The 71,437-nt window shown below is 45.4% G+C and overlaps 2 protein-coding genes and 1 non-coding gene across 3 annotated transcripts; 1 reads left to right on the forward strand and 2 right to left on the reverse strand.

Moving 5' to 3' along the window:
• Window positions 1–2,671: 2,671 nt before the first annotated feature.
• GSG1 (germ cell associated 1) lies at window positions 2,672–20,577 on the forward strand. The gene is made up of 7 exons (XM_048836695.2): window positions 2,672–2,797; window positions 2,915–3,021; window positions 9,131–9,449; window positions 13,259–13,306; window positions 16,211–16,363; window positions 16,797–16,908; window positions 19,735–20,577. Exons 3-7 carry the CDS (start codon window positions 9,131–9,133, stop codon window positions 20,057–20,059), a joined length of 957 nt encoding a protein of 318 aa, XP_048692652.1. The 5' UTR covers window positions 2,672–2,797; window positions 2,915–3,021; the 3' UTR covers window positions 20,060–20,577.
• A 511-nt stretch (window positions 20,578–21,088) lies between these two features.
• On the reverse strand, window positions 21,089–49,320 carry FAM234B (family with sequence similarity 234 member B). The gene is made up of 13 exons (XM_048835356.2): window positions 49,246–49,320; window positions 39,151–39,543; window positions 37,897–37,995; window positions 35,494–35,682; window positions 33,368–33,498; window positions 32,429–32,576; window positions 31,880–32,021; window positions 31,134–31,277; window positions 28,171–28,252; window positions 27,871–28,026; window positions 25,702–25,819; window positions 23,590–23,813; window positions 21,089–23,231 (listed from the first exon to the last, which is right to left on the reverse strand). The coding sequence occupies exons 1-13, from the start codon at window positions 49,280–49,282 to the stop codon at window positions 23,226–23,228; spliced, it is 1,869 nt and encodes a 622-aa protein (XP_048691313.1). The 5' UTR covers window positions 49,283–49,320; the 3' UTR covers window positions 21,089–23,225.
• Window positions 47,781–47,885, reverse strand: LOC125630739 (U6 spliceosomal RNA). The gene has a single exon (XR_007354781.1). It is a non-coding gene; the product is annotated as a U6 spliceosomal RNA (small nuclear RNA).
• Window positions 49,321–71,437: the final 22,117 nt, after the last annotated feature.

The following is a 71,437-nucleotide window of genomic DNA, read 5'->3' on the forward strand; positions in this document are numbered from 1 at the left end:
GCCATCAATGAGTAAAGTTACTCACATGCAGCCTGAGCCTTTAGATTTTAAGCAGAGCTGGTCAAAATAAGTTGGATTAAAATTTGATGGGGAAAAATTCATAACGGTTCATTTCAACTTTCTTGTTTCATGTCAATAACATCAAAACTTTTAGTTTTGGTAAGGTAAAAACATTTTCTTTTGACTTTTATATTATATTTAAATTACTTTTCATATTATATATAATATTGTATATATATTGCATGTATATTATGACGTTTCAACAACATGTAAAGGAAACACTTCTATGGTTCTGAATCAAACGTTTTTAGCATTTTTGTTCTGTGGAAAATAGTGGCTTTTCAGTCTGATTTGGAACGAAAACATTTGAAAAGTCAGAATTTGCCACACCATAGAAATTCTGTTTTCTGACCAACTCTAATTTTAAGCCCTTTGGACGAGAGTCAATCTTTACCTTTGTGTTTTGTACATCAGCGAGCACACTGTCAATGCTAATCTGTAATAAATAATAATATTAATTCTGAAGACAGAATAACCAGAGATTAAATAACCAGAATAACCAGAGATTAAATCCCAATCCTGCAATGAACTCCCCAGGGATAACTTTTACTCCTAGGAAGAGCCTGTTTGACTTCATTGAGGCTCCATGTGCAATGGGGTGAGCCCACACAGATCTCATTTAAGATTGGGTGTAAATTACTTAGCCACTACCATAGAGTCAGGTTTCAGAGTAGCAGCAGTGTTAGTCTGTATTCGCAAAAGAAAAGGAGTACTTGTGGCACCTTAGAGACTAACAAATTTATTTGAGCATGCTCGGGGGGGTCGCATAACTAGTTAGCATGCCAGAGTCTCATTCGTTATCGGCATTAACCAGACAAATCACTCCACCAACTAAGAACGGCCATGCACCGCCCCCCACAGAATCGAGAAAGAGCCAGCAATCTGTCAATCCTTTCCGTGTCCGTGTTAGTCTCTAAGGTGCCACAAGTACTCCTTTTCTTTTTACCATAGAGTCAGTGTCAGAACCAGGAGGAGAACTCAGGAATTTGGGTTCCTTGCTAAACCATTAGCTCACACTAAGCCTCTCTAATAAAATGCATTTATTTGTGGCATTTAAAATAAAATATTTAAAATCATTTTGTTGCATGTCACCTGCCAAGTTTAGGGTTCTGTATCTCCTGTGGCACAGATGATGACAGGCATAAGGAATTCCAATAGTTGGAAACTGAAGCTAGAAAAATTCAGACTTGAAAGAAGGCACACATTTTTGATAGGTGAGGGTAATTAATCATTGGAACAATTTACCAAGGACATGGTGCGTTCTCCATCACCTGCAGTCCTTTTAAGTCAAGACTGGATGTCTTTCTAAAATATCTGCTATAGCTCAAACAGAAATTATAGGCTTGATTCAGAAATTAATGGCTGATGTTCTAAGGTCTCTGTTTTGCAGTAGGTCAGATTTGATTATTATAGTTGTCCCTTCTGGTTTTAAAATCTATGAATCTATGACAGTTCTTTTCTCTGTTTAGGTGTTTGTGAGGATATTTATTCTTAGAAGGGATCCCATAATAGGTATAACTAAAACGGTCAACAATTAGTTTTAAGAGCATTTCTAAATGCAAAGAGAGACATTCTGCAAAAATGGAAATCCTGCAGCTTCTGAGACATATTACACAATGCATGAATTAGCAAGCTTAGAAAGAATTAACCCATCAACAAACTGACAAATGTGGTGCATTTCAAGGCATCTGGACAGATTTCCTGGAGATTCATGATTGATGAATGCTTGATGAAAGAAAAAGAATAGCTGCATGTTTCCACTCTTTCATATGTGCCAGTTTGGGTATTGTCCCCAAAGAACTGATGGAGATAAATGCTTACCTTACCTAATCTAATATATCTGTCTATGGGCTTGTAGGGCCCACACCACTGTAGTATCCACTGTAGTATCCGAATGCCTTGCTCACACAAGCAAGCTCTGGATCTTATTTAATATAGCTATAGAGGTATAGCCACTGTTTTTTTCTTTTCCCTATATATCATATGTTGGCCTAAATTTTTAGAAGTTCCTCAATTTTTGGGTGCCCAATCTGAGTCACATTAAAGGGGCCCGATTTGAAGAAGGCAGGCTCTCAATGCTTTGTGTAAATTGAGATCCCTTAAGGTATCTTAAGTTGGGCATCTAGAAGTCAAGGCAACAAACATCCCTAGTGAATTCTGAAAATTTAAGCTGCTGCATTTAATTTTTCTTTGTTTCCTGTAACCTTGTGTGTTTCTGAAATAGGTCAAAATCATAAAGATATAAATGAAGAAAAAACAATCCCCCCTCAAACAGAACCTTTTCCTGAAGAAATGCAGGAACTTAAAGTCAGGTCCTAAGAGGTGAAAAGCTTGTTTTTTCACCTTTAAAATATATTTGTAATGTGTAAACAATGTATATTCGACACGTATATTCTGTTAGTGAGCTTGTGTCCCTAACAGTACAACCAATATTAAAGGTTTTTAAAAAAATTCACCTTTAAATGGATTTAGAATCCAAACATATGCCTAACTAGTTCATTGCAAAGTAAGAGTTAATTCATACATACAAACAGCTAAATAAAGGTTGCAATCTGAGTAGAATTACTTAGGGCTCAGGGAGAAATCTGGCATTTGCAGTCTGTCACTGGTTTCGAAAAGTCTGGCTCTAATGTCACCACCACCCAGAGATATCTGCTGTGTATGTGTCACTGAGGGACGGGACCACTCCTCTGGACTTTATTCAGACAAAAGCAGAAGAAGGAGCTGTAGGTAGAAGGTAACGCAGGTGTACTGTCTGAGGAGCTTGCAGAATGGTTTGTGGGTATGAGTGTGTCTATGTGAGTTTAGCTGAGTGAACGTGCGTGTTTTCGTTGATATTGCCATTTTCTCCCAGGGCAACTGAAGAATCCATGTCAGACCATCGCATGACGCCTCACTTACCCCTGAGAAGAGAACTACATAAAGGGATATGAAGAGCCATGCACCTCTTGAGATCCACCGGTTGAGTATCACTGCCACAGTATGCTATCCAGTTAGATGCTCAGCACCCTCAAATCCCACAGCAGTCCTTGGGCACTGAGGGTGCTCACCTCCTTGCAGGATTTGGCTCTGAATGTGTATGTGCAATGGGGCCAAGCTAAAAATTCTGTGGGAAATTTAACTTTTAAATGACCTGACTTTTGTATATGTAAGCCTCGAAGATGTTGCACTAATATTGTGTCTTGCAGTGAAGTTCCTCGTTGTGTTCATATAAGAAAAGCACCTGATTGATCAGACAGTGAAATCAGAGTGCTTCCTGTGTTGCCTTCACTAGGCAAAGGAAACCTTTAAAATGGTCAGTGGTGTGGAGCTGCAGATACCCAGAGAGGAGAAAACTGGAAGAAACAGTGCTCCCCACAGCATGCTAAGGCAGTGGAATCGTTTAGGATGTCTGGGAGAGTATTTCTAGTAGCAATGACATGAAATTGAGCTAAGGGGATTTTAGGTTGAATACTAGGAAATATTTTCCAAGGTTGAAATCTACTGGATGGTGGAATAATCTCCAGATGGAAACCCCATTGCTTAAGATATTTGAAATGAGACTTGGTCAAGCATTGGAAAATACTGTACCGGGCGCAATCCGGCATTAGCCAAAAGATGGAGCAGGTGACCTATTAGATCTTTGCCACTGATAATTTTCACGGTTTTATAATTCTTCGGGGCTTAGCTGATAGAGATAAGCACCTTAGAAAAACCTAACACAGAAAGAGAGAGAGAGAGACTCAGAGAGAGAATTTGTTCTTTGAGAGAAGACAGAACAAAAAAGGGAGAGAAGATAGATATAAACTGGGATGTTGCTTCCCCGATACACGTGATACAAGTTCGAGCAGCAAGTGAGGCTTCCAGAGAAAAGAGTGAGGAAAAGTTGCCACCTGGTGGTAGGATAAATTCTGTCGCCATCAAAAACACTAAGGGCCAGATTTTTAAAGGTGTTTATGCAGCTAAATACTTCCACAATTCTGGCCCTTAAGTCCAGTATTTTTAAACATGGGGACCTAAAGGTATACACCTAAAATCCATATCTAGACACATAAATTAGAACTCACTTCCACAATATAATTAAACATGTGCCCAACTTTAAGCACGTGAGTTGTTCCACGTACTATAATGGGACTGCTAACGTGCTAAAAGGTAGGTGCATGCTCCACAGTTGACTCAGGGATTGCAAGAGGATTTTCAGAGGGGCTGCCCACCTCTCAGATTCACCCTCTGAAAATCAGGCCACTTTTATTGAGGTCTGTAAATATGGATTTCAATGCCAAAATTTACATACTCCCATTTGAACGTTTTGACCTACAGAAAGAATTGCCTCTCTCGCTAGAAGAAGACTCCTAACCAATATTATATATGGGCCTCACTCTTTTCACTCAGACAGAGGAATCTGCATTCAGCACAACTCAACAATTAATATAAGGATCTGAGGACAGTGATTGTCCAAACATTTAGTACTGCTGCCAATTAACCTCAGAAAGAAATATATACTTAAGAGTAGCCTGTGCAATAGCTAGGACTAACGTGATCTAAGGGCTATCAGTCCTCCTGCTTCAAGATATAAGTGATCAGGAGGAAATTATGCTATTGACCAGGTAGGGGCATTGTGTGGCATTTTCATTAATGTCAGTGTGGTACTTTGGAGACAGAAAGTACTATACAAGTGCCAAGTATTATTTTATATCTACCTCTCAAGCATCTAGCAATGGGATTTATAAGAACCAGGATCCCTGACTAGATAGACCATTGCTTTATTTGGTATGACAAGAGGCAGGGGAGTAGACTAGCTACATACACAATCCATTCTGATAACCCCGAACAACACTGGGAGACTCGCCTACTCTGTACAAGGACTCCTCCTGACCCCAGATAGGCAGGTGTGCATGGGATGCCTTACGGGCACTTTTCTGAAATGAAGTTCTAACTTAAAACAAATGCCTTGCATCATAGTGAGAGCTCCCCTATGCCCTTTAGTGGCTGTTTGACATATTCATCCAGTTATTTCTTTTTAATTAGAATTTGAAGAGGTTGTGAGAGGTGCCGGATTGATGTCCCTTGGAGTCTCAAATCTTCCACCCTCAGAACGGGTGCAGAGCACCAGCTTTTCCCTTCCCCTGCTCTTTCCTTTTCACATGCCTCAGTTCTGCCGAGGAGAATACTACTCGAAGGATCAAGGGAACTCAGCCTCCATAGCCCATTCAGTCCCTCGCCACTCTGTTGTGATTGCCAACAATGGGACCAGCTAGTACCAATGGTGGTTGTAGTTTTTTGGGCTGCTAGGCATTAGGCTGAGAAACTGCTAGGCATTAGGCTGAGAAACTCGTTTTGTACGGGCTACCAAACATCCATCAAATGGGAGTAATTGGAGGCTCCTCTGTATTATATTGAAACTTTTTCCTCAGTGAATGCAGATCACTCTTTGCGCTTAATCCCAGCCTGCAACACCAATCTCTTCCCGTATAATCTCCCGGAACAGCTGTGCCATGATTGCATTGTGGATTATAAAACAGCTCAAAACAGCTGCTGGCTGGAAGGGAGAGCATTTAATAATCACAGGGTATTGGGGGGCTGGGTGGAGATGAAGGAGAAAGAGCTTTAGAAGCAGTTTGTTTTCTTGAAAGATCTAGCTGGTAGATGCAGGAGAGAGCAAGGCAAAGAGTGAGTCCTACAGCCGTGCCATCCACAAACTAAACAACAGCACGTAAAAGACCCACCAGCAAGGTAACTTCTACTCTCCTTTATTTCAGAAGGTTAGCAGCAGAGGCTTTCCAGATGCCAGAAGCTGTCTGACAGGTTACCACTGTCTGAGGCAGTAAGTGCTTGGCTTTCGTAGAAGGAAACTTTTCCGGGTGTGTTTGTCTAAGGAAGTTATTCAGGTTGCCTTCTTATTTTCCTAACCAATGTCCTCCTCTCTCTCAGCTCTTCTACATCCTCCTGGCACCACCATTTTCTGCCCCTTCTTCTTCCCTTTGCCCCAATCCTAAGGTATTTAGAAAATTATGCAGATTCTAAGATGCTGAGACAAATACAGCTGGACAGAATTTTTTTCTCATGGAAAATTTAGATGAAAATAAAAAAAATTGTTTTTGACAAAAAAATTAATAATAATGATTGATTCTAAATCCCTTTTTAGCAAGTGCCAACAGAATAATTCTGACCAAAAAAAAAATGCTGAAAAATGTAAAACTTGGTTTTCAGTGGAAAATTTTCAGTTTTCAGGTTTTCTGCTTCAGATGAAAAGCTGGATATTTTTGAGGAAAGCAAACACTTTCTACAAAAAGAAAAGGAGTACTTGTGGCACCTTAGAGACTAACCAATTTATTTGAGCATAAGCTTTCGTGAGCTACAGCTCACTTCATCGGATGCATACTGTGGAAAGTGTAGAAGATCTTTTATACACACAAAACATGAAAAAATACCTCCCCCCACCCCACTCTCCTGCTGGCAATAGCTTATCTAAAGTGATCACTCTCCTTACAATGTGAATGATAATCAAGTTGGGCCATTTCCAGCCCAAATCCAGGTTTTCTCACCCCCCCCCAACACACAAACAAAAACAAACCCACTCTCCTGCTGGTAATTACCTCTAAGGTATGCCAGTTAGTCTTTAAGGTGCCACAAGTACTCCTTTTCTTTTTGCGAATACAGACTAACACGGCTGTTATTCTGAAACTTTCTACAAAGAATCTGTTTTCTTGACAATCTTATCTTCACCAGAAAAAAGTGTTATTGGACATTTTTTCCCTCAGCCCTGGCCACAAACCCTTAACTAATACTGTGCAGGTGACAATCATCGGCTTCCTGGACACTGGTAAGGCAAACATGCCTTCAGATTAGAGACTGAATGAGTAACTCTGTAGTTGCGGCAACACCCTTCCCAGGGTCATTAAACAGGGAGGTTGCTGAGTAGTTGTCCATGGAGTGGCTCACAGGAGGAAACAGAATCCTGAGCAATAAACTTTGAAGGGAGAGGGAAGGGCATTCTCAGTGGTTGGGTAGTTTCTTACCTTTGCTCAATTCATTCTGCTTGGGCACATTTGTGCCTCTGGCAGTGTTTGGAGGCTATGTCTACACTTACGGCGGCATACAGAGTACGGACTTTGCACACCTCCTACCACAGGTATACACAGCAGTGTAGATGGTGACGCACTGCTTAGGTGAGTAAAGACACGCCAGAACCATAGGGTATGTACTCCACACAGTCGCTCTCTGCCCAGGCAGTGCCTCCCATGTCTACATTGTAGTGTCCTGCTGCCTCAATGCAGCCCTTCCTCACCACAGGGAAAAACTCTGGCTCTGGGGAAAGGCTCTGGCAGGTGAGAGGCCCCTTGCTGCTGAAGCCTTTCCCTGCTGCCCCAATCCCGCCAGGGTCCTTCACTGCCTTGTGTAGCTACATACTGCAGTGTGGATGCAGCCTGATTTTCACTGCAGCCTGCAGCCATACATGCTCTGCATGCTGCCATCAGTGTAGACAAGGCCTTCTGTGTGATGCAAGGTTAGTCAATCCTACTCCCACGCAAGAGGGAAAGTTGCTCCATCTCAGGCACTGTCCTTTACTGATCAGACTTAATGAGCCTTCTGGTTAACAGCGCAGGGGTTGTGGCCTCCTTGGGCTGTGTCCTTGTAAGTTATCACGACTAAAGCCGCATTCCATCTCTCAGTATTATTTATTTTTGGTGTTTCCCAAACATTGAAAAGGGGGTGGTCCCTGCTTTGGGGAGCTCGCAGTGTAAAGGCAGACAGACAAGCAGACAGAGGTTAGGGGAAAGGAAACAGCAGGAGGCAATTCATATACTATCACCTCTACCCACGGTGAGCAGCACAGCTGAAATAGGTCTTTAGGAGAATCTTAAATATGGAAAGGTAGGAGCCATGCCAATGAACTCAGCGAGGTTGTACCATGCGTCGGGGGTGCCCCATGGAAGAAGGCACATGAGAAACTGGCAGCTGGACAGATAACATTGAAATACTCTATGGAGTGTTTTGCTGGGAGACCTCAAGAGAAAACCGCAGCGTTCTGGGGGGAAGTGGTGTGGGTTATTCAGCGGGGGTGCTCTTCCCTCAGAGTGAGAAGTGGCCCAGTGCCCTGACATACTAAGGTGCTGTTGGAGTTGCTGGGTTTCAAATGAATTGTAACATAGAGGCTTTTATTGTCATTTAAGATCTTCACTACACTTTTTGCAAGAGCAGGGGTATTGCCATCCCAGTGCCCCACTCAAATTCTGATTTAAGGGCTGGTAGCTTCCAGTGTGGGAAGTGCTGCCTAGTAGGGAGTTAGGCTGGGGAGTCAGGATTCCTAGGTTCTCTTCCTGTGTCTCTGATCCGGCGTGAGACCTTGGTTAATTCATGCAACCTTTCTCTGCCTTAGTTTCCCTATCTGCAAAATGACTACATGCATGTTTACCTCTCACAATGTTGGGCTAAATTAATTAACCATTATCTGAAAAAAATAATGCTTTGCAGCCTTCCAATAAAATGTGTCCGGGCATTGCAAATGTGCATTGTCCTGGGGTACAATTGCTTCCTGACCAAAGCTTCCTGCCCAAAGCTGATGCGTGGTGTTCCTGGGAGCTGTTTAACTGCTGCGGCATGCCACCTACCTCATAGGTGCTTGCATTTCATGGCCCTGATCGGTTCATCAGTTTTGTGCACACAGCTGTCGCTGAAGAGAGAAACTCCACTCACTCTGTCACAGAAGGAGTATTCCCTGGAGTCTATTCTCCAGTCCCTTTGTCCAGTCCAATTTTAAATGGCTGAAACAACCACTTCCCTCGAGTGACTATTTCCACAGTCGAAGGGGTCATGCTGTCAGGAAATGGTTTCTCATTCCTGAGTGAGGGAATAAGATGCCCTGAGGATGGCAGAATGTCCTGTTTCTCCTCCCTGCCCTGACACACACACACTTACACATTTTGGTGGGATATGACATAGGCCCAGCTCCTCAAAGGCATTTAGGTTCTGACTGCCAGTGAAATCAGTGGAAGTGAGGAGCCTACACACCGGTGAGGGTCTGGGCCATTGTGCGTGGGAAGGGAGATGCATGGCTGGTATGTGAGTCTTTCATGTTTGTTTGTTGCAGATGGAACTGCTGAAGATCCTGCCCTGGCATCGTGCTGTCTTGGCAGTTGTCCTGAATCTGCTGGCTCTCAGCCTCTCTACCACAGCCTTGCTTGGCAGCTACTGGTGTGTTGGGACCCAGAAGGTGCCCAAGCCTTTATGTGGCAAGCGCAAAGCCACCGAATGCATCGGTGTGCACGTGTCCAGTGACGGAGGTGCTAGCAATTCTTCATCCCAGGATGCAGTGCACTACAGCTGGGAGACCGGGGACGACCGCTTTGCCTTCCGATACTTCCACACTGGCATGTGGCTTTCCTGTGAGGAGAACATGGAAGGGCCAGGTAGCATCTCCATCAAGGCAGCCTCAGCCTCATTCTTATTACAGCAAAATGCCTTTAGTATCAATGATAGGTGCCAGACTGACAACACTAGGGAAAGGTACCTTCTCCATATCCACAGAATGGGTATAGCTGGGGCAGTGGCAGTGTCTGCCTCCCACCCATACCCACAAACCACACCACCATACTTCATCCCTCGGTGAGGGGAATGATGCGGGGGGAGTTGAATGGGCCTTGGAGACAAGATGAGACTGTTAACAAAAAGGCACCTTGGCACTATTTGTGGTAGGCGGTGGTTTTGTAATGTTCACATCTATCCCAGCATGAACTGGAGTAGCCTCCCTCCCCCAGTTCATGTCACGTTCAGTAGGGGACGGAGCCTATGTGGTGAGAGACAAGGTGATGGCTTTATGCAGGGCTGACCACTGTTGTTGTTTTCATTGCAAGTACCATAACAGGAGGTGTTTTTCTTAAAGGCCCAGGCCCTGGAGTCCTGTGAATAAGAGAGAATTTCAACTGTCATTTAAAACACCCCCCCCACCACCAAAGTTTCTCTCCCTCAGAGTTGTGGAGAAAAGCTTGCAAACCTGAACCCCAAAGGTGCAAAAGAGGGAGTATAAACAGGAGGGTTATCTTTAGAAGCTCATGGTTTGTGGGGGAGGTGGAGGAGGACACAGTCATGCTTTTTGAATGCTTGGCATTGGCGATATGCTTCATGGCATCTTTGTGCCAACCAAATTCTGCCTGGTGTGGCCCCCAGTGAAATTTAGGCTAGTGGTCCTGGTCTAATTTATGGCAACCTTACCCAGGCTGCCTATGGACTGCTCCGCAGCCCAGAGCCCTTTAAACATGCCTCCCATCACCCTGACTTGCTCCTGAAGGCTGCTGTGTTATACCTTGTGTTTGCTTTTGTTTTGTTGCATAGTTTTGTTTTTTCCTTTTTGGTGAGTCTTTGTAAGTGTTATGCAAATAAAATTCTTTTCTGCTTCAAAAAAAAAAAAAATTACTCTCCTGTAGCCATCTGGCCCGACCCTGTCACACTATGTTCACAGTAATATTTATTTTTCCTTACTCAGCCAGCCAGTGCAGTAGCTTGACTCATAGTTGTATCACTATCTGCAAACTTTATTTCTTTACTGCTTGTCATTAAAGTCTTAGTATTTCACAGAAAAAAAAAATCACCCTGACTTGCTCACCCCCACCCTGCCTCAACTCCTGTGCTGCGGCTTTTGTCAGCCCCAAGTCACACCTGCTCTGCGGGAATTCTCCCCAAGCCAATCTTTATGGCCTGGCATATCAGGGTCAGAGCTAGCCCCAAAGGCAGCAAACAGCTAGGTTGAAATTAATAATACAGAAATGAAAGGTGTTTTAGCCCATCCCCATTCTTCTGTGCCAGCCAGCAATCCCCCTTCCTCAAAGGCACTCACAATGGAACTTGTCAGTTAAGGAAGGCATTCTGTGCACTATTTCTCCTTCTGTGATCCGCTGGGATCAGCGTTTAAAAACAGAGAGGTCACAAATTAAAAGCAGAACAACAATATTTAAAAAAGCTTCAGTCACTCTCAGGTCTTGCTGAGAGGACTGGTTTGTTCTGGGCATTGTCAGGAATAGTTCAGAACAGGGTGCACTTAGGTGGGAATGCTTAAAGCTGTGATTAATTTCCATGGCAATACCAGGGATGAGTTGGGAATGAGACTCCATCATTCGACTGAGTTCAAAGGGTTTTCAGAGCTTTAACAGGCCTCTTGGCAGTACTGGAATAAGAGTGAGGCATGAAGGGAAGGAGATCTGATAGATTTGGATTTTACTAATGCATTTGGTACAATTTTTCATGAAATCAGACTCTCAAAATTAATTCAGACTGGCTTGAATATAGCCCCTGTTATGATTGAAGGACCAGAAACAAAGGATTATCATCAGCTGCAAAGTATTGAGTTAGGGGAAGGTGTCTCGTGAGGCCACTGCACAGCTCAGCATTACGGCCAGTGTTGTTAATAACTTCATTAAAGTCTAGATGAGGTAGTGAACAGTGAGTTAATGAAATCTGCAGATGGTACTGTGCTGGAAGGAATTTTGAACACCGAGAGGAAAGATATAATATAAAGGGCTTACAGAGATTAGAATTGTAGGCAGAAAATAACAAGATGAGATTCAGCTGGAGAAAAAAGGCAAGCTAATATATATGGGGAAAATTATCCGCTCAGGGGTGATTCAGTGGGAAAGAGAACTCTGGCAAGCAGTTATGCTAAGAGGTTTTAGGGGTTATAATGGATGTGCGGATTAGACAAAACTTTGCACTGGGATATGGCAGCCAAAGCAATTTTGGATTGTATATGCCTAAGGGTGAGGAAGTAATAGTGATTCTGTATTGAGGGGAGAGTCAGAGTTTCCTTTGGAGAAGGGGTGTCCTGTTCTTAAGAAAAAGTACATCCTTCATCGGGAAGGAGCTGTGAGCTACTTTCTGCAGGACAAGTGGCAAGTGAAAATTCCATGTCCTAAGTGGGAGCTGACTCCTCTGGTGCCTGTTATATGAGCTCCTTAGCAGAGGCTGGAATCAACCTGCTGAATGCAGCCTAGAGTATAGCTGGCATGAGGGCCCTGGTGGAGCTAAGTCTCCTTCATAGGTGCAGCAGAGACTAGATACAACTCTGGATATTTTTAAAATCTTGGCCAATTAATGAGAACATAATACATTCTACAGACAAGTCAATGCTCATCTTTCTGCCATTGTCAAGAAGCAATGGCTGAGCTTAGTTTGGTGCCTAGGGTATTCTGGCCTGTGTGTGTTGGGTGGATTGGATGGCAGTTGATAACTGGCCTGGAGCAATGTCTCTGACTCACATCAGAAAATTATATATGAAAATGATAATGGAGTTTCTAGTCTATATATGACAGGTTTCAGAGTAACAGCCGTGTTAGTCTGTATTCGCAAAAAGAAAAGGAGTACTTGTGGCACCTTAGAGACTAACAAATTTATTTGAGCATGAGCTTTCGTGAGCTACAGATGCATCTGATGAAGTGGGCTGTAGCTCATGAAAGCTTTTGCTCAAATAAATTGGTTAGTCTCTAAGGTGCCACAAGTCCTCCTAGGCTATATATGGAAAGTGGATGGGGTAAATTAGAGTTCCATGTCTCTGAGTGAAAAAAGGTAGATGGCCTGTCTATGGAGATTAGGATATATATTGTGGTTTTCTCAGCATAGCTGGAGTGGGACAAGAAGCACCTCTCTGGTTTGTTCATGGAGCGTAAGAGGAAAAGAGTTGGTGTGTTTGGCAAATAACAGGCAGGCAAATGGAGCATGGGCCACGTGATGAGTTTGAGGGTTTGTAGCCGATACTGGAAAATCATGAAATAGAAGAGTGGGATAGAAGAAAGTTTATGATCTCTGAGCTGAAGCTGGGAGGAGTGAAGTTATAGAGTTAAAGCAGCTTGTGGATCTTCTATGACAGCAAAGGAACGTTTTCTCTCATCATAGCTTTCTTTTAGTGTTTCGAATTTATAGCTATTTACTTATACTCAACTGTACTTAATTTTTTTTGAATGTACACTAGCTTTCTCCTAAGAGCCCCATCTGAACTAGACAGACCACTGTCCTTCCTTCCCCACTTTTCTGCACTGGACTCCTAAACCAGATCAAAGCAACCATCTCTTTGGTCAGAAAGACAGCAGACTCTAGGAGACCTTAAGATAGGTAGAGCCTGCAAGCTTGAGAAATCAAAGAGGCAACTAAGGTGGAATTTTTTCCCCTCCATCCTCCCCTACTATCTTTTGAGAATCCATATAATCTGAGCTTGATTGTGTTTGCATTTCAGATGAGAAATGTCGTAGCTTCATTGAGCTTTCACCCCCCGCAGAGAGAGGTAAGAATGAGTCTTTTCTTTTTCTCACTAGCATTGCCCAATGCACTGTCTAGAGAGTGGGGAACTTCTGCAGGCTGAGAGGGTGCTGTAGGTACCTAAAAGGTTGGGTAAAATCCTGGCCTATTGAAGTCAAAGTACTGAAGATTTCACCCCAAATGTCTACCCAAAAAGCTAGAAATCTAAACCTTCCTCACATAATTTCTGGTACTTCCTGCTGTCAGCCCAACTGGAAATGTGGCAAAGACAGCCTCTTTTGCTGTGTTTCAGCATGTCTAATCCTGGTCATAACCTAGAATGCACACAGGCAATCGGTGTACATGATAAATAGTAACAGAGCTGTACCATCGACTCGACATATGATCTTGGGCAAGTCACTTCTGTCAAAAATTTGAAACATGGCCACAATTTTGGGTGCTTTAATTTTTGGGTCCCAACCTGAGACACTCGAGTTCTGAATTTCAGTCATTCTGAGCATCCACTACTCCAGCTGAATAGGAGCAGTGGGTGATCAGAACATCTATAAATTGGACCCTAAGGGTGAAATCCTACTCTCACTGAAGCCAATGGCAAAACTTCCATTGACTTCAAGGCCACTATTTCGGGGTACCCACTTTTGAAAATGTTGGTCCTACTTTCTCTTTAAAATCGTGATAATAATGCATACTCCACCTTTGTAATGCACCTTGAAATCTACAGAAGAGAAACGGAATATGTGAGCAAAGAATTCTTAGTATTAACAAGCTACTTTCCCAGATGCATGCAAGAGGCCTGCTTTCATTCTTAGTTTGAGTCAGAAATCTCTACTGTAGGTGTCAAAATATAAAACACATAGACAGGGCCTGTGGCCAGATTTCCATGGGCTGCTGTGCAGGGCCGAGTTTGCTGTGGGTTAGGATCTGTGCAAGGGAGGGGAGTTTTGTGTTTTGTTGTAGAGGGATTGAGTTCTGGTGGCAGTCAGGGAGACAGTAAGTTGCTGTTTCGTTTTATCCTGTTACATTAATAAATATATACATCTACCCTGGTCTCCTTGGGAATAACAAATCTGTATTTTTACTGATGGCACTTGTTAGTTAAAAACTGACCTGTAGTCACAACGGGAGCTATTTCTACTGGGTAATTTAAATGTTTGTGCTTTGCCTATCCCCAACCAACTTTGCATGGATACATTATTCAAGCACAAGGTCATCTTCCTAGTCTTTCAGTATTAATTAGTTTTAACAGAGTAGTGTGTGTTATCCATGATCCACTACTAGGCTCAATCCTTCCTCACAATAGGATTCCCTACCACTATAAAGGAACAGGCAGAAAGCTTGTTGTATTTAAATTACAGTCATTAATTATTCTAACAGGTAGAACTACAGGCTAAGTCAACTCTACAACAGATGGACCAAAACCAGGAGTGGGAATTACTTGTGAACTTACAGAATGGAAAATGATATCCAGAAACAATTATGCAAGAACTTAGTATAACTAGATGCTTCCTGCTCCTTATCAAAACTTGAACTGCAGAATAGGGAGACGAGTCTCCCAGCTCACCTTGAACTTCTCCTGCATTGGGTCTATATGGCTTATTTGGAAACAACCCAGTGATCACTTTTCCTTCACTGGAGTAGTAGCAGGGAGGAGCTGGACAACTGGAGTCTTGAGCCCTCCTTAGCTCGAGGCTTACAAGGCAGCTCAGGCTTTCCCCATACAATCACTTTCCACCAGCTCCAGGGAGTTGGCACTCACGTTCTTGGCTCAAAGCTAGACTCCTGATGCATAAGAGCTCAGCTTCTGTGCTCAAAGGCAGTCCTGTTCGAGCCTTGTTATTTAGCCAAGGCTGAAAAGAAGCTTCTGGAACTGGCATTCCTGGTCTCCCAGGTGACACTGTGATGTCACCTGTCATCTAAGATTCCAAACTCCATCACAGTCCAAACTAAGGCTTTTGCTAATTGCACAGGGGATGAAACAGAGCTCCCAAATGTTTGATTTTCAAATGGTCTTGTACAGATCCTAATTAGTATCCATAATATTTTATATAATTGGAGTAGCTTAGAACATCCTGTAGGAGAGCAGAATAATGTCTATAGAAGTTAGGAGATACACTGTACGCTACACTATTTAATACAATATCCACATCTGTTATTATATAGTACAATATAAAATTAGAGATGGGGTGCCAAATCTTGGCTGCATTCCATCCCCTTTTCACTTCAGAAAAACAACTGATCCTCCCCATCTGGAAATGGGTGAAGGGGGAAGGGGACTCCTTGGGTGGCATACGGGCTCTATGTTGCATTCTCCCCCTATAGCTCTTGGCATAGGGTCATGCCAGAGGTGGGTATGTTGGGAGGAGGAGGGAGTGTAGCTGACATTCACCAGCCTCTGGCTAATTTGAGCTATTGGTCAGTCCTAAAGCCACCTTCCCCCTCCCTTGCAGTGAAAGGTACAGCTCAATTTCAGGGCTAGGGTGTCTATTAGTAGTAATGGTGGTTAGAGCAGGGAACTGGGAGACAGTCGATCCCAGTAAAGAGATGTTACAGGACCCCTGTGTATAAGATCATCTCCTACTTTTCTGAGCTCTACTCAACTGCCCTAGATGTACCTGTGTAGAGGATCCACACAAGACCTATGCATATAATTTAAACCCTAATTTGAAGGCTTAAGTGGTATATATGTCCTCTTCAGGCCATCTGCACAGGGGTGAATGTCATCCCTGCAGAATGGCCACATTCTTTTTAGCCAATGTTTGGCTATTCACTCCACATTGCTCAGCGGGATGTGGGGCATGTCTGGAGTCTTCTCTCTCCCCAGTTATGGTGGGGATCCTTTGAGGGGTCAGGGTCGGGAGGGCTGTGGCAGATCATGACCCCATTTTGTGCTGACTCAGAGAGGTCTCTTCTTTCCTCTGGTTTGTGGCAGGAATCCTGTGGCTGTCATTGGGGTCAGAGATGGTCTACATCAGCTTGCTGCTCATTAGTTTCATCCTGCTGCTGATAGAAATGCTGTACTCTGGGAATCCAGTCTGCGGGCTGAAGCTCAACGCCTTCGCTGCTGTCTCCTCTGTGCTGTCTGGTTGGTGCTCCACTGCAGACACGGGGTCATGAAAGCATTCTGGGGTGGCAGCACAAGTGGCTCAGGGCAGGGAGTGAAACTCATCAAGGAAAGGATTCAAGAAATCCTTCAGGGAAGAAAGTGCAGCCAAGACCTCACACATTCATTAGCCTCAGAGTGACAATGGGGGGCAAAAGGGGAAAGGGGCAATGGAGAGAATGTGAGAGTGAGAGGGAAGGAAATGGGCAGCGTTGAGGAGAATAATGAGGAATTAGAGGAGAGACAATGACACAGGGTGGGCGAACAGGGCCCAAGGGTGGAGATTACTTAGCTGCTGAACCTGCTGAGTGGAAGGATGGATTTGGTTCTAAGCCTTAGTTCCTAGACAGAAGAACAAATCAGCTGGCCCTGGCCTCCACTGTGACAATTGTGCCTTCCTGTCCTCTTGCTTTAGGCCTGCTGGGGATGGTGGCTCACATGATGTACTCACAAGTCTTCCAAGCAACTGTCAATCTGGGGCCAGAGGACTGGAGACCGCACTCGTGGGACTATGGCTGGGCTTTCTAGTACGTGAACTGTGAGGCTCTCCACATCCTTATGGCTGTAGGAGTCACACTCCACCTCTCCAGAACTCCTCTACTTAGCCCCCTTGCCCTTGAAGACAGCTCCAATATGGCTTCCCCAGTGCTGCTTCTCTGTCATCCTTAGGTGTTTGCCTCAACCCTTGTCTCACACGGGTTAATGTAATAGATCTGGGATGGAGGAGAACCAGCTAGGTCACATCTGTCCACTCCCCTGACTCAGTGCAGGATTGCTCCCTGAAACATATATTCCCCAGAGTTTTTTGTCCAGTCCAATTTTAAATGAACCAGGATATGGAGCTTCCACCCCTTACCTTGAGAAACTATCCTACAGTTTAATAGACCTCCCTATTTCAGAAGCTCAGTCATGCCTCTGCTGCTGCTGACCATGCTGCTGTGGCTACACAGCTATTTATACTCATGCTAGCTCAATGAGAGTTCGTGTGAGTATGTGTACACGAGCAGGGGAAATCACACCCCTCGTTCATAGTGCACACGTAGCCTAAACGCCAACTTCTCCAGCAGCACAGTGCCCCCTGACAGCATACTAGGGCACTGGCTTAGTACTGAGTCAGAGGGGCAAGCATCACCAAATTAAGTTCCCGATGTTCCCTGCTTAGTCCATGTAAATACCAACCAGGCCCAATCCTGCTGAGTTTGTGCAATCTGACGACCACCTAGAGCTGCGGGCTAGAGTAAGTGCCCTGACCTTCACTACCAGCCATTTCTCTAGAATTGGATTCATCCATCCTCTCCATTTCATCATGGTTTGCTCATAAAACTGGCACATTCCCACATTTGAATATAAACAGGGGCAAGCTTAGGGCTCAGCCTCCCATCACATCCCACATGGCCATCTGAACCCATCAATGTGGATGGTTTAGGTGTTATTTTGCATCTTGTCTATAAACTCGTGCCTAGAAACTACAGTGCCTGGCGCTCTGTTGAAATGATTCACCAGAATCCCTCCTTTCCTGTGGTTTCACAATCTGTCTCCATTGCCACCTTCTACATGGGCCTCCTGTTGCTTGCATCAGTCAGTATAACACTTTTTCTGTAATTATGAGTCTGCAGTCCTGACCATAGTCACCTTAATGCTAAATCCAGCATACTTCTCCGTATACAGCATCATAACGGCTCTACAAAGTTCCATCACCACTTATGCACAGTGCAAGATCCTCCTCATAAATGTAGTGACCATGCATTAAGGAAGCTGGTACTGGTGCATCCAAGATACTGAGCACAGTGTCTACTGCTCACTGTTGTCCCTATACAGTCATAAGTCACAGGAACATTGTCTCTTCCACAGGATAACAGGAGCCACCTATTTAAGAGGGAAATAGGCATAGTGCTAGAGAACATATAGTCCCGATAATGGTGTTTTGAGGGTATGGCTCAAGGAGGTGTTGGGAAACTCTGGGATTGAGGGACACAACCGGAACACAAAACCTTTCAGACTTGATCAGAACACTGGTGCATTACATTTGGGATCCTTCTTCTAGCAGTGGCTAATACCTAGTGCTTTGGAGGAACACAGAACTCCAATAAAAGCATCTGGCCAACGGTGCTATCTTGCAGGGCTAGGAGGGAAGCAGGAAGGTTCTTTCCTGACCCAGACAGTGATCAGTTTATAGCTTGAAGCATGAGATTAGATTAGCAGAACTACATTATTAGCCATAAAATGATCCAGACCTTATTAAATCTAGTTGCAATGTTTGGCTTTGGAACCTCTGGCTGCATTGTATTCCACTGACTGTCTGGTTATTGTGTGAAGTATTTTTTGCATTGGTTTTAAGTTTACTTGCCTATTAACTTCAAATCAATTTCAGGTCAAAGTATGGGACAGTATAAAAAAGATGGCCTGATCAGTTTTCACTGTGCCCTTCTCAATCTCTTCTCTGAGAAGTCCCTCACTTCTGCCACTCTAAATAATCTTATTTACATATTTCATCTCTGCAAGCCTAGCTGCCCTGATGTGGAGCTTCTTAGTCTCAGCTCTGTCTCAAAATAATGTGATCAAAACTGAACACAAATGATTAACATTGTTCTGTCCATTATGATGTTTTCCAAAATGCCATTTTAACTGCAGTTGCATGCTGGGCAGTATCCTCAGTGATCTATGATGAGTCCTGAGTATTTATTCCTTGGAAAATCCTGCAGTTTCAAACCTAGATACATATAAAAAGTTTATTTTTAGGGTTTGTTTTCCATGTATGTAATATTGGCTTACTTGAATGTGAAAGGTTATTTTCTTTCTGTAATGATCCTATGAAAAGACCATATCAAAAGCTATTTGAAAACAAGACAAAAAGTATCCAACAGGTGCCACAGAGCGTGGTTAATGTAACTGAAGACCGCAAAATGAACAAGATACTCAGGATCTCCCTGGCTGGCCTGTTACTCTAAGGGGTCTGCCTCGGGATCATGCTTTCCAGGTGCAGATTTTCCAGCGTCCTCCTGTCATTTTCTCTCGCTGCATCCACTTTTTTCCTTACGGCATTTTCCCCCACCTCTTTCTCTACTGTATGTTATGGATGTAGCAACATTTTACTCTATTGTTTGGGGGAAGGGAAGGGTAACGGAGGCAGGATAAAGCTCAAGGGCTAGAATGGTTTGGGTCTGGGCTACAGCTCTGGTCTATTTAGTTGATGTCCATCTCCAGTTAGTGGCCTCTGCCTGGTGTTCCAGAAGAAGGCCATTAGCTCCTTGCAATGCATCTGGTTCATTTCTTGACCCCATCATACTTCTCTGACAGTGGAAGACTTTATTAAGGTCCTCATTGCATGTGCTGTTCTCCTTCCCCTCTCATAGCATGGCCTGGGCCTCCTTCACCTGCTGCATGGCCTCTGCTGTTACCACTCTCAACACTTACACCAAGACCGTGCTGGAGTTCAAGCGTAACCATATCAAAGGCTACGACGGGAGCGTCAAGGACCAGTCACAGCACCACCAGTGCTTCATGCAGCAGCAGCACCACAGGGAGCAGATGAGCAGCTACTACCAGCAGAGAGACAAGCCCCTCCGCTCCGTCTCAGAGGGGGTCGACTTTTACTCCGAGCTGCAGCAGAAGGTGCTACAGCAGGAACCTGAGCTAGACGAGGTCTTGGGACAGTCCGTCGGGGAAGACCACTGTTAGGGAGTGGGGAGCAGGCTGTTTGGGAAGCGGTAGGGAGATTGAGATCTGAACCAAATACTAGTATCAATGTTAACAAGTTCCCTAGGGTTCTGGTTCCTTTCTTTAACGCTTCCGGGGGGCTGGGAGGAGGGGAAGGCATGTGGTCACCGCTATCGATGTCTCTGGGCAGCACTGCAGGGACACTCACAGTGACATTGTGGCTTGTCCTACTAGAGCTGGTCTGCTCTCTTGAGGGCAATGGTACCATGTGAGTCGGGAATGGTAAACGCACAGGCCTTTTCCACTGGAAACTGTTATGCCACCTGTATCCTGAGGCTCCCGTGCTGCCACAGGGGTGCTATGGGAGCCATTCCAATGCCAACAGTACCACAAAAATGGAAAGGGTACACCCAGGGGGACAGTACCAGTTGTCAGCAATTATAATGGTGAGAGTCTGGAACTTTCCTTTTGATCATGGCATTTTGACCTCCATGTTAATAAACCCCTAAGGCTTTGGGCTATGTATGCCCAGCTCTATTTGCCACACAACTTGAAATGGGTCCCATTTTTCAAAACACCCAGTGCGCTGCAGAATGTCACGTCTGGCCCTTTTGAGTTAAACTGGCTCCAGACCCTCCCCCAGAACAGCCAGAGAAATCGCTTCAAAGCAGGAGTTTCCCACTGGAACAGGGATAGAAAGAGGGTCTCATTCTGCACTTGCCTTCCAGTCACCTCTTCCCTCCTCCACCCACCAATCCCCCTTTTAAAGCACCCATCACCTCTGGCCAAGTCCTGTCTGCTCCCGTGCCCTCTGAGGCGCCCTTCTACACACTGTGCACCCAACCTCCTTCTCTTTGGGGCTCCCGTCTATGCTCCTTGCTCCATTCTTTCCCTCTTCAGGACCCCTGTCCATTTCGTTCCCACACAATCCCCTCAGAGGTGCAGTGGTGAGGTCCTGCTCGCTCTTCACTCCCCAAATGCCCTCGAGGGAGCCCTGCCCGTAACAAAAGCAGTCTCCCTTCCAGGCTAAACGGTCACACACAAAGGGGGTATTGTACATGATATTTATTTGTTTCACTGCAGTTCACAGTTCCCAACAATATACAGACAGTCTTTATTCACAGTGGGAACGCATGGGAGAAATTCACAGTATGGGGGAGCTAGCATCACTAGACGTTGACTATCACGCCTAGGAGTTTAAGGAAGCACCTCAGGGGAATTACTCCTTCGGGTAGTGACCCACCAGCCTTTCCCAGCAAGATGGGAGGTGAGGAGGAAGCACATCCCTGTTCCTAACTTGCCTACTGGTCCTTACATTCAGCCACTACCAGCCAGCCCGATTTACAAACCAACCAACACATATAAACACCACACCCAGCTAGAAGAGAATAGAGGCCGGGCAGGCGCTAGGACCAGAGCTCCTTGTTACAGTTGTGCTAATATTTACAAAGCTATTTACACACAAATACCATTAAACATATACAGACTGTTCAAAGGCTCTGGCATTAATAAGGAGAGGCCCAAGGCCCAGCCTCGGGGTTGCAGCTACCCCTGAAGAGACTGCACAGAAGCATTTCACTGGAAAGAGAGCAAGAGAAACAAGCAGTGGGGAGCTGGGCCAAGAGCCCAGGGTACAGAGCCAACCACACCCATAGCTCATGTGCCCTTTTAAAAGGAGGTGCCAAACTGTGCCCTCTCCTCAGCACTAAGAAAAGAAGAACTGGAGGAAAACAAAGGGGACATACTAGCTGGAGGAGAGAAAAATGTACCAAGCAGCAGCCAATTGGCCACTTTACGGCTACAGTTGCTTGGCTCTGCCAAATGTAAAGGGCCAGCCTGAGAGAGGCATGCTGGGAAACCAGTTCCTATAAGAGGGCACCCTGCAGCGGGGAAAGTTAGTAGGGGCCAGACATCACCAAGGAGGCATTGCCCCTATGTCACAGGAGGCTTTACGGACACACTCCAGAATTGGAGCACAGGCCGTCGCACACCCCGAGACACAGAGATTACATTTCATAGAATTAAAATATCCTGGGGACAGATCTGGCTTTTGCACTGTGAGGAAGGTTGGGGGGAAAGTGATAATATAAAGCCCATCTTAATCCTCTCCTGATTCTGGGGCAGCTGGGAGTAGCACAGGTCCCCACTGTTAAGTCAGAGCAGCCTTCTGGCTATTCTAACTTATGCTACCTGGTGATGGCCATAAAGGACCAAAACTGCAGCTTGGGATCAGTTCAGAAAAGGGTCTCCTGGCTCTACCCCCTGCCTCCAGCCCCTCCTCCTATGCAAGAAGCAAGAGGGTTCAGAAAAGCCTTTACACCATCTGAGGAACCACTTCACACTGCTGAGATATTCCTGGGGCCACATATCCAGGCTAGAGTCTGCCAGAGGCACGGCACAAAGTGGTTGCACTCCCCTGTTCCTAAGGATCCGGCCCACTTCAGTTAACAAATTTGCTTTGTGATGTTCTTGTGAATATTGGGCATGTTTCTATGGAGCTCTGGGCCCGCAAACAAAGCAAGGGGAAAGGGCGACCTAGGAATGGGGAGCCGCTCCACCAACTACTTCAACCTGGTTGGGCGGGACAATTGGAGTGGGGACGTGGAACCTTTCTCCTCTGGAGCACACGTTCCCAACCTGTCAAGGGCACAGAGGGCTGGACGGTTCAGGAGACTGGGAACTGGACATGGAAAAGTGGAGTGGCCTGGTGACTGTAAAATAAAGAGGTAGGACAGCTGGTGGAGCCTCCGTGACCAGCCCTGCCACATATGAGCCAGGCAGAGGCTCCACTACAAAAATAAAGAGATTAGAGCAGAATGGCAGGAAATGCTGGATGGATACAAATGGGAGTTTCCTGGAACCAGTTCATAAATTAAACATACAAAAATATACATGTATCTATTCAGAGCTCTACCGCTCTGCCTTCTCATTTCCATGTTACCTGGAAGGAAGCATGCAGGCAGGGTGTGGGGGGGAAGGGGTCACACACAGTTGCTCCCAGTGGTGGCATCTGGCAATGGCAAACCCGGCCCTGCCATTCCACAGCAAGCGGGGGGTGGGGACAGAGAGAGTGCTCAGTCCCCACTCCCTGGGCACAGCGGACGTCCTGAGGAATCGCCGAGCAGCTCCCCGTGCCCCACCCAGACCACACGTCCACCTGGCTATTGAAACTTGATGGGCCAACATGCTAGAACTGGAGAAAGAGAGAAAAGTCATCAGCCAGGCAGAGAAACGGGCTCATGGCCAGGACTCTACTAGCCCCAAGTCCAGGCAGGGGACCCCTGCCTTCCCCATGTTCCCCACTGCCCTTCGTCCCCTCCCCAGCTACCATCCCCTGTCCTTGTCCTGCTCCCAAGACTCCTCCAGTCCAACTGTCACGTCCTAACTTCCAAAGCATCTGCAGGCCCTGACAATCCACTCAATTTACGCTCGAAGGGATGGCATCCTGCAAATGCCAGCGCAGAAAGATCCCGACCCTTGCCCATGAGGGGAGGGGCACTGCCCAGTCTGACCCATGTGACTTAGCAAAGATTCCCTCTGAGTTGTCTCACCTTGTGAGGAAAATCAATAAATTTCAGCCTGGAGAGGAATCTCCTCACTTCCCCACGGCTGATTTTTGGGGTGGTCTCCATCAGCGGCACCATTCGGCTCTGAGTGAGCATGGCCCACCGCAGGCTCAGCTTACTGACCAACAGCAGGCCCGGCTGGTTTTCGGAGGTAGGGCTCGTTGTCACGGTGATGTAAAACGCATCTTTTTGGAGATCGTTAATTCCAACTGATTGATAAGAAAGGGAGAGAAAATACTGGTGAACACTGAGAAAATTACACCCTTCAGGCAAAAGCTTATAGTCTTCACTCAGCCAAGATTCCCACTGACTTCAGTGTGAGTCATGTCTGGGTGAGGGTCTGTTTACACCGCAGTCAGAGATGTGACTGCAGCATATGTAGACACACACGAGCTAGCTTTGATCTAATTGGCTCCACTAACAACAGCAGTGGTAGCACAGGCTAGCCGCTTGAGTCCATACTCAGGGCCCCAAACCAGGCTGTTTAGCTTGTGCTGCCATAGTTGCATTGCTACGGTGCTGGAGCTAGCTGGATCAGAGCTAGCTCGGGTATGTCTACATGTGCTGCAGTCACACCTCTGATGGCAGCGTAGACAGACCCTGTGTAAGGACTGTGGATCTTTAGTCACATATAAATTTGGATCATTCTGTTCAAAAATCTCGAAGGTGGAAATCTGCAGTGGAAATAAATTGCAATGCAGATCAGAATAGGAAGTTTGCAACTCAACTGGCATTTGAGAGTCTCATGCTGGCAGCTACAAATACTTGCATAAAGTAATACATTCTGAGGAGCCTCTCATTCCCAAATCTTAAGGCACCTTACAAACGTTAATCCTCTGTACTCCTGTAAGTAGGCATTTGAGAGAGACATGGTGAGGTGATATCTTTTATTGTACCAGCTTCTGCTGGTGAGAGAGACAAACTTTCAAGCTTACACGGAGCTCTTCTGCAGGTCAGTAGGCATTTTATTCATTTTACAGACAGGGAAATGGGCACCAAGGCAGGGAGGGTAACAGACTTGTCCAAAGCCCCATAATGAATAGAATAATCTGAACAAAACCCAGGAACAACCATCTCCAATTCCCTGCTCTAACAACAAATTTACACTTACTTTCAAGGCGGCTATTTATTTCAACAGTGCTATGAATATTAAAACCATTATGCCCCAGCAGATTTGTTTGTGGCATATCTAGCATTGGGCCCCAGCTCCTGGCACACTAGATTCAATGCCAGTTCATCTAATCCCGTATCTTGCCTCCTGCCACACCAGCCAGGCCACTATTGGTGCAACTGGTCTGGTATGCTCCCTTGGGTGTCCAGCTGATGCTCTTAGGAGGTAGTTTAAACTCCCACATTCCACTTCCCTGATTGTGTAATTTTGTATGGAGGCAAATCCAGGTTTAACCATCCAAGGAAAAACGAATATTTAAACAAAGTATTTAATTTCAATCACCTCTTCAAATGAATGAGGAGGAAGCAGAGCAGGTTCTTCCACATAACGCGAGGTGACCAGATGTCCCGATTTTATAGAGAAAGTCCCAATTTTGGGGGCTTTTTCTTATATAGGCACCTATTACCTCCCACCCCCATCTCGATTTTTCACACTTGCTGTCTGGTCACCCTGCATAGTGCAGAATAGGTGACTTTCTCGGGCACACTACTGGGGCAGCAAGATGATTGGATCTGATTCCTCTTGAACTGAAGTAAATACTGAAGAACTCCACTGAAATCAATGGATCTACTCCAAAGAAAAACCAATGTGAGACCAGAATCAGGCCCTTAGTGTTTATCATATGTTAAGAGTGATTTGGTGAGTTTTCTACTTGCCAACCTATAGACCTGGTGTTGGGCAAGAGAGTAGGAGTGGGAGTTGAACCTTGGTGGCGGTTTTCACTGCTTTTCTGTGGCTGGCCTATGCTTGGTGGACACCAAGGGTCCTGCTTAATCTGAAGCACAGCAAAACCTCATACCATGTCACAGCCAACTTTTCCTTCAGAACAGGGAAGGGTTTTTAACATCCATTTGGCTTTCTTCAAGCTTCCCTTTGTTTCCCTTTGAGACAAGACTAAGCAGCACCCCATGCCCTTGTATACTTACTGGCTGAAGCAGTCACTGTGTCTGTTACATTGGTGAGGTCCAAAAGGATGGTAGGAAAGGTAGGGTGCAGGAGGTAGAGGTGGTGTAGCCCTGGACGCTTGTTTCTTGGGCCAGGCTCCTATTGGAAAGAAAGGCAGAAAAGGGATGGCTACATCTTCCACAACAACCCCTGCTTTGGAAGAAGCCTCCATTTGCTGAGAACCCCCATCTTACACTGACTGGCATGAGCTACAGTAATCATCCTTGATTTGCTGCTATGAAAAGCTCGGTTCTTCTCCAGGATGGACTCTCCTGCTCCAGAGAGAACCATTCACACACGAGGTCTCTCCCACAGTGCTTTATCTCAGCTAGTCTCCCTTTTGATTGCACAGCTCTTCCACAGCAGCTGTCCCCAAAGCTCTTTCTCAGTATGAAAAGGAGCCCCTGGAGGATGTCTAGAAAAACGTGTGAGCCCAAGCAGCTTCTCTGTGGACTCATGCTGAGGGAGGAGATGGGCAAAAGAAAGAAACATTCTGAGAACCCATCTCTCCGCCAGCCAGGGACAGCTGGTGAACTAGCATAGGGGACTGGGACCACCACTGTGAGGCAAGAGGGTGGCAGGTGAGACTTTTGCAAATGCAACAGAAGCTATGGGAACTGGCACAACCATCCAGTAGGCAGGGACCACTGTAAGCCCAGCTACCAGGAGAACAAGTCACTAAAGCAAACAAGAATCCCTTCCTCAGAGAGCAAGTTGTCCACAGGCTCCTGCCCTGACAGACGGCTCTGTAGAAGCCGTAAAGTAGCAGTTATCAATTTTCTTTAGCTAGAACTCCTTTTGTGAGGCACTCCTCCTCCCATCCCTATGTCCCTTCACGCCACACCCTGGCACATTTCTCGTTCCTTTCCCTCACTCTCTCTGTTCTTTTTTCCCCTTTCTTGTCTTCCGTATATTTTTTGCTTTATATTTTTAAAGTTCTTTTTGCTCTTGTTCTTTTCCTCCCTTGCCACCCTCCTCTTGGGTGTTGCCCTCCATTGGTGTCTTCATAGTGCCAGGCTGCGCCTGCTCTTGCAAGCATGCTGAATAGCAGAAAAGGGAGGCTTGGCTTGGCTTGGCAGGCTGCTGTCTGAGCTCATTCATGCGAGTTTTTCATGGGGCTGTCTCCATTAAGAACTGTCACAGGTGCAAGTGACGGCTGTGGTTTTGATCCAAGATCATGCAGCTTTTTTTGACTCAGCTAGTTCTCCCTTCCTCACTGCTCTCCCCTCTCCTGGACCAGTCTAGCAGCCTGCCCACCGAGCTGTGGAATGCTGGTTGAAATGATTATGGAAGCTAAACCCTGGAGTTCCTTCCTGGAAAACACACGTTTAGCTGAACATTCGCACAACCCCCCACCCCACTTCCATATAAAAGAGTTCTGGGCTTAGGAACACTATATTTTTAGGAGGGGGCACACTGTCCCAGTGACACTTGGGCTAGGAAAGGCTTCTGCAGCATCCCACAGAGTTCTCTCACTGCTTTCTCCCCTAGACATACAGCAAGCACTGCAGCCATTAGCTACAACCACGAGGGGTGAGACTCAACTGCTATTGACAATCACTGCAGAATTTAGACAGAGCTGGCTTGAAGGCCTTGTACACTTTTTCTCTCCCTTCACTCAGATACCATGGTGATGGTTGACTTTACCGGACCTGAGACAGGTGGAAGATTTCATTATGTTATTCCTCCTCGTGTAGATGTGGGTGTGCGTAACGCCACCTAAAATGCATTTCCTTCACTTCTGTTCTCCCTCTTGGCCTACATACAATTTATTCTCACCTTGTCTCCCACGACAAAAACTAATACGTGCGGGGTCTTGATTGCGTTCCACATCATTACCAATGACAGAGTGGATCTGAACTGCTGAACAGGTACGGGGAGCTCACATTTATGTGGCGCCTATAAAAATGGCAGCTATTTAAGGAAAAATATTAATAATCTAGTAGTAGATTTAAAAGCAGACTGTGTGTGTGTGTGTACATGCTCAGTTCAGAATTTAGAACCAAGAGACCACCCCATCTCACCACCCATCCCATATGGAAGGTTTTAAGTTCAGTAACATTGTAACTGAAGAAGAAATAAGAAAAGGGGGAGAGACTGAATATTCCTCAGGCAGAAAGCTTCCAAGTGGGAACAGGGCTCTTGCTTACCAAGTTTTGTAATGCAGGCTGCATTTCGTCAGCCCAGAAGAGAAAAACAGATTTCCTCTCCAAAGTCATCACTGACAGTGCATCAGATTCTTGCATGTGACACGGGAGATCATAGCTCCAAACAGGGAGGCCTGATTTACCATCCACCACCAGCATCTGAAAACAGGGAGGGGGACACAACGTGAGCACCATCAGCCATCGAAATGGGAAGAGACTTGGGACCTTACAGCTAGCACATACCCTGCCCTCTCTTCTGTCCCACCACAGTCCTCCCCAAGTGTTTGCTTTCCTAGGATTTACCTTTTTCACATTGTTGTTGCTCTGCGCCTGCACCATGAAGTCCAGGGTTTGGTCAGCATTGAAGTAGCCAGGGGCAGGCTGGCTGTGAATATTGAGAAAGTAACAGTGACCAGAAAAGCACGGAATATCGAGCGAGACAGTGCACCTGCTTTTAGGTAATCTTCCCCTGATGGACACTCATCCCGCTTCTATTTACACAGGATTTGCCAAACCAGATCAGGCCTTTAATCCACCAAGCATAGTCCTTGACCGGCAGCAACCATTCACGGATACATCAGAGGAGGGAAAAATAACCACAATGCTCCTAAGCAATTCTTCAGTGCCATAAACACAGGGGAAAACTCCTGGCTGAGTCATATGGTAATCAATCAGTTTATCATAATGCAGCCTGACATTTTATTACCCTTTCCTTAGCATGCACAACTATTCATTTGCATTAGCAGTCATAAAATTATCGAGACCTTCTAAAATCCATCAACAGTTTTTGACTGTCTGACCGCCTGCAGCAGTAAGTTTTACAAACTGATTATATGATGTGTGAGGCAGCAGAGGTTCTAAATATATCTACCGTTATTTTTATCACATTACTCCTTGTTCCTTTATTGTGGGCCAGTGTGACAGAGTCACTGGCCAGTTTTTACTAAACCCTTCTTAACCTTTAATAGTTCAGCTCAAGTCCCCTCTCACTCTTCTCCTTCTAGGCTATATAATCCTAGATTTGTATCTCTTGCACCATATGTAAACTCCTGTGTTTTCTAACCATCTAGCTTGCCTCTCTGGCTTTTTGACTCTGAGTTCTATCTTTCTTAAAGTGGACAGATCTGGACACAATGCTCCAAATAAGAGCAGACAGTTCTTCAATACAATATCCCCATAGTGTGTTCTGTATTTGCTCATCCCCTTTGTAGTGCACCAAGCATGCCACTTGCTTTTTCACTGCCTCTGAACCCGGTGGCAGATATCTTTAAACTAGCATCAATGTTTCCCAAGTCATTTACTTTGGAGAATCCTGTGTCTTGGCATAAACAAGAAGTGGAGGCTACTTTGTGCCTGTGAATGTTACCTTACATTTTTTTAAGGTGAATTTCCTCTGCCATCAAGATTCCTGATTCCCCTGTGGGTTTGAATTCATCTGGAATTTTCCCCAAACTGAAAACATACTTTAGGTGCTGTCCATCAATCGACATCAACTTCCTCTTCAAAATCAGCGGTGTAACAAACCAATTCTGCCACCACACTAATTACTGGGATAGCCTGCTATTAAACCTTCTCTCCTCTGCAAACCATCCATTTACAACCTGATTTTCGATTGCTTAATCAATTGCTAGTCCACCAGACTTTGTCCCTTAGCTTCTGGCTACTCATTCTTCTTTCTGGTCTTAAAGGATCCTATCAAAAGCTGTTTGAAAATCCAATAAAATTATATCGACCAGGACGCCTTTATCAATGATTGTATTTTGTTACCTTTTTCCAAAAGGGCAAGATTTCCCCTAACAGAAGCTGTGTGGGTTTGACTCTACTGAGTGACACTTATCCAAGTGTTTTACTATTCTATCTTAGGCCTTGTCTATGCTGGGGGGTTGTACGGATTCCAACCCCCAATGTAGCTGCACAGGTACAAAAACCCTGGTGTGAATGGGAAAAGCACTATAAACTGTGCAGCTTGTCCCTGACTGAACCCGGGATGTGTAAGCTGCACATTTGGAAACTGCAGCTTAGCCTGTCTCCCCTATGTGTCTGGGCTGGTATGGCTATACTGGCGGCTGTAACTGGAGCCAATCTCCAATGACGACAAGACTTGAGAATGGCCCTCACTATCCCCATTAGTGAAGTGAGGCTTCCCAGTCTGTTACCCCCAGAATCTTCCTTTGCTCCCCTTTCCAAAATTCTTCAGCCTTCAGGAATGGTCGCTGGGTTTAGACATTGTATGTCTGACACGCCATCCCTCCCGTTGTTTCATGTGTGACACTTCCTGGCAGAGTTTGTACTTCGTGCTATGTTGTTTAAGCAGGGTTTTCATTTATTAAATGATATTCTTTTAGCGCTAATAAACTCATCCCCTTCTCTACTTTACTATGAATGTTTTATCCCCCTTTTTACTCTTTGTATCTACCCACTGAGAAAAAACAGCCTATCTGGGCCGTTGGCACAATAGTCCTGTACAGGCTGTAGAATGATTCCATGATCTAACCATGTTTCCACCTTTATATTTCACTTCCTCTTCACCATTTTCCTGCATAAGTTTTGCAATCTGCCCTTTTCAAAGTAATCACTGTGTCCTCGTAGGCGTATTAGGACATCACACCCAATTGTACAGTGATCATTACTGGTTAATGAAGATTCTACACTCGCCTCCTCTATAAATTCCTACCTGTTAGTTAACACTAAGTTCACAGTTGTATCCACCTTTGTAGGTACCAAAACAAGTTTTTGGTTTATGCTGCCAACAAATTATTTCTGCCAACTGAGAAATAAGGTGAATATTCAACCAGTTGTATATTCAGGTGTATATTCAACCAGTTAATGCTGCGGTTGCTGGGGAAATTACTTGTTGTTATTGTCCCAGGGGATTTTGCAACTTCCTTAAGCTCTTTGAGTGAAATATAACCTTGTGCAAGGGCCAGCACGGAGCATATGCACCGTCATCTAGAGGGGCTTAAGTGCCGCATAGACCACATGCTGGCTGCCTGCACAGGGATGAATTTCTTCCTTTCAGCATACTAAGATGGATGTCACTCTTTGAATCTAGTATGTTGGCTATTCAGTCCATCCCTTTAATTTGTTCCTTCCCTCTCCCATTCTCCCCTCCCCACAGCACTAACATACCGACACGCACATGACTCCAGCTCCCTGGTATCCCTGCAAGCTTGGGGAATAATTCCAGATGATTCTCACAGGTGTGTGTGTGCCTGGAGGAGAGAAAGAGAAAAAGGAGAGACAGAAAAAACAAAAGTGTAACTAACCTGTGAATGTCCTGCAGCTCCAGGTTCCAGCGGGGCTCCAGGTCCTCTCCTCGCAGCAGAGTCAGGCTGTGTTTTGTGGTGATGAGGAGGTCGCTGCAGTTGGTATCTGAAGCCGTCACCATCTGCAGGAACTCAACGCCCCCGCTGGGAGAGGCAGAAAGCCGACATTAGGCAATTGCGCTTCACAGGTTTTATTTACTTATTGAAATAAAAGCAGACAATGCCAAGCTCTAAACTTTTGAATATGTGAGAGTCTAATCCAGGTTTTTTCCTGTGACTGAATCCCCACTTCACTGCCTCATACAAACTGGGGCCTGCTGCTTTCTCCTTGTTCCCAGTCACACTAAAGGATTTCCCAGGCTCTGCTGGGCATTGAATCACTGTGTGGAGAATAAGGGACACCCAGGAGCTACACGACCCTGGCCCACTCTGCTGTGCACAGACAGCGCTGCTAACTTGGACTCTTAATTATTTAAAAACACACCTTTTTTCCTCAGTGCGGGCTTATTCAAATGCACGTGTGGCTGTAAGGGGGGAACAAGGGCTCAGAGGAACAAGAGGTTCTCTTTATAACACATGGCATTTGCCCACTGCAAACACTGGAACAGGGAGGGAATTGGAATTCTTGATATCACAGGCATTGCCTAGGCGACTCTGATGAACAGAGATATTCAAGTGGAAGGGGCACCCCTAACAGTGCCCAGGCAGAACTACAGCTTAGCCCGAATGGTGAGACCACAACCCACCTGTAAATGTCAATGAGCTCCGATAAGTTGACAGATCTGCGCTTCTCCCACTCTGGCTCCTCCCGCTGCAGCACAGGAGGGAAGCTGTCACGGTTTCTGGCTTGGGCAAAGAGATCCCTCAGGGCGACTGCTTGGACATTACCTAGCAAATACATTACAGGGAGAGCAAAGATTGAGATTCTCACTTGTTGGATGACAGTCCTGAGAGCACAAGAGGCTGGGACCACTTGCAGGTGGAAAGTGATCAAACAAAAGCAGGAGGAGAGTCTCGGCCTCTCCCAGCAGGACATAATGTAGGAAGAGGTGTAGGAGGATCAGTGGCTTTGGGGAGCTCCAAGCCACTCTAGTCCTAGGAGCTGCAACCAGGTATCACTGTTCCTGTGCCATTTCCTACACTGGTGTGGGGAGCTCCCATCTTCTCCAAATCTGAGCCTCCACCAGTGGAAGGCATGGTAGGAACATCCTGGCAGAGCTCACAGCAATCCCAGCTTTAAAGTGCCTTAGAAAAGAGATCAAATGGAAGTGGCAGGGGCCCGTGGCCCATCTTACCAAAGCCAAACAGGATATAGATGGCTCCTCGGCTGGTAATGTGGGCTTGGGGGCCGATCAGTTTTCCTTCTCCATTGATGCTGTACTTCACGGGCCCACCCAGAGGGTTTCCCGTCTTACCCGATACCAGGATAAAGCACAGGTCTGGCTGCAAAGGTGAGAGAGACGCAGGGAATTCTGGGAGTTGACTCACACACAGTAGGCAGCCTCTCTTCCCCAGCATGAAAAGCTCTGCCATTCCCTCCCCACACAGCAGCATGTATCAAGTGACAAACCATTTGGAATCTTTTTCCTTCCCTCCCACTTCCTGTTTGTTTCCTGTGTGAGCTAGCAGTCTTGGTCTAGTTCCTTCTGTTACGATGTCCTTGTCACAACCCCCCCCAACATGCTAGGCACCCTTGTCAGTAGCAGAGGTGCCAGTGAATGAATGGACGTTGGAGTCTGAACTCCCTCATCAACCTTAAAGGCAGTACCTTCTAAGTCATTGTGCACGGAGCAGCACAGGGGAAGTTTGCACCATGATTGCCAGGCAGGGACGTCTCTTCTGTAGCTAAACAGAGCACATCACTGGGCTGTTAAATTGTCAGCTTTCACTAGTGCTACAAAAACACTTTAAAAACAAAAGCAGTAACTGCTAAAGGGGGAAGCACAGGAGAAAGAGAGTGATTCTCACGTCTCAGCCGGTGGGCAATGATTAATTACTTCAACAATGACATTCGTCAGCTGATAAAAGATAGAGACAATGTCATTACTTCTTGATCCTGTTCTCCAGAGCAAGAGAAGGAAGCCAGGTTTGTACCTAAGGGGAATGTGAGGTAAGGAAACTACTTGGATGAAGGAATTTGTACCATTCCCCCACTATACTCTCTTTAGACCATGGCCCTGCTCCCCCTCCAAAGATTCAGGCCCATTCAGAGCTCTAGTGGGGATGTATCATACCTGGGTCTCTCCAATGGCCAGAACCACCAGATCTCCAACCTTATCCCCATCCAAATCTGGCAGCATGACGGCTGGTGCAGCCAGGGTCCCACTTGGCAGGTGGGCTGGGTTCAATGTCCAGATGGTTTTCCCTATAGGAGGAGAGAACATCTGAGCACTGCAGCACTTCAAGAAAGCAGAATTCATGAGAATCCCCAGGGAGTCCAACTAAACCTTCCTGAAGGAGGAAGGGGGAGAAGGCACTGTCGCCCAACAGCATGAGTAACAAGCCCAACCTAGAACTGGTGGCTGTGGAATTCACACACAGTGGAAAGCAGAATTCTTCCCTCCCCACTGCTGTGAACTGCTCTTGAGTCTCACCCTGCCAATGCTTTGCTTTATTTGCGTACTGACATCTCTATCAGGGTCTGATTCTGAAACTGCAACTCTTCTGGGGTTCAACTGCCAGGATCAGATCCTAAATAAGAGAGAGGCTTTGCAGGACACCAGCTGTCCTAACTGGCCAGTAGTAAAGTGTGATTGTTGATGTCACAGCTATGCAGACACTCCCAGGGAACGGAACAGATGGGAACGCATAGTTGGAGGGACAGATTTTGGAAATGGAAATCTGTGTCTCAGTTAAATTTCCAACCGGAAAGAGCCCCTGTTGCATCTTTATCTTCTCCACATAGGGGGATAAAGGCATGCAAGCAGAAGTGATTTTAAACACGGTTTGTCAGTGGGGACCCGCGTAAGGGCCCAGTAAAAGAGGATTCGCAATTTTTTTAACCAAATTAAAAAACAAGTTCAAAGTAATTCTAGATGCTCTCCCTGCCCTCTGAGTCCCTCTGCCAATTACTATCCTTTTACAATCACATTTTAACATTCTTTTCTCCCGCTTCTGCTGTGGGAAAGCCCCCTCACCCCTCCAAAGTACAGAACAAAGTTAGGGCCAGATCCTGCAAATGCTTAGGCACACAAGTAACTGTACTCACACCAGCAGTAGTACTGAGTTCAGAGAGACTACGCTGACCCTGCAAACACTTACGCATGTAAACAGTCTCACCGGATTAATTCATAACAACCATTTGAAAGTCAAGCTGTGGTGGTTATTTTTCACTGGGCACAGAAGTCATGGAACATTTCTATGTTCCCAACTGCATGAGTAAAACTCTTAGACCCAAGGTTCCACTGCAAATACTCATTCAAGCTCCAAGAATATTCTCCAACATTTGCCTAAAATTCACTGTTCCCATGAACATTTCTGCTCGCAAATTCAGTTGCAAGGATGTCCATTAAGAGTAAACATAAAAAGAGCGTCAACATAATCAAAATGACTAAAAATGCAATATTCACTCAGATCTGGTAAATACTTTTATCCACCTAAATTCTCCTGAAGATGTAACTGGCTACAGCATACTTCCTCACCTCTTTCTCTAGATATGATGTTTAGTGCATCTGTGTTGTTGTGAAACAGCTGCTGCATTCCACTCAAGAGGTGGCTACATTTCAATGGTAGGTGAAATGACTCCTATATCCTTTATCTATATCACAGGGATGTTATAGGGCTACATTAATGAAGTGCAAAGGATTACATTACATATTATTCCCTGTAATTCAATATTTGTTAATGAGTAGATCAGGGGTTCTCAAACTATATTGCACTGTGACCCCCTTCTGACAACAAAAATTACTACACAACCCCAGGAGAGGGGACCGAAGCCCTAGCCCATCCAAGCCCCTCTGCTGCAGGTGGGAGGTTGGGGAGGCAAAACCAAAGCCAGAGCCGCACCGTCCCCGGTGGAGAGGGGGGCAAAGCCAAAGCCCAAAGGATTGTGCCCCAGGCAGTGGGTTTGTAACCTAAGCCCCGCTGCCCAAGGCTTGGACTTTGGTCCTAGGCGGTGAGGCTCAGGCTTTGGTTTTAGCCCCAGGCCCCAGCAAGTCTAAGTCAGCCCTGGCAACTCCATTAAAATGGGGTCGTGACCCACTTTGGGGTCCTGACCCACAGTTTGAGAACCCCTGGATTAGATCATCTTCTGTATTACTCTGCAGTTTTCTTTTAGCTATGGACTTGTTCCTCTGTTGTTACCATGGTGCTGAATTATTCCAGGTGATCAGTTCATCCACACATTCATGCCTGGAACTACCTGAGGAGGCATGGAGAAGGCTGAGGAATTTGGATGTTCCAGTCACAAGGCAGACAGGCTCAGCTGGGGCGGTGAGAATCAGTCCTTTACACTGCACACTCCGAGTCTCTTCTGGAATGTGGCTGGACCACAGGGTGCTGCCGTTCATACCAGAAAGGGCCATGACAGTTACCGATGGCCTAGAAACACCTGCAGACACACAAGAGGGGCAGTGAGGTCCTTTGCAATCAAAGGAAAGAGAGGAAAAAGGCAGAGTGATCTCAGGGGGACACGCCGTTCAGTTGTGCTGCTACTCTGTGCTGTCCCCAAGTGGACAAGCTTAAAGTGGTTTCAGAGTAGCAGCTGTATTATTCTGTATCCGCAAAAAGAACAGGAGGACTTGTGGCACCTTAGAGACTAACAAATTTATTTGAGCATAAGCTTTTGTGGGCTACAGCCCACTTCATAGGATGCATAGAATGGAACATCTAGTAAGAAGATATCTATATACACATACAGAGAACATGAAAAAGTGGAGTAAGAGGCTAATTAATTAAGATGATATTGAATCTATTTCCCTAAAGTTAAGTATCCTCACACCTTCTTGTCAACTGTCTAAATGGGCCATCTTGATTATCACTACACACGTTTTTTTTTCTCCTGCTGACGATAGCTCGTCTTAATTAATTAGCCTTTTACTCCACTTTTTCATGTTCTCTGTATGTATATATATCTATCTTCTTATTAGATGTTCCATTCTATGCATCCGATGAAGTGGGCTGTAGCCCACGAAAGCTTATGCTCAAATAAATTTGTTAGTCTCTAAGGTGCCATAAGATTAAAGTGGTAACATTCACAAGAATCCCATGAGTTTGGTTATTTCAGTCCCTTGTTAGCTCACAGGAATAGGACTGGCAGTAACTGTCCATAGAAACACCTGAAGTTACATTTCTGTTCTTGGTTGGCAAAGGAACATAATATTTGCCCTACCCGAGCAACTATTGGTCCATTCAATTCATCACCCTAACTGCTGTCACACCAGACTAGTCTATTGTTCTTTTTAATGCTTATTCTTCTGCTGGCCAATGGTTAATGCTTGGAAGTTGCAACTACCCTTCTATTAGGAACCTGGCTAGTTATGCACAGGGTCCTGTATGTTCTGTGATTCTGTGGCAGCAGAATTTTGCTCCACAATCTAGGTTTTTTATTTTTCGATACCCCCCCCCCATGTTTCTAGCCTTCATTGTTGTGAAAAACACCTTGAAAGCATGCAATCAGTGTCAAACAGTGTTGTCTGCCTGAGTCTGCAGACAGCACAAAATAATAGCTAAATGGAGTATGAAGTACCCCAATATGTTTTAATCAAATGTTGACTTTAATACCTAATGATGATAAGTTTAATGTCAGCCTAACATCACACATACTGTTGATCATTTTAGCAGAAACATCCAGCTAATGTGCTTATTAGTCTCCACATCTAAGAGCCCCACATAGGTCTTATCCAGATGGCAAAACTTCCAACTTCTCCCTAACAGCATCTACAGTGCAGTTAATGTGAGGCCAGTACAAAAATCTGCTTCATGTTGAAAACTGAAAATGTGAGAACAGTGTAAAATAAAGAACATGGGGAATACCACACAGGTTGAATGATTCATTTTCATATTTAATTCAGTACAATCACAATTTTTTAATTGAAATGAACCTGCCATCAGATTTTCTATCTGCTGCACCAGAATTCCTTGGACTCCAGGGACCCTGCTGTGGAATTTACATCTCACTTGTAATGGAGTACATGGGGCCTTACTTATGTAGCACTCTGCCATGGGGGAGGGAAAATTTCCTTTCTATCTGTATTTGTATTACACCAATCATTGCAATTAGGCACCAGATATTGTCAATACACTCCAGCATAATGGAGCCTTGCTTCTTGACTGTTTCTCTGGGACTGGAACAGATTTCATGTCACTACGAGGTGAAGACAGTCTGTGGAGATGCAGTACAATGGCAGCTGGGAAGCTCCAGAAACGGGAAGCTTGGAGCAGTGGGAAACCAGCAGCACTCAGTGACAAGCTAAGTTATTTCTAGACTTCTGATGGGTTATCCCATGTGTTCTTATGCAAATGTTAGCAGAGAAATTAAAAGCAGCCTGCTGAGGGGGAGTGGGCTGTTTAACATTAAACAGCCAGGCGCAGTAACATTACTACTGTCAATCAATATATCAGCTGGGACTTTCACAGCAGAAGTGAGCTGTTTTAAGGAGAGGTCTGAAGGAGGACAATGTGGCAACTCCGCAGATGGTTAGGGGAACTCCTCCCATGAAGGCTCACAGGGAGAAAAATAAGAAAAAAAACACTAGACAACCCAACAAAAGAGCCATCAAGGCTGGCATCACTGGCGAAGCAAAGTCGGCAGATAACACCTTACCCAATACGCTAGCATTCATCAGGGCTGTGAAGGAGAGCAGGATGTCCGGGAGCCCATCACCATTCACATCGGAGAGCTCCAGTGGGAACAGCACTCCACCTGTGACAGTCAAAGCAAATCAGGAGCTGCTATCAGAATAGCTGTCAAACCCACTCTGTATAATGGGGATGAGGACAAGCCTGAATGAAAAGGGGTCTGAATAACCAGCCATCATGGAATCCACAGGAGATCACCGAAGCAGCACTGTTCCCCCAGCTGTTATGTCCCTCCCCACACAGCACAGCTCCAGCACCAGGCTCAGCCAGAGATCCAGCAGGGGCCTACAGGAGCCAGCAGAGATGAATTATCTGCATCCACTGCAGTGATCTGGCACCACATCTGACTGGCTTCTCAGAGCCCACAAATGGGAGGAGGAAAGAAGGAAAAGGAATAGTATCACATCAGGGCCTAACAGAATCACGTCACTGATCATTCTGTCTCAATGGAGATATAAGAAGGGAAGCACTTTAGAAAATACCACAGATTAGCTAGCTATTCTGTGACTGTTTGAGGAGGGACAAAGACCTCAGAACATTTAAATTATTGATTTATAGATTTAACAGGGAGAGAAATATGCAGAGGAAATAACATTAGTTAAGCCAATTTGCAGACACAAAGGAAAATCCATTCCTCCCCACCCCAGGCAACACGTCATATCCCCCCACTCAGACTTGCTGCTTGGCTTGTACTGAGCATGCTCATTAACACTACTGAAGCCAGCTGACCTCATTCTGCCCCCCCACTATTGGCAGGCTCGGGTTGTCTCTGCCTCCCCACACCCCGCGTGAATGGAGGAGCTTGTGGGGTGTAATCTCTGGATAAGGAAGTGATGGGGACCAAAGTGGACTAGCCCATCTATATCTGGGGCAAATTCCAAAATGGGTAACGCCATCCAGGCAGAGGGGTGACATGGGAGGAGAGTCAGAAGAACCCTGCTATTTTTTTGGCACTGGAGAAAGTAAGACCTTATTGGACAACAGATTTATCTCGGACTGGCCTGAGACATGTACCATATTTAATAGGGATCAGAGGAAGGCTAGGTGCATCAGCCATATGCCTGTTTATGGCCTCAGAGCATATGCAGTGGTGAAGAGGATTAAGTTGCTGCTCCTCTGCTCTAAACAAACTCTCCCAGGTGGGTCTTTCCCCCACATCCACCCTGTGAGCTACCCCTTGCCCAATCTCACACAGCTGCTGTTCCTGATGGTCTCTCACCTGCTTCCTGGCCAAGGTTGCGGTTCCAGGTGTTATGCAAGTCTCTAGGAGGACAAGGAATGAGAAAGGCGCACACCAGCACCAGGATCATGGAGATAACCATGGTAAGCAAGAAGACTGCTGTGCGCAGGTAAGGCATCAGGGAGGAGGTTGCCTTCTGCTCCAGGCTGCCAGTGGCCTCTGCAGGGTACCCATCTGGGACACTCTCTGACAGCCGCTGCTTTGTCACCTCGACCTCCACTTCTGAGTCTGGGTCCAGCACCTCCTCCAGGGTGCTCTTCCCGTTCTTGACTCCCCCATTCTTCTGCAAGTTGAGCACAAGGTCATCTTCACTCTCATCACTGTCAGCCTGAGTGAGGGGGTCATACTCCCCTAGGTCCGGGCTCTTTTTTCCTGAGGAGAGAAGCAGGGAGAGAGAATCAAGCATGGCTGGTGGAAAGGAAAGAAAGAACAAGCTCTCTGCACTTTTGGGTCCCAAAGGGAGGAGAGTGCAAGAGAGAAGACAGGATGTCTGTATTTTGTGTCTACTCAGACGATGGGCATGGTTGGAGGGGATGAGGTGTAAGGGAGAAGGTGGGGTCCATGCACATCCACCAGGTCTCAGAGTGGGGGCTACAAGAAAACGAACAGTTTAGTTCCCCAAGGCAAAAAACAATTCAGGATTTGCTTAATTTCCTCTAATTTTGGGGGTCTGTAATGAGAAACAGTTCCATGGAGCTATCATACTATATCTTTAGGCTTGGAAAGATTAGAATCTCATTTGTATATGTTGATAAGCGCTGATTTCATCGTACACAAACAAACCCATGAAAAAATATTTCCATCGATAACAGCTGAAATTTACAGAGAGGCACAGTAAGAAAAATGCTACTTGTGAGCTTATTAGAGTTTGGATTTAAAGATATTTATCTTGTGTATTTTGACATGTGACGTTGACAATTTGTGTTTGAGTGGTTATAAAACTTTAACTTTTTCAATCTTAACATCTAGTGTCATTAAACAATTATTGGTGGACCCCCACTAATGTCGGATTCCCCCCCCCATAATTTTCCACACCTGTGAAAATGTAAATTGATAAGACTAAAAAAATGCTTAAAAATAAACATCGATAATATCTGTCAAAAATTTTTTTAAAAAAAATTGAATTCTGCCAACCCTACATATCTTCATGCTTAACCCTCTGCATACCTAAGTCCCAGACTCTCCTCAGCAATCTCCTAATTCAAAGCTCTAATCATGAAAGAGCCCTTCCTCACTTGGTAGCCTTTATAGTGTATCCATGGCAGGGTCCTCTCTCTATATCTCATTTTTCATCTGTTCCTCCTCCTTGATCCATTCAGTGATGTCACAATCTAAATTTCTGTGACATCATAGCTGCTTCCACAGGAACGAGCTGTGATGCCAGATGCTAAACTGTGCCTCCAGGTGTTTAAAGGAACACTTTGCAAGACATAAATAATATATACATGGTAATTGCAAAAACGTGTATTGTATTCACCCTCCGATACTATGATGAATGGGAATGATCCAAAGAAGAGAAATCAGAAAGTTTTAGGTTCCCATGGTAAAGTTAATTCAACCATACTGCTCAGAAGTAATTTTTCCTATTTCTGTTTTTCTCTTTAAATGCACAGCTTAGTACGTAACTGTCATGTTGTTAAATGTATAAAATATGCAGTCTGTGCTACACAGCAGAGTTGACATTGCAACAGCCATCCTTAAATTCTTCAGTTTGGAAAGATTCTATCAGTTTTAGCAGCCAAACCAGTAATATCTCTCCAACCAGTAGAAAAGTTGGAAGTGCACCCAGTCTACCATAAAAGAACCTTCACTTTTTCCTTTCTTATGTCTGAAATTGTAACTTTAATGTAAACTATAGGATTTTTTTTAATGCAAAAGCCAATCAAATAACACTGTTAAGTCACAGTAAATCCTTAACTGCCTCACTCTAAATAGAAGCAGCTAAGGCAACATTATAGTGACATAGAAGCGCCGTGATAGTTAAAGCTGTGTCACAACTTCTGTTTAAAGGTTGATCTTTCTAAGTCTCTAAAATCTACATGTTTAATCAGATTCCTTTGAAATTTTGTGTGCCTCAGGACAGTGCAGAGTAGGGTTAGTGACCCAAATTTTGGATCATTTGACAAAGGGATTCCTGCCTTACAGGCTCCTCTGGAAACCCAGTTTCCTTCTGCTGCCTTGTACAGTTAAACTGAGAGGTATTAATGACTGGATGAATCACAGACCTCATTGAGACTCACGGCTGTGAACTCATCCTTCAATTAACATACTGAAGGATAAATTAATCACAAGCCCCCACCTAAAACCAAAGGAGTTTTGGACTGAGTGACCAGAGATTGCTGCAATTTGTGAGTCATGGATGGCAATTTTATTCTGGAGGAAATGTAATCAAGGTTTTTGAGGGGAAAAATAGACATATGAATGCTTCCAGGGAGGGGAGAGGAAGTGGGAGAAAGGGATTTGGGGCTGCAGTGAAGAAAGGGGGGGTTATAGGAAGGGAGCCAAATGAGGACAGGTGGTAAGGGAGAGTGGAGAGAGGTTGGGGGCTCAAGCGAGGGAGAAATGGAGGTTGGGGGAGTGGAGGGGTGGGATATTGGGAAGGCGGATGTTTGGGGGAGGGGTAGAGGAGTGGGGTGAAATAGGGCACCTGTCAGCCCCACATTCTCCCCTCCCATGTGTGCGCCCAGATTGGGGTGGCAGGGGATGGACTCTTGCACCACTAAGGCAGTCTGAGCCCCCCATATAAACTGGGATATGGGAGGTCTTGCCTCTCTGCGGTCAGTATGCAAATTGCAGGACATGATATGGACAACTGCCTAAATGACTCCTAACTCCTATCTCCAGCATATCTTTTCCTGTTCAAAAACTAGGAAATTCAATGACAAAAATCTGTCCTGAGGCAGAGTTAAGGTTGCTTGGTGGGATGTTGTCCTCTTGCAGAACACTGAGTTGAACAAAACTGAAAACTTCTGAAACCCAGGAAATGCACTGTTAAGGTTGTGGCTTTGGAGAAGGTGACATAGGCAAACCTCGGATTGGTGGTTTGAGAAAAATCTGTATTTTACTAGACACTGGGGAGGGGAGCAAGTGGCTACTTCCTGATCTCAGGGCAGATTAATGTGGTGCTTCCAAAGGCACAAAGGTTCAGAACTGACAGCACAGGTACCTTGACTCTCAGGCACCGGCTTCCTCCTTTCTATAGGGGTGCTCAACTCCCACTCTGCCCCAGGCCCTGCCCCCACTCCACCCCCGTCCTGCCTCTTCCTGCCCCTGCTCTGCCTCTTCCCACCCAGTTCCGCCCTCTCCCCTGAGCAGGTCCCGTCCCCGCTCCTCTTCCTACCCCCAGCACCTCCTGCATGCTGCAGAGCAGCTGATTGTGGCGAGCGGCAGGCGCTGGGCGGGAGGGGGGGAGCTGGCTGCTGGTGGATGCTAAACATCCACTAACTTTTTTCCATGGGTGTTCCAGCCCTGGAGCACCCCCGGAGTTGGCACCTATGCCTTGACTGCTGAGGGAAAAGAAATAGGTGTGGATTCTGGGTGATTCCTGGATTATGAGACTGCATTAGTTTGTGGGAGAGCAAGGAGTACACAATGACATGGGGACTGCTGAGTACAGACTGAGTTGGATGGAGAGAGGTGGCCTGCACTGGGCACCTTATTTTGCCCTCTCTGCAGTGTCTAACAACCGGTTACTTAAGAATCGCTGCAGTGTCTAACAGGCGATTTAAGAGATGATCTACTGGACTTTGTGGAGATTCACTCAGGCAGAATCTGGGTATGAGAGCAGATTTAAACTGCATCAGAGATCTATATCCAGGATCTTTGATAGTTTTCTCTGATTTGGCTGAGCGCCTGAATAATTGCTATATATAATATGAAAGATATGAATAAGTGCTGGAATAACATTAACTGGGAAACTGAAGGGTTCATAGATGCCTGGGACAAGGGTATTGTATGACACAGAAACATTGCAAACTCTGACTTCTCACAGTTTCTTGGCAATGGGATACATTTATTGGACAGGGGTCAGAGGATCTTTCCCTCAAACATAAAACTGTCAGTACCTTGGAACAGAAACACTGTCTGTGATTTCTCTCTCCAGTCCTGCCACAAACTCCACCCTCCAACCACTCTGAAACATGAACAGGAATACCATTCCACTGTAACATAGTTGTCCTTCGCTCCAGGCACTGTATGTGAGTTGAGTTATAGGAGGAGAGGAAGTAAAGCAATAGAAGTGTTCCTGTACCAGGGAGCTAAGACTTCAGGAAGATGTGTTCCTTGCTTGTGGTGGGAGGTCCTGGGTACAGTAGTGGATGGAGAGTCAGGTTGGAATGGGGAATGCAGTGAACGGGTCAGGGGCATGGTTGGCGAGGTCTGGACTGGTGGGGTCCAGCTGATGGGTGTGCGTGGAGGCAAGCTGACTCAGTATGCAAATTGCAGGACATGATATGGACAACTGCCTAAATGACTCCTAACTCCTATCACCAGCATACCTTTTCCTGTTAAAAAAACTAGAAAATTCAAAGGGAAAAATGTACTTTAAGGGAGAGTTAAGGTTGCTTGGTAGGATGTTGTCCCCTTGCAGAACGCTGAGTTGAGCAAAACTCAAAACTTCTGAAACCCAGGAAATACAGTGTTAAGGTTGCCTAAGCAACCTTAACTCTGCCCTTTTTCAACAATGTCCCAATATGCCGTTAATACACATAACTTTACTCTGCCAACCCCCATAGTTGCTGAAATATACAAGCTCTTCATCTCCTTTGACAACCCATTCATGTTCACCCACAGGATTCCATCTTACACTATTAAAGGACAAAAAAGATTGCCCGTGTAATCTTCCTTCTGTTCCCTTGGAGCTGACAGTAGCCAATGGGAATTATTTGCATACATTGAAAGCGCAGTCAGTGTGTTACATATACCTTCTCTAAATGGTGGAGACAGTAGTTGGGGCTGCTTGGTAAAAGTGTATTTGTGATAGGAGGACGTGGATTACTTTGAGGTGTGTAGCAGACTTGTAGTTATAATATAACGAAATCTATGTTTTGCATCTTCCAGTATGAGTGAGAGCAAAGGGAAGAGCCACATGTGTAACTTCAGGATCCAGTATGCACCATTTCAATGCAGAATTGTGTACATTCTATCATTAGCAGGGCACAGGGCTCTTATTACAAAGGGTATTATCAATAGCAAGTTGGAATATGACTACAGTCTAAGCATGTATTATCTGCATGCATTCCAGGTAACGTGTGTGTCAGGTGTAGCTGTACTGAATGGTGGAGGCAGTAGTTAGCTCTGCTTGGTAAAGGTGTGTTTGTGAGATCTGTGGATTACTTTGAGGAGTGTGACACAGCAGTGACTGTGATATGAGAAGTTCCATGTTTTGCACCCTCTCATGTGTGTGAGGAAAGGGAAGAGGTGCATGTGTACCTTCAGGATGAAGTATGCACCATTTCTATGCAGAAGTGAAGAAGGTTTTGTCAGTAGCAGGGCACAGAGCTTTTATTACAAAGGATATCAGGAGTGAAATGGAATATGAGAGGATTCTAATGCTTTAATGATGGTTAAGTGAAAGTGTTGAGATGGTATCCTGTGAGTAGTCTTTCTGGGAAGTTGGCTAAGGGTGTGAGTGTGTCAGGAACTGCAACCTCCTGAATCTCATAATACCAAGGGTCAGTGTATGTGCTTATTTAGATGTTGCTGAAAGAGGCTACAGGAAGGTGGCATGGACAACCCTTCCCCACTCCCAGCAAGTGTTAGTTGGAATCCTGTGGGTTAGAGTGAATGGGTTGTACAAGCGTTTCACCTACTTTTACATTTCAGCAACTGTGGGATTGGCAGAGTAAAGGTATGTATATTAATGGGGCACAGTGGGGCACTGCAGAAAGAGTTGCAACCTTAACTGTGCATTCCTGATTTTCAGATGTTTTGAGTTTTGCTCAACTCAATGTTCTGCAACAGGATGACATGCCACGAAGCAACACTGCTCTACCTTTAGTTTTTTTGCCATTGCATTAGGTGACGTATTCTTACCAAAAGAGATAAGTGTCACATTTAGCTAAGGTCAGTTATCTAAACTGACTTTTAAAGCCACTTCTATTCTGATCTATGCAGGTCCACACACAGACTTGCACTAAACTAAACCAGTTTTCATTCACACCTGTGGATATTTGGGTACAAACCTGTGTACAGACTGACTCTTACTTCCCCGTGCCGCACTGGCATCAGCATGGAGCCTCACGGACTGCCATGGAGCTCGGTGCATGGAAAGCAGTCTGCCCAGAGAGACCACAATGCAAAACAGGAACATATACTTCCACAAATATAAATCTCTCTCTCCTGTTGTGCCTGCATGCTATGCTTCACCCAGTAGCACTTTAATTTAGAGAATTCAGGGCTGATAAAAGGTTTCATATTGTCCACTCTGGAGACCGAAATCTATCGAGCAGTTACAACATTGGCAGTGTAAGCTTCCTCCATTCAATCACCCCTGTCCTGGAAGGGTCACCTCCAGGGAAGAGAGAAGAGCTCAGATTCCATAACTAAATCAGTCCATGAGCTCCTTGTTGGGAGCACCCACAGAGATGCCAACTGTGGTGCAGGTTCTGTGACGAGGACACCTTTCCTGCTATGAACTGGTCTGACGTCCCAACTCATTTGACACAAGCTAATGGATGCAATAATGGATTTTAGCTGTTAATGACCTAGGTAAAAAATGAACCAGTGACTTATAGGTTAGACGTTCCATATTATATTCTTAATCCTTTGAGCCATCTACTATCTCCCTTGACCACAGTCCAGTCTGAAATTGACAACCTAAAGGTGAAAGGCTCTATTTTCCATTACCGATGAAATGTGATTCTCTACAAAGTCAAAGCCCTAATTCTAATTTTATTGTCACAATCTGTCAGTAGTTTTGCTCTTCTTGCAGCAGACATGTCAGTGCCGCTCCAAGGGCTGGACCAAATTTTCATAGAGATGTGCCCGAGTTTTACATTCAGGCAAGATCATTTGTGCAGCTACATTTTCAACTCACCATACTTAAAGATGCAAAGCCCACTAGTTGACCAAACAAGCATGAAAATAAGTGGGTAAGCCATGCTTTCAAACCATCTATTTAAGCCCCCAATTGAATTGTAAGCAGAGAGACATAAGTAGCACTAAGATTTGTATAAGTCAAAGCATTCACCCATTTAAGGAATTACGATTTACTGAGCAGCTCTCCAGAGATCAAACTATTTGCTTTCTGATTACTGGGTCCTGGACCAGCACTTGGAGAAGTTGACTGGTCTTCAAAAGAATATCCAGCACTGTCTGGTTCTGATTTATCAGTGATCAGAAAATCCAATACCTTGTGTGGTATCAGATACAAAAATGGTTTTCAGCTTTCCAATGATATAAAGCATAGGTTCCCAAACTGTGGTCCATAGACCAATTGCAGGTCGTCTTTGGCCAAGATACTTAACACATGCTACTAGGCTTTTTGTTTCCAGACACTGAAAATCTCCCCCTTAGTATTTGATATTTTTAAAGGCAGAAGGTAGAGTTAGGAGCTCAACTCTTGCTGACTTTCAATGGGAGCTGGGCACCTAACAGCCCTTTGTGCCTTTAAAAATCTCCTCCTTTCCTAATATTACTTTTCTATGTAAGCTACTGCTGTGGTTGTCATAGGGGTGCTATGTGATCTCACATGAGAGAAAAGGTGCTCCATTCATGCAATTATAAATAGGAGGCGAGGCATCCAGTAAGGCCTGTATTAAAACTACGTCAACATTATGAAAAGTTTAAAGGTTTGCCGGTTTGAGAGATACCAAGCTATCACCAGTCTCTTGGCCAATAGCTGTGCTCTTTTTTAGCACTAGTTTTAGAGTGAAGAGAGCAAATCCTGAACTTTAGACCAGTGTAATTTTCAATGCCTGTTTTTCTTGATGATTAAAAAGCAGGAATCTGCTTCCAATAGTCTTTGAACCCTCTTTGGTGCCATACTTTGTTTTCTATTTTTTGCTGTTAGGAGTTGGCTGATGCCTCTCCGGGCACTCCACATATATCTATCTAAACCCTTAGGGAGATAAGATAGCACATATTTGCAAAATTAATGAAAAGTGAAAGAAAAAGCAGCTATAGGAAAAACAGTTCAGACTTTTCGTGGTTGTTGAAAGCTACATTTTGACTATGTTTTAGTCACACAAGTAGTGTCTTAGCTGTACAAATTAATTTGAGCACAGATAGAAGGATTATTTTTGTAAGTGCACTTGAAAGGCCTTCGTTCAACTAAAAATAGCTTACTTTGTGTACCCAAATTAATGCCGTCCAGCTGCAGGTGGATACACATTATTAGTTAAGTCAAGAAATTTAGGGAGAAGTTTGTCTTTGCAGTTGCAAAATGCTCCTTTTTCTCACATATTTATAACTCTCCCATTTTATACTTTTATTTTTTCCAAGTAAACAGCTTTGAACAACTGTTCCATCCTCTTTAATCAAACAAACAAATTGTTCTGTAAATGAAAAAAAGCACTATAGCCAAGCTTCAGTTTGGTAGAAGACCTTGCCCTGGATTGATTAATGCTCGAGATGGGGCCTTATAGGTGCCATCACAGTCGGTTCTCATGGGCCAGTGGAAACGCTTCACGAATTTGCGTGTCATCCTTGTGCAGAGGCCATGCTAATCTTCTCTGTATCATTCCAATTTTAGTATATGTGCTGCTGAAGAGGAAGGCCATGTCAACTGCCTACTGAATTTCACTTCAAAGCCATGGGAGCACTAAGAAGCTGGTGAGAACCAGCAGGAGGGAGGAGCCCCAGCCCCAGCAGCAGGTGTACTAGTTCTGTTCGTTTTCCTGAGTGCAAGCAATAGACATGAAGGTTGATGGGGCACTTTCCCATTGGTTTAAATTGGCACCTGTATTGGCTCCACCCGTTCTGTAGCAAAACGTTGGCAGCCTGTTCTACAGTAAAATACAGATATTCAAGATGTGTTTTCAGCATAAGTCCCTTTTAATGTTCTCACAGAAATGTACAGTTGGCTGTATCTATGCCTCCAAAAATACATGCTTCTCTAAACTAACAGTCCCTTTTCTTGAATATCCTATTACCAGGGTGTAGATATATTTCTTTTCTCCCATTTTTAATACAAATGATAACATAGAGATTACTGGAAATTATACAGACAAATTTGGCAGGGTTTTCATATTTACCCAGATAAATGCGGAGACAGAACTTTAATTTGGAGCCTGGTTTCCAAGAGTAGGTTATTTATAGGAATGACACATACTAGCAGACGAGACAGAGACAAAGACAAACATTTCTTTATATTTTTTAGGTGTTCATTCTCCTTCATTTATTTATTTTTTTACACACTGCATCAGTTTACCGCAAAAGGTATTTAAAAGGCAGCAATTTAAACATTGTTCTAAATCTGTTCAAAATCAAGTATGTTCCACAATAATATGAGCTGTAGGAAATGGAAAGCAAAGTATTGCAAAGAGTATGCAAAAATGTATTGTTACTTAATCTCAGAATATAGCACTATAAGAGTGCATGACAGGGTGCAGAGAGACTAAGATATTTAACAGAAACAGTGTCAGGGGTATCCGATGAGCAAATGGACCACCTCTGCCATCTGTTTCCAACTCAGGTCCTACTCCCCACACCTTATGATCAGTGATCCCCCCTCCCCCCAGGAGCAGTGACCCCCCTCTCTCTCCCCTTCTCCCCCCCACTCCAGGAGCAGTGACCCCCCTCTCGCTCCCCCCCCCAGGAGCAGTGACCCCCCTCTCTCCCCTTCTTCCCCCCCCCCGGAGCAGTGACCGCCCCTCTCCTTTCTCCCCCCACCCTCAGGGGCAGTGACCCCCCCCCCTCCTTTCTCCCCACCTCAGGGCACGGACACTGACCCCCACCCAAGCTGCCCGAACCAGGATGTCCCTGGGGGGGGTTTCTCCCTCCCCGCAGACAGACCCGGATGTTTTTGGCCCCCGAGGGACGCGCGAGTCGGTCCCGGCCCCCCTGCGCGCAGGGTCCCGCCGAGCTGTCCCCGCCCTCCCCCCTCGGCCTGTCCCTGCGGAGCCCGCTCCCTACCTGGCAGCTTCAGCGCGCGGGACAGCACCGTGGCCATGCTGAAAGCTCACGGTGCGCATGCGCGGCGGCCCGCGGCTTGCTGGGAAGTGTAGTTCTCTAGCCGGGTGGCCACACAGGGCTCACGCTGCACACAGGAGGCGCGGGGCGGGGCGGGGCAGAGACCCCTGCCTGGCCCACGGAGCCCTCGGGTCATGTTCCCATCGCTCCTCGTAGTTGCTATTGTTCTGTTTCTCTTTCATTGTTATTTTAAAGTTAAAGCTCTATTATAAAATAAAACGATGTGGGGTGAGGGGGACAAGAACCACCAGTTACATTTAAGGTGGGACTTGCCTGGGTGAGACTGGGCTCGCTGCTGTACAAGGTGCAAAGGCAGAACTGCTGATCTCTGCCCTATACAGAGAGACAGGGATCAAATGTCAGCCACACTGAGAGGCCACCAGGATCATGCTAACTGACCGCAGCAGTTTTTTTTTCCCATCAGTCAGCAGCACCAGACCCAAATGTTCAAAAATCATGAGACTGTGCTTTAAATAATGGGAAATGTGGGGTTCTTTGTATTTGCCTTCTGGTTTTTGAGCCTTAGGGTTCACATTTTCCAGGTTTTTTTCACAACCGTGAGGCTAGAAATTTACTTTAAAAACAAACAAACACAGATTCTCACATAATCAAATCATTTCAGCAGCTGGATCTTTTAGTAAATCACTACAGCATACAAGACTTGGTAGTGTTGTTGAGTGGTGGCAGCATTTTACTGCTGCAGATGAGGTTTTTGTGGGGCTGCAGACGCTAGTGAGTTTGTGAGGCCCAATCCTGTAAACATTTACACATATGTTTAACTTAGTCACAGGAGTAGTGTTGAAATCAGGAGGACTCCCATGTAGGTAATGTTAAAAACCTGTGACAGTTTTGTGACTATGTAAGCCTTTTAGAATCATAGAAATGTAGGGCTTTGTTGACGAGAATCCGACAGCGTCAGTCCTATACCCGTTAAGGAAACTTGTGATAGAGGAGGTCAAATGCTATCCCGCAAGAAGTACTTTCTAAAAACCAGCTTCTGGAACAGATTAGAGCTGAAAGCAAGAGTGCAAGCAGAAGGCAGACAGATAGAGGTGTCGGAGAATCTGGACTTCTCATTTCTGTGTTCCGGACATCTGGCTCCCATGCCCTGAGCAATCCCGTGGTTTACAATACTTGTCAATTTGTCCCGCAGCATCCCAAAGTTTAAATAAATGCAAAAAAGTCTCTTTCTCCAACTTCAGAGTTAGGCAGGGGTGCTATGTGAGGTCAAATTCCAGCAAGAGCAAATAGTTTGTGCTGCAAATTCATGCAATTTGATGCATGGATGGCAGAGCATAGTGTTCAGGATTTTAGTGATGTACCAAGCATGAAAAATGAAATTTACCTACTTTACATTGTGAATGTGAGCTAGTGATATGCACTGATTTGCATATAAATTGGACACATCTAATTTACTAAGCCCAAGCAACAAACTTTTCTAAAATAACACTAAGGTTGCAAATAGACCATTAATTTACAACAATATTAAAATGTCATTCAAAAAAAAAGTTTGAAAGTCAAGAAATGTGCAGTTAAGCTTGAAGAGTTAAAAGTTTCAATGTCAGGAGTTTAGAAGGCCATTTATAAAACTAAAGCGCCAGAAAGTCTGGAAATATTTGCTCAAGTTCCACCACCAATGCTCACTCTGTAGCCTTACCCTCTATTATTCTCTTCTGCCTAGAGGGAAGACCCTATTTACTGCACATGAAAGAAATTGAGTCTGTCCTGACAACTGAGTTTGGTTTTGGGGGGCAGATTCTGTGCCTTTTGAAATCACTCCAAACCCAGTTCCAACAAGGAGCTGCCATTTTTGCCTTTGTTTCTCTCCAGGGACACAGAGACGCCTGCTTGCTGACTTCAACTGCTTGTGGCAGCCCATAGCTCCTGTGTTTGGAACCTGGAAAATCTGGCTAGCTCCACACTCCCTCCTCTGGGGCCAGCCTCCAGAGATAAGAATGGGTCATTAACCCATATGTCCCATGTGTCCCCGCTGACAACTCATGAGGTAGTGACCTGAACTGAATCCATACTGCCTGTGGTTTCTCCCTGGAGGACTACTTCAACAACCCATAACAAATGAGCTATTACATATCTCTTTCATAACAGACGGTCCAACACTCATATGTTTAGGATCATGACCAAAAAGTTGATCTCTGGGCTGTAGCTAAAGTTTGAAGTCCCTGACCAATACTGGGAAGGTAAATAGGGTTGAGTGAGGTTTTCTCCCAACAACAGAACGATGAATAAGGTCTGTACCATGTGTGAAGGGTTATATAGGAGAAGCTGAGCTGGTCGAAACAAGGTTAGTAGATTTCATGGAAAAATTGAACAGTGAAAATGTTTCACTTCATTCAAAAAATTCAGTTGGTCAAAAAATTATTTTTCAATAAAAAAATTAAAATAAAAAATTCCCATTTCCCCCCGCCAAAAAAAGTGTGTTTTGTTTCAGTGCATAATAAACCATTTTCTCACACATTTTTTACTCCCCTCCCCCCGGAAAAAGGGGGAGGAGGAAGTGAAAGTGTGAGAAAGTATTTATTTCTCTCGAGAATCAAAACACAAGTGTTTTTGTGTGTGTGTGTGTTTTTTTGGGGGGGAAAGAGACAGCAGGTGGAATTTTTCATTTCAAATATTTTCATTGAAAAATGAAAAAAATCAAAATTATTTTTTTCATTAAATTTTTATTTTGGTCAAAAAGGCATTTTTCATTAAAAAAGTGTCTTTTTTTTTTTTTTAGTAGCTCTAGTGAGAAGTTTGTATTCTCTGACCCATACCATGAGGGTAGGGCAGGGTCATGTCTTCAGCCCATAGTTAGTGGGTACAATTCAGTTTCCAAGTAGGTATATATGGCCTTATTCTCCTCTCCCATACACCAACTGTACTCCAGTATAACCCCATGGAGTCAGTTCAGTGTTGCCCTTCCTCATGTGTAGTCATTTATTCCAGTATAAGGTGAGTGCTACGTGCACGTAAAATGCTGTCATTCTGGTATGGTAACATTTGACACCCACTTTGCACTGGGGTAAATTACTACATAAGATACAGGGCAACATGGAATTGAGCCCTTTGACTTCAGTGGCTTAACTCCAACTTTGCTCCCGAGTACATGAGAGGTGAATCAGTCCCATGCAGTTTTATCTAGGGAAAGAGGATGGGAGGAGTGGTTGTGAAGGAGGCATGTATGGAGCTTAGTGCTTAAAGACATTAGACAGAAATTGGACATTTTTGACAGATTTTATATAACATTGATGTAGGTGGCTTTGCTACAATTTAGAGCAGAGAAGGTGGGTCTCCTGAGGAGATTATAAACTCATTGGGAGTCCCCGGGACATTTCTAAAGACTTCAGTAGACTTTGAGGTTCATATAAACAACAAAGGAATCTTTGTGGAACTTATCAATTCTGTAAAAAGAAAAGGAGTACTTGTGGCACCTTAGAGACTAACAAATTTATTTGAGCGTAAGCTTTCGTGAACTACAGCTCACTTCATCGGATGCATTCAGTGGAAAATACAGTGTGGAGATTTTATATACACAGAGAACATGAAACAATGGGTGTTAACATACACAGTAACGAGAGTGATCAGGTAAAGTGAGCTATTACCAGCAGGAGAGAGAGAAAAAAACCCCTTTTGTTGTGATTATCAAGGTGGGCCATTTCTAGCAGTTGACAAGAACGTGTGAGGAACAGTATGGGGGGAAAATAAACATGGAGAAATAGTTTTACTTTGTGTAACGACACATCCACTCCCAGTCTTTATTCAAGCCTAATTTAATGGAGTCCAGTTTGCAAATTAATTCCAATTCAGCAGTCTATCATTGGAGTCTGTTTTTGAAGTTTTTTTCTTGAAGAATTGCCACTTTTAGGTCTGTAATCGAGTGACCAGAGAGATTGAAGTGTTCTCCAACTGGTTTTTGAATGTTATAATTCTTGACGTCTGATTTGTGTCCATTTATTCTTTTACATAGAGACTGTCCAGTTTGGCCAATGTACATGGCAGAGGGGCATTGCTGGCACATGATGGCATATATCACATTGCAGGTGAACGAGCCTCTGAAAGTGTGGCTGATGTGATTAGGCCCTATGATGGTGTCCCCTGAATAGATATGTGGGCACAGTTGGCAACGGGCTTTGTTGCAAGGATAGGTTCCTGGGTTAGTAGTTTTGTTGTGTGGTTGCTGGAGAGTATTTGCTTCAGGTTGGGGGGCTGTCTGTAAGCAAGGACTGTGCCTGTCTCCCAAGATCTGTGAGCATGATGGGTCGTCCTTCAGGATAAGTTGTAGATCCTTGATGATGTGCTGGAGAGGTTTTAGTTGGGGGCTGAAGGTGATGGCTAGTGGCATTTTGTTATTTTCTTTGTTGGGCCTGTCCTATAGTAGGTAACTTCTGGGTACTCTTCTGGCTCTGTCAATCTGTTTCTTCCCTTCAGCAGGTGGGTATTGTAGTTGTAAGAATGCTTGATAGAGATCTTGTAGGTGTTTGTCTCTGTCTGAGGGTTTGGAGCAAATGCGGTTGTATCGTAGAGCTTGGCTGTAGACAATGGATCGTGTGGTGTGGTCTGGATGAAAGCTGGAGGCATGTAGGTAAGTATAGCGGTCAGTAGGTTTCCGGTATAGGGTGGTGTTTATGTGACCATTGCTTCTTAGCACCGTAGTGTCCAAGAAGTGGATCTCTTGTGTGGACTGGTCCAGGCTGAGGTTGATGGTGGGCTGGAAATTGTTGAAATCATGGTGGAATTCCTCAAGAGCTTCTTTTCCATGGGTCCAGACGATGAAGATGTCATCAATGTAGCGCAAGTAGAGTAGAGGCATTAGGGGACGATAGCTGAGGAAGCTTTGTTCTAAGTCAGCCATAAAAATGTTGGCATACTGTGGGCTATGCGGGTACCCATAGCAGTGCCGCTGATTTGAAGGTAGACATTGTCCTCAAATGTAAAATAGTTATGGGCACTGCTATGGGTACCCGCACGGCCCCACAGTATGCCAACTTTTTTTTGACTAACTTAGAACAACGCTTCCTCAGCTCTCATCACCTAATGCCTCTACTCTACTTGTGCTACATTGATGACATCTTCAGACTACAGACTAACACGGCTGCCACTCTGAAACCTATCAATTCTGTAAACATCCTTGGTGACTCATGAGTGGACTTTTAAGGAGAGTCCAAGCGTGTGGCTGTAGACATCTTTAAACCTGACTCCCCTCTTGGTTCATGTGCGGTTTTAAGAGGTACACAGCCTGTAACTGCAGACAATTCTGTCTCATATTATGCAGTTAGTATTGTTTAATATTTATATTACAGAGTGCCTGGAGGCTCCATTCAGAATTTGGGGCCCCGTTGTGCTAAGCGCTTCACAAACACATACAAAGACAATGGTCCTGCCCTGAAGAGTTCACAGTCTAAAAACTCTCCCGAGTTCTCATAGATTGTGGGAAAAAACCCATATAAACTAACTTTAAACTTAAGCCACAAAGGCTTATGAAAACAGCCAGCTCCCACTCCTCACTGAGGAGAATAGAACAAAACATCTGCAGTCGCTATGCAGCACCATTTTTGAGATGTGGCAAAAAAACATAACGGAGAATTTTAAAAAAGATCCTTGACCTCTCTGCTCAGACAGTTTATGATTGATGCTTATTACAGTGTCATTTTAGTGATGTATAACACAGGACAACAGAGCAGGGGATTTTTGTAATATGGACCCCCATCTGCTAAGAACTGGACTGAGGCCAGGTCTACACTGCAAAGGCTTATTGGCACAGCTGTGTTGGTCAGGGGTGTGAAAAAACCACACACACCCCAGACTGACATAAGTATTTCAGCAACCACCCCCCCATGTAGACACAGCTAAAGAGTCCGTTTGCTGGTATAGCTTATGTTGTTCAGGGAGATGGTTTAACTACATTCTTTTGCATCTCCACTAGAGGGGCTCTGCTGGTATAGCTATACAGGTAACTGTACAGTTGTATCTGCAGAGCCTTTGAAGAGTAGACCAAGTGGTTCTCAACCAAGGGTTCCCATACCGCTGAGTGTGCACAGAGGTCTTCAACAGGTACATCAACTCATCTAGATATTTGCCTAGTTTTACAACAGGCTATATAAAAAGCACTAGCGAAGTCAGTACAAACTAAAATTTCATACAGACAATGACTTGTTTATACTGTTCTATACACTATACATTGAAATGTTAAGTACAATATTCCTATTCCAATTGATTTATTTTATAATTCGATGGTAAAAATGAGAAAGTCAGCAATTTTTCAGTAATAGTGTGGCTGTGACACTTCTTTGTATTTTTATCTCTGATTTGTAAGCAAGTAGTTTTTAAGTGAGGTGAAACTTGGGGATACTCAATACAAATCAGACTCCTGAAAGGCAACAGTAGTGTGGAAAGGTTGAGAGCCACTGGTGAAGACTAGTCAAGAGACTAACAACTAATTGCACAAGGCCAGAAGGGCCAACAGATAACTCTGATTCAGTAACAAAACAGGCTGCATTTGAACTGGTAATTTAGAGGCTGAAGTCCTGCACACTGAAGTCAATGGAAGTTTTGCCATTGACTCTGCTGGGAGCCCGACTGGGCCTGAAAGACACTATTTACTATGAAAAATAGTGATCAGGATTTGGGTAGATCATCAGAGCTTTGCAGGGACCCTTTCCCAATCTATTGCACCATCAAGTGCCCGTGCCCTGAACTTTCAAGTGGTGAGTCCTTCCAGGAGTTTGTTTCTTCTTCTTTCCATTGAACTGTCGTGTCAGCACATCTGGACTGTGCTAGTCCCTTCTCAACTGGGAACAGCTGTGAGAAATCCATGTGATGTAGATCAGCGTTAGGGTTATAGTTGTATAATTTTTGTTTGTTTTTATCCCTGACAACATGGGTTGCTAACATTTCTGGGAGCTGTATGAGTAGTTTTAATATTTCCGATTGTGGGTTGCTTTATGTAATTGGTGTTGTATAACGCCGTAAGTAAGTGTCCCACTGTTTCAGTGCTATGGACAATAACATTGACATAGAAACCTCACTCACCATGCAGGCACTTTTTTTTAAGAGATGGAGTGGAGGAAATGTTGGCACCATGTGTCTCTGATACTGTCTAGCTCTGGAGAGCCAGTCCTCTGTAATCACAATCCTCTCTCTGTCAGGGCACCTCTCCATTGGAGATTAGCACGTTTGAACGGCTGACTAAATGATGGTAATAATAATGACTGACATCTATAGTGACTTCACCCAGAAGGAGCCAAAGCACTTTACTGATTTACAAACCATGGGTTAGATGCTCAGCTGGTGTAAATCAACATAAGTACATTAAAGTCGGTCTAGGAGCTCTGCTGATTTACACCAGCTGAGGATCCGGCCCTATATACTGCGTGTGCATGCGTGCGCACACACTGCTTTTGGTCTCGAGCAATCGTAAAGTGCTTCACTCTATGCAAGGGGATTATTGTACCTACCACTGAAACGCAGCTGTAGCAGGGGTGGAACATGCAGTTATCTAAGAGCACACAGCAAAATCATCAAACGGTTTAGAAAAGGAAGTGAAAAAAACACTGCAGCCAATTGACACTATAGGAGTAATATCAGGCAGAATTCAAATTTGGCCAGGGAACTAGCAAATCGTGCCATGGATATGGTAATGATCACAGGAAGCCAGAACATAGTACTAAAGTTTTATCCAAAGGATAGCACCTGCAGTAGTTCAGCACATCCTAAGACAGTACTTGTTCAATTCTTACTCACAGGGAGGGACAAGGTCACCCTCTACTAAGTCACCAACATCACTTATGGTGATACCTGATGTTTCTTTGGAGGTCTCTAAGTCAAGTACTGTCCAAGCCCGAGTCTGTTTGGCTTGGCAGCCAAGTAACTTGGGAGCAGAGAAAAACACTGCAGACAATATATCCTCCTCCTTGTTTACTCTGACCAAAATAGATCTGGCACAATGGCTCAGGAATGAACTAATCGGCAGAGAATTAATTGGCATGTTTGTTCAAAGGCAGAAACAACTTGAGGAACAAATCCCAGGCTGGATGGCTCCAGGGGGCTCAAGTTGCCAGAAAGGAACACGGCATAGTGGAAACTATGGATGGTAAGAGAGGTTGCACAGCCGTGCTGGATGCCAAAGAGTTGTGTGCTGTGCAACGGGGAACCAAGGTCACAGATGAGAGGAGACCCCTCAAGAGAGGGTCCACTTTAAAAAGGAACTCCACTGATCGATGTTTTCACTTCCGTAAGGCTCCCATGTGTCTGAGGAGATGTTCAGCTTGAATGGACAGGAGGGGAGGGCAAGAAAGAGCAGCTAGAAGAGGTTCCAGAGAAAGATTGGGGAAATGTGTGAAGCAGAGATATGAAGAGGAACACGTCACACACTACAAGCTGAAATCCAAAGGGGGCTGTGAGGAGAGAAGAAAAAGAGAGAGAGAGATACATTGAAGCCTCATCACAGGATTGCCCTCTGGAGTCCAGGTAAAGTTTATTTACAGTTTTCTGCTCTCCTTACCAGGAAGAAGTTGTGCCTTCTTCATGAGGAGACACAGCTGAGCTTCTAAAAAGCCTGGTCAGTAGAAGGGAGTGAATGAACCTGCAAGAAGATGCAGGAAGAGGAGAGAAAATCTGTCTCAACACCTGTGTCCTTTGTTGGACGGGCTTAGACCTGAAGGCTGTATGAGTGCTACTGGATTGCATTGGAGGGGAGAGGGTACTAGTGTGCAGAATGAAAGGAGGAAGAAAATAAAGAATGTGCAAGTCCCAAAGACAGGGAGAAATAGAGTGCAAGTTCTGAAGGAGTCTGCGTGTGTATGTTCTGAGACCTAAAAGAGAGGGGGAATGTGTTCTGAAGGAGAGAGAGAATATGCACCTTGAAAAAGTGTGTGTACATTCTGAAGAAAGGGCAGAAACTGTGTACACATCCTCAGGACAGGAAGGACCAACAATATTTTCACTGCTGCTCTGCTTTGCAGCAATACCTTTATTGGTACCAGCCTAGTATCACTCCTTTCAGTCAGTATGCCTATCTGTCTGAAGCAGGGGTGGGCAAACTACGGCCCGGGGGCCACATCTAGCCCTCCAGCCGGTTTAAACCGGCCCTCAAGCTCCTGCTGGGGAGCGGGGTCAGAGGCTGCTCCGCAAGCGTGTGCCGAGGCTCCTGGAAGCAGCAGCATGTCTCTGCTCCGGCTCCTACATTTAGGGGCAGCCAGGGGGCTCCCTGCGCTGTCCCCGTCCCATGCGCCACCCCGCAGCTCCCACTGGCCGGGAACTGCGGCTAATGAGAGCTGTAGGGGTGGTGTCTGCAGACAAGGAAGTGCGCAGAACCACCTGGCTGCACCTCCGCATAGGAGCCAGAGGAGGGACATGCCACTGCTTCCAGGAGCTGCTTCAGGTAAGCACCGCCCGGAGCCTGGACCCCTAACCTCCTTCCGCACCCCAACCCCCTGCCACAGCCCAGAGCCTACTCCCGCACCCTGAACTCATTTCTGGCCCCACCCCAGAGCCCACCAGCCCAGCCAGAGCCCTCACCTCCTCCTGCACCCCAATCCCAATTTCGTGAGCATTCATGGCCCACCATACAATTTTCATACCAAGATGTGGCCCTCAGGCCAAAAAGTTTGCCCACCCCTGGTCTAAAGCATCAGTTTCTGTAGCTGCCAGCCTGCAGGTCTTCCATTAAGGTCAGAGGATCTGTCTGGTTATCAGGATGGTCAGTCTATTTGCAAGATCAGTCAGGTCTGCTTTCAAATGACCATATGCAAAATGAACAAATTTGTTTATAATTACATGCAAAACACCACTAGTGTCAATGGGGTGTGAATGCAGAAATGGCAAGCCCTTAAAAGTCAGGAAATTCCAAAAGTTAATGTTACTCCCACCTAGGGTGACCAGATGTCCCGAATTTATAGGGACAGTCCAGATTTTGGGGTCTTTTTCTTATATAGGCTCCTATTACCCTCTCACCCCCATCCCGATTTTTCACATTTGATGTCTGGTCACCCTACTCCTACCTGAACTCAATAAGGTATTCCATTCTCTCTCTCTTTCTCTCTCTCAGTATATATATTTGTTATATATATGTATATATATATATATATATATATATATATATATATATATAACAAATGATACGAATTACAATTAACATTTAACAAGGAATAGAAATAGAAAACACAGCAGAGATACAAAGTGCTGAGTTAATATTGTGGGATTTTTTCAGACATTTCTGTGGTATTTCAACTATAAATAATTAAGTTTATATTTATATTTCCCTGCTTTTTACTTGGGGAGCTTATAAACAGAATCATTTTTTAAGCGAAGCTTGTAAACTCTTTGATTGTGGGCTTATGTTAAAGACCTCCCAGCCTTTCTCTCCTGTGGAACTGTCAGTATTTTCAACATCCTGGCTCTCACAGTTCTAATGGAACTATCCTTAACTGATGTGTTCTTTACTCACCTTGTATGCTCCCAGATATGGAGCTATTTGGCTGGAGGACTTTAGAAGCTCATTTGGCTTTACCTGTGGAATAAGACGGCGTTAGCTGGGTGTCCAATAAGAAATGCATCCTCAAAATATTGCACATTAAAAAAACAAAAAATAGAAAAGGGCTAGCAGAATGTGCAGAAATTACATATTGAACATTTTAAATTATTTTTTTTAAAAGCAAATTTGTCTTGCTGCATAAGTGTCCATTAAATCTACAAAATGAGTCTAGCTTGATTTTTCTAACTTCTGGTGGTTCTGATTTACTCAAGCACAACATTTCTGATAAGACTATGTGTATTTTATTCCTGTGCAAATAACGCAAAAGGATTCATTCGCTATTGTTGACATTTTTCAAGAAAATTGAACTTTGGGCGAAAAATAAACAGAGAAAATGTCAGCCTTAAAAGGAATTTGAGAAAGTCATGAGTAACTGAAAACAAAGGGAAAGGAGTTTCACATAGAAGGCACAAGCCTAATTCACTGTTGCCCTTCATTTTCTGCAGTGAAATCAGAATGGGAACATTTTACACCTACTTTGCATTCACTTTTTTTGGTGTAAATGACAGTGGGGGCATAGGCCCCACATTTTAGACATAACTATAATAATTGCTACCTCTAGTCACTGAAATCCTGATCTCAAACTGAATCGAGGGTCGAGCCAGTATCAACCACCCCAGTATGCTCAGAAGTAGAATCAGAAGACAATATGCATATAGCAGCAGGTGGAAAGGCAGTTAACAATTTCAGCCCATCTTGTTATAAGGCAATCTCAGAGTCCTGATCCAATGTAATGAGTACAGTATGTACTCATCAGGCTTCCGAAGGCGTTGGCCTCTTTGAAATGGAGGCTGTATTTGGCACTGGGACTGCATAACCTAGAAAATTCCCAGCTGCACTAGCAGAAAACATTAGTTGTGTACAGTACTGAACTGAGTGGTTGAATGTTTTCTCTCTGTGGGATTCAGGGCAGACACAAGGGAAATCTCCCTAGCTATATCTTTGTCTCTGCTTACCTGATATTTATAGGGATTAGAACGCTTCAGCAAGGCCCTTTGTTTTCAGTTTTTAATGAAAAATTCCTGGGTTTTGCAAAAGTTATTTTTAATTTTTTACCCATTTTCATGCAAATTTTGGACCACTCAGGTACAAGAATATACCGATTACATTAAGAAAATCCAATCCATTCCATTAGGTGCATGTGTTCATGTTAGTAATGAATTAGTCTAGGTGTAAATGTGAGGCTGTCTGTCAAAGCAAGGCAATGCAGTGGAAGACACACACACGTGTACGTCAGTGCTTAACTTCTAAAAAATGAAATGCCAGAACTCCCTGGACCTGGCTCCTTGCTCGGGAAGTAGAGAGGGTGGCTTTGTAACTTGGACAGCCCAGGAAACCGAGCTCCTGTTATTCCTCGGGGGCGCTGCACTGCAGGAGCCATGTGGGCTGCCGCCTGGCCCTGCGCACGAGCCCTGTTGCTGCTGCTGCTCCCCTGGCCCTGGGGCTCCTGATGCTGCTTGGTGGGTCCCCGGCTGCTCTGCTGGGCCTGGGCTGCATCCTGCTGCTCTCCCCGTGAGCACCCACCACCCTGCCTGCAGCCAGCCCCTGCCTCCAGCCACCCCTGCACCCCCTGCCCTGCCTCCAGCCACCCCTGCACTCCTTGCCTGCAGCCAGCCCCTGCTGCACCCCCTGCCCTGCCTCCAGCAACCCCCACACCCCCTGCCTGCAGCCAGCCCCCATCTCCAGCCACCCCCTGCCCTGCCTCCAGCCAGCCTCTGCCACACCCCCTGCCCTGCCCGCAGCCGCCCCTGCCTCCAGCCACCCCCACACCCCTTGTCCACAGCCAGCCTCTGCCACACCCCCCGCCCTGCCCGCACCAGCCCCTGCTGCACTCTCTGCCCTGCCTGCAGCCAGCCGCTGTCTCCAGCCAGCCCTGCACCTTCCTGCCCTGTCTCCAGCCAGCCCCACACCCCCTTGCCTCCAGCCAATCCTGCACCCTACTGTCTCCAGCCAGCTCCGCACCCCCTGCCCTGCCCGCAACCAGCCCTGCACCCCCTGCCTCCAGCTAGCCCTGCCCCACGCCCCTGTCTGCAGCTAGCCCCACGTCCACTGGTGCCCTGCAGTTCCCAGGGCAGTAACCCTGCACACCTGCTTCAAGGAGGGGTGGCAGGGGGCAGCTGGGACCCACACATGTGCACACCCTAGGGTGACCAGACAGCAAGTGTGAAAAATCAGGACAGGAGGTGGGGGGTAATAGGAGTCTATATAAGAAAAAGACCCCAAAATCGGGACTGTCCCTATAAAATTGGGACATCTGGTCACCCTAGCACACCCCCAGGGAGTGGTGGGGACCCGCACATGTGAAACGGAGCTCATTTCTAGTTCAGGCCCATCTTTTTAAAGAAGAAATTTAGGCAGGGTTAACATACATCCGTATTTTCCCAGACAGGTCAGGCTTTTTGGTTCTTAAATTGCCGTCCAGGAGGAAAATACGGACGTATGGTAACCCTGTTGGTACAAAAAAATACATACTGGGGCACATCCCTTAAATCAGAACTTTTTATAGGGAACCAGTTGTTAAGATTTTGGCAGCTCATCACTGATTACATCACTTCCCGGCCGAAGCCCATCAAAGCCTCAGCACCCCCTGCAGGGAAGCGGGTTAACAACCGGTTCTAAAACTGCTTCAAAATTTAACAACCGGTTCACGCAAACCGGGGCAAACCAGCTCCAGCTCACCACTGCTCCTGTCTCTCCTTCCAGAATGGGCCCAGAAGTGGAAGAGATGGAGGAGGCAGCAAGAGGACATGGCACTCTCACCTCCTCAACCTCTTCCACTTCTGGACTTGCTCTGGAAGGAGAGATGGTGGCTCAGAAACCTGCCCAGTTTACTAAGTTGCCTTTTCTCCTTCCAGAGTGGGGAGCAGGGTCAGAAACACTCTCACTTTTCTCTATTTGTTGCTTTTTTTCTGTCCTTCCATGCCCCAGTATTAGCCTCAATATTTACCAGAAAACTTATATTAATTTTTTGCACCGATTTTCATCTGATTTTTATGTTTTTATAATAAACATTGATACATTCCTGGGAAATTTTAAACAAAATAAAAACCCAAAACACAGGGCCTTGCACACTGGAAATACAGTATCTCGGGGACAAATGTTTAACGCAAACAAGAGAGGGTGAATTGGCAGGGAACATGGGGCTGGAAACTGAAATGCTTGCAGCATTAATTTATTGTAGAGCATGGATTCAAGGAGACTTGGAAAGCACAAGTGTTGATCCTGGAAGCGCTGCTCTTGAGGTAGTGAGCTCACACAGCTCTCTTATTATGTGGGAGTGCGGAATTAGCAGGCCGAAGGGGGGAGACTATTACAGTTTAATATTTAGTAGGGCTGTTAAGCAATTAAAAAAATTAATCGCAATTAATCGTGCGATTAATTGCACTGTTAAACAATAACAGAATACCATTTATTTAAATATTTTTTATGTTTTATACATTTTCAAATATATTGATTTCAGTTACAACACAGAACACAAAATGTACAGTGCTCACTTTATTTTTTATTACAATATTTGTGCTATAAAAACAAAAACATTAGTATTTTTAAATTCACCTCATACAAGTACTGAGATGCAATCTCTTTATTATGAAAGTTGAACTTACAAATGGGGAATCATGTACAAAAAATAACTGCATTCAAAAATAAAACAATGTAAAACTTTAGACCCTACAAGTCCACTCAGTCCTACTTCTTGTTCAGCCAGTCACTCAGACAAACAAGTTTGTTTACATTTGCAGGAGATAATGCTGCCCACTTCTTGTTTACAATGTCACCTGAAAGTGAGAACAGACACTCGCATGGCACTTTTGTAGCTGGCGTTGCAAGATATTTACATGCCAGATGCCCTAAAGATTCGTATGTCCCTTCATGCTTCAACCACCATTCCAGAGGACATGCCTCTATGCTGATGACAGGTTCTGTTCAATAATGATCCAAAGCAGAGCGGGCCAACATGTTCATTTTCATCATTTGAGTTAGATGCCACCAGCAGAAGGTTGATTTTCTTTTTTGGTGGTTCGGGTTCTGTAGTTTCTGCATCAGAGTGTTGCTCTTTTAAGACTTCTGAAATCATGCTCCACACCTCTTCCCTCTCAATTTTGGAAGGCACTTCAGATTCTTAAACCTTGGGTTGAGTGCTGTAGCTATCTTTAGAAATCTCACATTGATACCTTCTTTGCGTTTTGTCAAATCTGCAGTGAAAGTGTTCTTAAAATGAACAACATGTGCTGGGTCATCATCTTAGAGTGCTATAACATGAAATATATGACATAATGCAGGAAAAACAGAGCAGGAGACATACAATTCTCCCCCAAGGAGTTCAGACAAAAATGTAATTAACACATTATTTTTTTAACGAGTGTCATCAGCATGGAAGCATGTCCTCTGGCATGGAGGCTGAAGCTTGAAGAGGCATACGAATGTTTAGCATATCTGGCATGTAAATACCTTGCAATGCCGGCTACAAAAGTGCCATGCAAATACCTGTTCTCACTTTCAGGTGACATTGTAATTAAGAAGCAGGCAGCATTATCTCCTATAAATGTAAACAAACTTGTTTGACTTAGCGATTGGCTGAACAAGAAGTAGGACTGAGTGGACTTGAAGGCTCTAAACTTTTACATTGTTTTGTTTTTGAGTGCAGTTATGTAACAAAAAAAATCTACATTTGTAAATTTCACTACATGATAAAGAGATTGAACTACAGTGCTTGTATGAGATGAACTGAAAAATACTATTTCTTTTGTTTATCATTTTTACAGTGCAAATATTTGTAATGAAAATAATATAAAGTGAGCACTGTACACTTTGTATTCTATGTTGTAATTGAAATCAATATATTTGAAAATGTAGAAAAACATCCAAAATATTTAATAAATTTCAATTGGTATTCTATCGTATACAGTGCAATTAAAACTGCGATTAATCGCGATTCATTTTTTTCAGTTAACTGTGTGATCTAACTGCGATTAATTGACAGCCCTAATATTTATACAAAATTGTCTAATCTTCAGACACTGATCACGTCAGGGTATATCTACACTGTACCTAAACATCCACAACTGGCCTGTGTCAGCTGACTCAGGCTCATGGGGCTCAGGCTGTGGGGCTGTAAGACTGCAGTGTAGACGTGTAGACATTTGGGCTCAGCTGGAGCCCAAGCTCTGGGACCCCTTGAGAGGGAGGGTCCCATACCTCAGGCTCTAGCCCAAACACCTCCAAGGCAATTTTACAGCCCCACAACTCAAGCCCTGCGAGCCCGAGTCAGCTGGCACACACCGGAAACTGCAACATTTAACATCTTGCCCTTCGTATACAGTCCATCAACCCTCCCCCTTTTTCATCTGCCATCTCATTGTGGGCCAGACAGCTCAGTCTACCTTCCACGCCCTCCCTTTCTGCACAGGCTGGAAAACCCACAGTACCCGCCCCTGGCCACCCTCCTGACAGAGGTTGGGGAGCATGCCCTTCAGATACAGAGAGCTCTCTTTGACCTGTCCATTTTACACATACTGGCTGCAGACCTTAGAGTATCCCATGCACTCAAATGGGGGCTTTACTTCTGCCACTTCTCTGGAAGGCAGAGTGGAGCGGGCGAGTGTGTCCTAAAGCTGCTTGGCAGCCTCTTTGCATCTCAGGCAGCATGTGACTGACAATGTCCATCTATCCCACCTCCATTCTCTCAGTCAATCACCACATCAAACAGAGTAACCTGAGTGTGATTGAGACACAACCCGTTTCTCTTGTCTTTCAATCTATGCCCTCCAAGTGGCACTGGCAGCAGGCCATCAGCAATCCGTTTTGTACTAAGGTGCCTGCTAAGAAATCAAGGGGGCCTTTCCAGTACAGAGTTCAAATTTGCAGGCTGGCAAGGTCTGTCCTTAATTCACTCTGTCTCCCGGGTGAAACATTGCAGACAATGTCCCAGACCTGGTGTAGGCTGAAGGGTTATATCATCACACACACAGAAAAAATACTGGGGACCTCACATACCGTGCTACACAGGGTAGACTTGGCAACTGGTCAGGGCCTCCAGGCTATAAATGGAAAGTGGGGAGGATGAAGGCTAAGGCTGGAATTGGAATCTTACAGCAAATTTTCTGAATTTCTAGCATTTAGGATTTTTTTTATTACAAATATAACAGTCTACTAGCATTGTTTTAAACTGCAACAATAGACCTTCGGAATATAATGCCTGATCCAAAGCCCATGTCTTCAAAGTTCTCTAGTTCAGGCCTATAAAGAATATGATCCTGCAAGCTTGTACTCGTGTGAGTAGTCCTTACTAGTGAATTGATTTCCATGGGACTACCTAAGGGAGTAAAAATGATTTACATGGGTAAGGGTCCGAGATATAGGACCTTAAATCAATTATTATTATGCAATAATACTTATAGGATAATAAATAATACTGTAGTTGACTCTCAAGAATTCAAGGAATCGGGCAGAAGGGGAACTGGTCTAAGGGGCCCTGGAAATAAAACATCTGGGTCTTTTATTTTATTTGAACATTTGATGTTTCAGAGATCCTGAGATCAAATAGGTTGGGTTTTCAATACCAGATGTGGGGAGGTTTTATTATCACCTTTTATTTCATACATCTAGACAAATCAAAGTAACCCGGTACTGAAATAGGCAGAGGCTGGGGATAAGGATTGTGGTGGATGATTTTCTTTTTTTAAATGAGTTGAAAAGCAATCCAGCCTCCCTGATCTGAACTGCACTGTAAGGGTATGTCTACACTACGGAATAAGGTCGAATTTATAGAAGTCGGTTTTTTAGAAATCGGTTTTATAAATTCGAGTGTGTGTGTCCCCACAGAAAATGCTCTAAGTGCATTAAGTGCATTAACTCGGCGGAGCGCTTCCACAGTACCGAGGCAAGCGTCGACTTCCGGAGCGTTGCACTGTGGGTAGCTATCCCACAGTTCCCGCAGTCTCCGCTGCCCATTGGAATTCTGGGTTGAGATCCCAATGCCTGATGGGGCTAAAACATTGTCGCGGGTGGTTCTGGGTACATATCGTCAGCCTCCCGTTCCCTCCCTCCCCCCGTGAAAGCAAGGGCAGACAATCATTTCGCGCCTTTTTTCCTGAGTTACCTGTGCAGACGCCATACCATGGCAAGCATGGAGCCCGCTCAGGTAACCGTCACCCTATGTCTCCTGGGTGCTGGCAGACGCGGTACGGCATTGCTACACAGTAGCAGCAACCCCTTGCCTTGTGGCAGCAGACGGTACAGTACGACTGGTAGCCGTCATCGTCATGTCTGAGGTGCTCCTGGTCGCCTCTGTGAGGTCGATCAGGAGCGCCTGGGCAGACATGGGCACAGGGACTAAATTTGGAGTGACTTGACCAGGTCATTCTCTTTAGTCCTGCAGTCAGTCCTATTGAACCGTCTTATGGTGAGCGGGCAGGCGATACGGACTGCTAGCAGTCGTGCTGTACCATCTTCTGCCGAGCAGTCATGAGATGTGGATGGCATGCAGTCCTTCTGCACCGTCTGCTGCCAGCCAAAGATGTAAAAGATAGATGGAGTGGGTCAAAACAAGAAATAGACCAGATTTGTTTTGTACTCATTTGCTTCCCCCCCCTCCCCTGTCTAGGGGACTCATTCTTCTAGATCACACTGCAGTCAAGGTGCAGCGAGGTAAATCTAGCCATGTATCAATCAGAGGCCAGGCTAACCTTCTTGCTCCAATAAGGACAATAACTTAGGTGCACCATTTCTTATTGGAACCCTCTGTGAAGTCCTGCCTGAAATACTCCTTGATGTAAAGCCACCCCCTTTGTTGATTTTAGCTCCCTGAAGCCAACCCTGTAAGCGCCCCTCCCAGCGTCAGAGCAATGGCAAACAATCGGGCATCTGAGAGTGCTGTCCAGAGCAGTCACAATGGAGCGCTCTGATGGGGCTAAAACATTGTCGCGGGTGGTTCTGGGTACGTGTCGTCAGGCCCCCGTTCCCTCCCTCCCTCCGTGAAAGCAAGGGCAGACAATCATTTCGCGCCTTTTTTCCTGAGTTACCTGTGCAGACGCCATACCACAGCAAGCATGGAGCCCGCTCAGGTAACCGTCACCCTATGTCTCCTGGGTGCTGGCAGACGCGGTACGGCTTTGCTGCACAGTAGCAGCAACCCCTTGCCTTCTGGCAGCAGACGGTGCAATACGATTGGTAGTCGTCCTCATCGTGTCCGAGGTGCTCCTGGTCGCGTCGGCTGGGAGCGCCTGGGCAGACATGGGCGCAGGGACTAAATTTGGAGTGACTTGACCAGGTCATTCTCTTTAGTCCTGCAGTCAGTCCTATTGAACCGTCTTATGGTGAGCAGGCAGGCGATACGGACTGCTAGCGGTCGTACTGTACCATCTTCTGCCAGGCAGGCAAGAGATGAGGATTGCTAGCAGTCGTATTGCACCATCTTCTGCCAGGCAGGCAAGAGATGGGGATGGCTAGCAGGCGTACTGTACCATCTTCTGCCGAGCAGCCATGAGATGTGGATGGCATGCAGTCCTTCTGCACCGTCTACTGCCAGCCAAAGATGTAAAAGATAGATGGAGTGGGTCAAAACAAGAAATAGACCAGATTTGTTTTGTACTCATTTGCCTCCTCCCCTGTCTAGGGGACTCATTCCTCTAGGTCACACTGCAGTCACTCACAGAGAAGGTGCAGCGAGGTAAATCTAGCCATGTATCAATCAGAGGCCAGGCTAACCTCCTTGTTCCAATAACAACGATAACTTAGGTGCACCATTTCTTATTGGAACCCTCCATGCAGTCCTGCCTGAAATACTCCTTGATGTACAGGCACCCCCTTTGTTGATTTTAGCTTCCTGAAGCCAACCCTGTAAGCCGTGTCGTCAGTCGCCCCTCCCTCCGTCAGAGCAACGGCAGACAATCGTTCCGCGCCTTTTTTCTGTGCGGACGCCATACCACGGCAAGCATGGAGCCCGCTCAGCTCACTTTGGCAATTAGGAGCACATTAACCACCACACGCATTATTCAGCAGTATATGCAGCACCAGAACATGGCAACGCGATACCGGGCGAGGAGGCGACGTCAGCGCGGTCCCGTGAGTGATCAGGACATGGACACAGATTTCTCTGAAAGCATGGGCCCTGACAATGCATGCATCATGGTGCTAATGGGGCAGGTTCATGCTGTGGAACGCCGATTCTGGGCTCGGGAAACAAGCACAGACTGGTGGGACCGCATAGTGTTGCAGGTCTGGGACGATTCCCAGTGGCTACGAAACTTTCGCATGCGTAAGGGCACTTTCATGGAACTTTGTGACTTGCTTTCCCCTGTCCTGAAGCGCATGAATACCAAGATGAGAGCAGCCCTCACAGTTGAGAAGCGAGTGGCGATAGCCCTGTGGAAGCTTGCAACGCCAGACAGCTACCGGTCAGTTGGGAATCAATTTGGAGTGGGCAAATCTACTGTGGGGGCTGCTGTGATGCAAGTAGCCCACGCAATCAAAGATCTGCTGATATCAAGGGTAGTGACCCTGGGAAATGTGCAGGTCATAGTGGATGGCTTTGCTGCAATGGGATTCCCTAACTGTGGTGGGGCTATAGATGGAACCCATATCCCTATCTTGGCACCGGAGCACCAAGCCGCCGAGTACATAAACCGCAAGGGGTACTTTTCGATAGTGCTGCAAGCTCTGGTGGATCACAAGGGACGTTTCACCAACATCAACGTGGGATGGCCGGGAAAGGTGCATGATGCTCGCATCTTCAGGAACTCTGGTCTGTTTCAAAAGCTGCAGGAAGGGACTTTATTCCCAGACCAGAAAATAACTGTTGGGGATGTTGAAATGCCTATATGTATCCTTGGGGACCCAGCCTACCCCTTAATGCCATGGCTCATGAAGCCGTACACAGGCAGCCTGGACAGTGGTCAGGAGCTGTTCAACTACAGGCTGAGCAAGTGCAGAATGGTGGTAGAATGTGCATTTGGACGTTTAAAGGCGCGCTGGCGCAGTTTATTGACTCGCTTAGACCTCAGCGAAACCAATATTCCCACTGTTATTACTGCTTGCTGTGTGCTCCACAATATCTGTGAGAGTAAGGGGGAGACGTTTATGGCGGGGTGGGAGGTTGAGGCAAATCGCCTAGCTGCTGGTTACGCGCAGCCAGACACCAGGGCGGTTAGAAGAGCACAGGAGGGCGCGGTACGCATCAGAGAAGCTTTGAAAAACAGTTTTATGACTGGCCAGGCTACGGTGTGAAAGTTCTGTTTGTTTCTCCTTGATGAAACCCCCCACCCCTTGGTTCACTCTACTTCCCTGTAAGCTAACCACCCTCCCCTCCTCCCTTTAATCATTGCTTGCAGAGCCAATAAAGTCATTGCTGCTTCACAGTCATGCATTCGTTATTCATTCATCACACAAATAGGGGGATGACTACCAAGGTATCCCAGGAGGGGTGGTGGAGGAGGGAAGGAAAATGCCACACAGCACTTTAAGCACAGCACTTTAAAAGTTTACAACTTTAAAATTTATTGAATGACAGCCTTCTTTTTTTTGGGCAATCCTCTGTGGGGGAGTGGCTGGTTGGCCGGAGGCCTCCCCACCGCGTTCTTGGGCGTCTGGGTGTGGAGGCTATGGAACTTGGGGAGGAGGGCGGTTGGTTACAGAGGGGCTGCAGTGGCAGTCTGTGCTCCAGCTGCCTTTGCTGCAGCTCAACCATACACTGGAGCATACTGGTTTGGTCCTGCAGCAGCCTCAGCATTGAATCCTGCCTCCTCTCATCACGCTGCCGCCACCTTTGAGCTTCAGCCCTGTCTTCAGCCCGCCACTTACTCTCTTCAGCCCGCCACTTACTCTCTTCAGCCCTCCACCTCTCCTCCCGGTCATTTTGTGCTTTCCTGCACTCTGACATTATTTGCCTCCACGCATTCGTCTGTGCTCTGTCAGTGTGGGAGGACAGCATGAGCTCGGAGAACATTTCATCGCGAGTGCGTTTTTTTTTCTTTCTAAGCTTCACTAGCCTCTGGGAAGGAGAAGATCCTGTGATCATTGAAACACATGCAGCTGGTGGAGAAAAAAAAAGGGACAGCGGTATTTAAAAAGACACATTTTATAAAACAGTGGCTACACTCTTTCAGGGTAAACCTTGCTGTTAACATTACATACATAGCACATGTGCTTTCGTTACAAGGTCGCATTTTGCCTCCTCCCACCGCGTGATTTTGGTTGAATGCCAGCAAACATACACTGCAATGCTTTGTTCTACAGTGATTCCCCAGTACGTGTTGCTGGCCTGGAGTGGTAAAGTGTCCTACCATGAAGGACGAAATAAGGCTGCCCTCCCCAGAAACCTTTTGCAAAGGCAGAACCGCAAATGCCAGGGCAAAGTAATCCTTTCACATGCTTGCTTTTAAACCATGTATAGCATTTTAAAAGGTACACTCACCAGAGGTCCCTTCTCCGCCTGCTGAGTCCAGGAGGCAGCCTTGGGTGGGTTCGGGGGGTACTGGCTCCAGGTCTAGGGTGAGAAACAGTTCCTGGCTGTCGGGAAAACCGGTTTCTCCGCTTGCTTGCTGTGAGCTATCTACAACCTCCTCATCATCATCTTCTTCGTCCCCAAAACCTACTTCTGTATTGCCT

The sequence above is a fragment of the Caretta caretta genome, chromosome 1 (assembly GCF_965140235.1).
Source record: "Caretta caretta isolate rCarCar2 chromosome 1, rCarCar1.hap1, whole genome shotgun sequence".
In the NCBI taxonomy this organism is placed as follows: domain Eukaryota; kingdom Metazoa; phylum Chordata; order Testudines; family Cheloniidae; genus Caretta; species Caretta caretta.

Excerpts from the sequence above, each read along its gene's own strand:
- GSG1 (XM_048836695.2), top strand. The coding sequence starts at position 9,131 with ATGGAACTGCTGAAGATCCTGCCCTGGCATCGTGCTGTCTTGGCAGTT. Across the intron at positions 9,450-13,258 it reads GGAGAACATGGAAGGGCCAG|ATGAGAAATGTCGTAGCTTC; the intron begins GTAGCATCTCCA and ends TTTGCATTTCAG. Across the intron at positions 16,364-16,796 it reads TGTCTCCTCTGTGCTGTCTG|GCCTGCTGGGGATGGTGGCT; the intron begins GTTGGTGCTCCA and ends CTCTTGCTTTAG.
- FAM234B (XM_048835356.2), bottom strand. The coding sequence starts at position 49,282 with ATGGCCACGGTGCTGTCCCGCGCGCTGAAGCTGCCAG. Across the intron at positions 32,577-33,367 it reads TGGCCATTGGAGAGACCCAG|CCAGACCTGTGCTTTATCCT; the intron begins GTATGATACATC and ends TCACCTTTGCAG. Across the intron at positions 31,278-31,879 it reads GAGCTCATTGACATTTACAG|CGGGGGCGTTGAGTTCCTGC; the intron begins GTGGGTTGTGGT and ends TGCCTCTCCCAG.